We start from the raw sequence: 72,089 nt of genomic DNA, 5'->3' as shown, positions 1-72,089 counted from the left end.
CAGTCAGTTCTCTGCAATATCCAAATGATCCTCTTTCACAAGTGAATGAGGAGAAGCTTCTGTCGTTTGTAACCAAGCAAAACAAGAGCACTTATATCTATCGCTCACAGTCCTTTGATAAAAAGCACCTTTCCTCCTGAAAGCAGCTGAAACTTACATCTCTTATTCTAACTCAGTCTTGTTTTCTCTGAAATTGGGGAAGGACTAATTAAAATAGTTTTTCTTTGTCCCTTTAAGAAAAAGGAGCTAGCTTAGAGAACAGAAGAATCGGGGTGTGTGTGTGTAGAAGGAGTGACTGACATCGATGTCCCGGCACCTCAGTTTCTTGCTTTGACTCGGAATTATAAAAGAGTAATTGCTTTGACCCAACTGCCCTTGGTGGGCTGGTCTGAGCTCCCCATTGGTCGCTGGGGGACCAGGTTCTGCATGTCTGCTGAGCAAGCATTCTCCTAGCTATTAGTAACTGTCTTCACTTGGAGTCCTCATTTATGACTTGGTGAAACACTCATGTTCGGGCTGGACAAAATTTAAGTTCTTACTTAATCCATATTGATGCAATCTAACTGGAAACAGACTATGTTCCTCTCTTCTTAAATTTTTTGGTAATATCACTGATTGGAGCAGTTAGGAAAATTTAGGGAAATAAGAAAATTATGGCTTAACTTGGGATTTTAACGTGAAAGAGTGTGGGATTTCTTACTTACAGTCATACTACTGTACTGACCCTGATGATTTCCCTTTGAAATTGGGTAAACTGAGCTTAAAGTTTGTGTGATTTATATGTAAATTAGATGTAATTCTCCTTTCAGAGACCATCTGTTTTCTGAAGGAGAGCTGGCAGATCATGTTGCAACTAAAGTCTAGATTATTTATGATAAAAATCGACCTCAGAAGTTAAAGTAACACTTGAAGGCAGGGGTTCTTAACATAGGAGTTATGCCTAGACATTTTTGAAATTATTAGGGCACTTGTATACTTTACAAGGAGCAGGTACATTGACTTTCATCAAACTGTTAATTGGTTCTGTGATTTCTCCCCAAAAGCTGAATAACCATTTCACTTGTGGCTATCAAAATTTAGAACATTCATGACTATGATCTAAACACTCCATTTCCAAGAATTTATCCTACATAGATGTTCACCTTAGTGAACAAATTTGATGTATAATAATGTTTATTTTTCAATCATGTGTAATAGAAAGAATTTAATATCCATCAATAAAAAACAATTTGAAATATTACAGCACATTTGCATTATGGAAAGCTCTACTGCCATTAAAAATAGTAAAGCTCACATGGAAAACTGTCTGAAATGTATTGTTAACTTAAGAGTCTTTGTTCATCTGGTGATCAATTAACACCTATGCTGTTCTAGATGATGTTTGGTACTAGGGACAGTAAGTAAGAGATACTGCCCTCCTCTATTTTCATTTTACTTGATGTGACCTATATGTATTTATAACATACAAATAAAAATATAAGTGCTAGTGCTTTCTTGTAGGTGTATATTTGCATAAATATATCAAAAAGTTGGAAGAATACAAATGAAGATACAATATTTTAATATTTGGGATTTGAAAAGGAAGAAGTAAAATATTCAGTTTTTCCCCTTTGTTTTGTTTGAATTTTAAGAACATATGTTTCTTTTGTAGTACTTAAATATTTTTTTATCATTTATTTAAAACTCTGAGGAGAGAACATATTGTGTTTATGTTTAAGCTGAGTATGTAACTAATTATTATATACCCCATATAGTATAGTAACAAAAGCACTTGTAGATCTTAGTTATTTTTGTTTAATTTTATTTTTTTTAATTTTTATTGAATTTATTGGGATGACAATGGTTAATAAAATTATATAGTTTCAGGTATACAGTTCTATAATAAATTATCTGTATATTGTATTGTGTTCACCACCCCAAGTCAAGTATCTGTTCATCACTATTTATTCCCCTTTACTCTCTTCTATCTCCCTTCAACCTCCACTCTGGTAAACACCATATCATTGACTCTGTCTATGAGGTTTTTTTGTTTGTTTGTTTAATCACTATCACACTCCAGTCACCATTTTCATCAGCCCCCACCCTCTTCTCTTTTGACAGCCATCTCTCTCTTTATGACATTATGTTCTCTGTATCTGAGTTTGTTTCTACTTTGTCAGTTTATTTTGTTCTTTAGATTCTACTTATAAGTGATATCATCTGATATTTATCTTTCTCTGTCTGGCTTGTTATACTTAACACAATACTTTTCAGATCCACCTATCCATCTTACCACAAAGGGTAAGATTTTCTTACCCACTTATCTACTGAGGGGTACTTGGGCTGCTTCCAAATTTGTATATTGTAAATAATGCTGCAAATAACATAAGGACAACTATATTCTTTCAAATTAGTGTTTTGGGTTTCACCAGACATATTTTTAAGATCAATGTCTGTTTTATTTCTTTAGTATGGTTTTTGATTACTATGGCCTTGTAGTATAATTTGATACCAGGTAGCATGATTCCTCCAAATATGTTCTTTCTCAAGATTGCTGTGGCTATTTGAGATCTTTTGTAGGTCCATATAAATATTTGAAACATTTTGTCTAGTTCTATGAAATAAATCATTGGTATCTTAATAGGAATTGTATTGAACCTATAGACTGTTTTGAGTAGCATGGCTATTTTAATGATATTAATTCTCCTATCCATGAATATAGCATATGTTTTTATTTATTTCTGTCTTCAGTTTCCTTCTCCCATGTCTTATAATTTTCTGAGTACAGGTCTTTCACATCCTTGGTTAAATTTATTCTTAGGGATTTTTTGATGCAATCCAAATGAGATTTTTTCTTAGTTTTTCTTTGTGAAAGTTTATTATTGGTATATATAAATGCAACATATTTCTAGATATTTATTTTGTATCCTGCTACTTTACTGAATTGATTTGTCAATTCTAGAATTTTTCTGGTGGAATCTTTAGTGTACTTTATATACAGTATCATGTCATTTGCAAGTAATGACAGTTTTACTTCTTCCTTTCCAATTTGAATGCCTTTTGTTTCTTCTTTTCTGATTGCTGTGGCTGGGACTTCCAGTACTATGTTGAATAAGAGTGGTGAAAGGAGACATCCTGTCTTGTTTGCAATCTTAAGGGAAACACTTGTAGGTTTTGCCCATTAAGTATAATTTTGGCTGTGGGTTTTTTATATACGCCCTTCATTACATTGAGGTATGTTCCCTCTATTCCCACTTTGTTGAAGTTTTTTACCAAATTTTATCTGGGTCAAAGACCATCATCCCAAAGCACAGAAATTGCTGATTCAATCCCCAGTCAGGGCACATATAGGAACAGATTGATGTTCCTGTCTCTCTCTCCCTTCTTTCTCCTCTCTCTCTAAGATTAATAAAATAAACATTTTTTTTTTTAAAAAAAAATTGATATGATCATGAGATTTTTATTCTTCATTTTGTTTATGTGATGTATCATGTTCATTGATTTGTGGATACAGTACCAACCTTGCATCCTAGAATAGATCCCCGTGAATCATTTGTATAATTTCTTTAATGTATTCCTGAATCTGCTGAATCTGGTTTCTAATATATTGTTGAGGACTTTAACGTCTATGTTCAGAGGAGGTATTAGCCTATAATTTTATTTTTTTGTAGTATCTCTATCTGGTTTTGGAGTTAGAATAAAGCTGGCTTTGTAAAAAGACTTTGGAAGTCTTTCTTCCTCTTGAATTTTTTGGGATAGTTTGAAAGGATAGGTGCTAGTTCTTTTTTGACGGGTAAAATTTACCCATGAAGCCATCTGATCCAGACTTTTGTTTGCTGGGAGGTTTTTGATTACCACTTTAATTTCATTAGTTGTAATCAGTCTATTCAGGTTTTTTTTTAATCCTTCTTGATTCAGTTTTGGAAGATTGTATGTTTCTAGGAATTTACCCACTTCACCCAAGTTGTCCAATCTGTTGGCATATAATTGTTCATAGCATTTTCTTAACTATCTTTTGTATTTCTGTGGTGTCAGTTGTTACTTTTGTTCTTTCATTTATGATAGTATTTATTTGAGTCCTCTCTGTTTTTTTCTTGATGAGTTTAGTTAAAAGTTTGTCAATCTTGTTTATATTTTTAAAAGCCTATTTTTGGTTTCATTGATCTTTTGTATTTTTATTTTAGACTCTACTTCATTTATTTCTGTTCTGATATTTATTATTTACTTCCTTTTACTCACTTTGGGCTTTGTTTATTGTTCTTTTTCTAGTTTAGTTAAGTGTAAAGTTATATTGTGTATTTGAGATTTTTCTTGTTACTTTAGATAGGCCTGTAATGCTATGAATTTCTCTCTTAAGACTGTTTTTTCTGTGTCCCATAGATTTTGTGTTGTTTGGTTCTCATTTTCATATGTTTCAAGATATCTTTTGATTTGTTCCTTGACCTCATTATTAACCCAGTCATTATTTAGGAACATATTATTTAGGTTCCATGAGTTTGTGTTTTTTTCAGTTTGTTTGTTTGTTTTTTTCTTGTTGATTTCTAGTTTCATACCATTATAGTCAGAGAAGATGATTGATGTGATTTCAATATTCTCATAAATATTGAGACTTGTTTTTTGTCCTAATACAGGATCTATCTTAAAAAATGTTTTATGTGCATTTGAAAAGAATTTGTATTCTGCTGCTTTGAGGTAAAATGCACTGAAGATACCAATTTAGTTCATCTACGTGCCATTTAAGGCTGCTATTACCTTGCTGATTTTCTGTCTGGAAAGTTATCTATTGATGTCAATTAGGTGTTCAAATCTCCTATTATGACTATATTATTCTCAACCTCTACCTTTTTGTCCATCAAGATTTGTGTATATATAATTATATTTCGGTGCTCCTATATTGGGTGCCTAAATATTTACAAGGGCTATATCCATTTTTGGGTTGTTCTCTTTATCTTTATGTAGTGTCCTTATTTTTCTCTCACTATACCTTTGTTTTAAAGTCTATTTTTGCCAGATATAAGTATTGCTACTCCAGTTTTTCTTATTTCCATTTGCATAAAATATATTTTTTTTATCTCTTTACTTTTAGTCTATGTGACTCTTTTGTTCTAACATAGGTCTCTTGTAGACAGTACATATATGGGTTTTGTTTTCCTATCCATTCTGTTACCCTATATCTTTGGATTGGAACATTTAAGCCATTTACTTTTAAAGTAATAATTGATAGTTATGTACAGTATTTATTGCCATATTATTCATTTAACAATGTTTCTTTGTTTCTCCTCCTCTCCCTTTTCCCTCTCCTTCTTCTTCTTCTCCTCTTCCTTTTTCTTCTTCTTCTAGCAGGTCCATTAACATTTCTTGTAATACAGCTTTGGTGATAACAAACTCCTTTAGCTTTTTCTTGTTTAAGAAGCTCTTTATTTCTCCTTCAAATTTAAATGATAGTCTTGATGGGTAAAGTAGTTATGGTTGTAGGTCCTTGCTTTTCATTACTTTGAATGTCCATGCCAATCCCTTCTGGCCTAAAATGTTTCTGTTTAGAAATCAACCAACAGTCTTTTGTGTGTGTGTGTGTGTGTGTGTGTGTGACAGAAACAGAGAGAGGAAAAATAGGGACAGACAGACAGTAAGGGAGAGATATGAGAAGCATCAATTTTTTGTTGTGGTACCTTAGTTGTTTATTGATTGCTTTCTCATATATGCCTTGACCAGAGCACTACAGCAGAGCAAGTAACCCCTTGCTCAAGCCAGAGACCTTGGGTTCAAGCTGGTGAGCTGTGCTCAAACCAAATGAGCCTGCGCTCAAGCCGGCAACCTTGGGGTTTTGAACGTCTCAGTCCTCTGGGTCTATCCACTGTGCCACTGCCTACTCACGCCAACCAACAGTCTTGTAGGTAACTAACTGCTTTTTCTTGAAGCTTTAAAGAGTCTTCCTTTGTGTTTAATCTTTATCATTTTAATTATGATGTGTCTTGGTGTAGGCTTCTTTGGGTTCATCTTGTTTGGGACCTGCTATGTTTTTTGAATATGTATGTGTATTTCCTTCACCAGGTTATGAAAGTTTTCTATCATTTCTTTTTTTATTTTATTTAGAAAATTAAATTTAATAGGGTGACATTAATCAATAAGAATACATAAGTTTCAGATAAAGATCTCTATAATATTTGAACTGTTGATTATGTTGTGTGCCCATCACCCAAGTAAAATAATTTTTCATTACTGTATATTTGTCCCTCTTTGCTCCTCATTATTTCTTTAAATAGGTTCTCAATTCCTTACCCTGTTTCTTTTTCTTTTAATATCCCTCTGATATGAATGCTATTATGTTTCATATTTTCCCAAACATTTCTTAAACTATCTTCATTTTTTTAAATTATTCTTTTTGCTGCACTGATTGTGTGTTTTTTATTATCTTGTCTTCCAAATTGCTGATTTCATCTTCTGTTTGATCCAACCTACTCTTTATTCCTTCTAGTGTATTTTTATTCAGATACTGTATTCTTTATTTCTGACTTTTTTTTTTATGGTTTGTATGTTCTTTCTCATATGTCGTAGTTCTCACCAAGTTCCTCAAGCATCCTTATGACCATTTTTTTTAACTCTATAGTTGACAAATTTCTTACCTTCGTTTCATTTAGCTCCTATTTCTGAAGATTTTTACTGCTCTTTCATCTGGGGTACATTTCTTTGTCTCCCCATTTTGACTCTCTTTGTGTTTTTTTATGTATTAGGTAGATCTGTTATGATACCCAGTCTTGGAGAGGTAACTTTATGTAGATGGTTTCCTGTGGGAAACTGTGGCACAGTCCCCTTGATCACCTGGTCTGGGTGCTCCAGGAATGTCTTTTGTGTAAATTACGTGAGACCTCCTTCTGTAATTGTGTCTTGATTGCCTTTGGCCCATTTATGTGTACTGTCTACTCTCAGACTCGCTTTCTATGTGGATAAATCCTAACCACAGTTTCTGAGTTGTTGTGAACGTGCTAAGCACGCAAAGCAGAGTGTGCCTGAGAAGGATCTTGTGTCTACCTAGATCTCCCTTTAGATATTCCACTTGTTAAGCTAATTGGATCTTGCCCTGGTGTTGTTTGAAGCTGGCCACTGAGTGTGTTAGTTCTAGGGCTTCTTGGGGGGAACTCTGGTGTAGGTCAGTATTAGACATTGTTTGTGACTGACCCTGAACAACCTGTTTGAAAGTACAAAACAAGCTCTATTTTGTGGCTGCCTCTAATGAACTTGGGTATACACAAAAAGGACTAGTTGTGAACCTAGCCTGGCTTTCACCAGCACCCAGCCTGGAAGCAGATCAGCTGAGTGTCAAGGCCTCCCAAGATCTACCTCTGCCTGTCTCTGCTTGCCAGCTGACTTTTAGGCTCAGTCACTGAAAGAGTGTCTGACGGTACTTGAATTGCATGGGTAGATTCTCAGTGAAATGGAAGATAGGAGCAAGTGGTGTGCACCAGATTGATGCAGGTTCAACCTCATTGGCGTTGTTGGGTCTAAAGCCACTCAGCAAAAGTCTCAAGGTATACCAAGTGTAGATGCTACCCACTGGATGCTTGCAAACACTTGTGATAAGGCAGGGATATCAGGGAGTTTTCAGGGTGAGGTCAGCAGAGTTTATTAGGCTCAAACAAACCAAGATTTGGCTGTGTGAAGGAAAGACTCTGTACCAGTTGGGCACTTAAGGGGAAAAGGGCTCCCATCGCAGAGTCACATAACTCAGTCTTGTCCCAAACTCAGCCAGGAGCCTGATCTCAATAGCATAAGGTTGCTGGGAGTCGGGAGGGTGAGGCTAGTAGATCTCATGAAAGGGGTTGATGTCTTTCAGGTTTGGTAGAAGGTAGGAGGCATGGCCCATGTCCCAAAGCTGCAGAAATCAGTCTGTCCTGCATTCTATCCAAACCTTGGCAAAGTGGAACCACCAGGAGTCAGGAGGGTGAGACTACCAAGAAACCAGAGAATTAGGCCTGCTGATCTACCAAGAGGGGAAGTCAACAATCAGATTCACAAGATAGTGGGGGAAATGGCTCCTGTTCCAAAGCCACACCACTCAGTCACTGACATTGTGAGTCTGCTGAGACTTCTATACCCCTGCACCGTAGTCTGCAGAGTGGGGAAAGCAAGAGTTTTCAGAGTATGGAGCTGTTTATTTTCCCGAGGTTGATGCCATATATTGGGGAATGCTCCACCCAAGAAAGATAGTGTCTGCTTTGTAGGCGAGTGACTTATCACAGGGATCCTGGTGACTGTCCCTTCAGCTCTCTTCCTAGAACCACAAACTCCAGTCTCTCCTCATGAGACTCTAATCCACTCTGCCTTCCCTCTCTGGATTCCAGGGTGAGTGGCTGTGAGTGAGATTTTGTGCATTGGCCCTTAAAAGAGTGCTTGTATCTTTAACAGACTCTCATCTTTCCCTGGTGAGCAGTATTCCCACTAGATATTGTATGAGTTCCTCTTCCTGGCTTTGACACTCTGGGTTGCGGAGCTTGGCTTGGGGTTAAAACACTACATTTCTTATGGGGAAGCCTCTGCAACTGATATATCTCTCAGGGATCTGAGCCACAGTCCATGGGAGCTAGTTCAGTCCTATTTGAATCTCTGCTCTACCTACTAATTTCAATGTGGTTTCTTTTGTAAATCATTGGTTATAAGACTTCTCTTCAGCTAGTCTTCAGTTGTTATTTAGATTGCTTGCTCTATATTTTTGTTGTAATTTCAGTTTGGTTCTGAAAAGAGGTGAGTGTAACATTCACCTATTTTGCCACCATCTTAGATCTCCTCTCTACGTACTTTTTAAATAAAATGTAATATATATATGCATATATTTAATATGTATATATGATAATATATATATATGCAAGATAGAGACAGAGAAAGAGATAATCAGACAGGAAAGGAGAGAGATGAGAAGAATCAACTCATTGTCGTGGCACTTTAGTTGTTCACTGATTGCTTCTCATTCATACTTTGACCGAGGGCTCCAGCTAAGCCAGTGACCCCTTGCTCAAGCCAGTGACCTTAGGCTCAACCCAGTGACTATGAGGTCATATATATGATCCTACCTCAAACTAGGGACTCCATGTTTAAGAAGGATGAGCCTGTGTTTAAGCTGGTGACCTGGCATTTAGAACCTGGGTCCTCAGAATCCCAGGTCAATGCTCTACCCACTGCACCACCACTTGGTCAGGCAGAAAATGAATAATTTTAAAGGAGTTTCTTGTATCTGTATTTGGGTATAAAAACAGAAACTACTAACTTTTAAACACCAATGTATTAAAAGAAATTAAAACAAAGGAAAGTCTTATTTTTCTAGCAATAATATTTAAACTCTGACACATTCTAAGGAGATGTCCTTGTCCATGTTGTTCTTAATATGATTATTATGAACTTTCAGAATAATCCTAATAGAATGTATTTTGCAGATCAATAAATAATTATTATACATAGCATTTATTTGTATCATTCCCATCAGTTAACTGTCTACAGACTATCAACTGTATTTGGGCAGAATTAGAATTTGAATGAACGTAATTGAAAATAGCTTGTCATAATCCATATTGATTTTATGAGATGGAAAAGGAGGATAGCTCTCTTTTAACTATCCTGATGACAATAGAAACTGGAATTATCTGGAAGGTAAACAGAAATTTTCAGACCTACTATAAATTGACTTTTTGTCAAGAAGATATACAGCTCTTGGAGTATGCTTTCTGTGATCTTATTTATTTATATATTTATTTGCTCATTTGTTCTTTTTGTAGAGGGGTAGCTCTGGCTGCCAAATAAACTGCTGGAGTAGTATAAAACAGCAAGGCCTTTAAATGTGCACTCAGTGTAGGAAAACACTCCTTTAGGAATGAGGTAAAAATCATTATGGAAAGTAGATATTTCCTGTATACTATGAACTTCGCATGAAGGTGAACATGCATTCTAATAAGTTACTGAAAAAAAATTAAGGTTTTGGAATTAGCCAGGATTCCACAGTAAATGAGTTACTCTATAGGTACAATTCAGTGGACAGATACCAAGAAATCATACACTGCTACCTAAATTCCATTTGGTCTCTTTCCCTTACAACATTTTTTTCTCCTCAAAGAGAAATAAATGGTGACAGCCACAAACTCCTAGAGATAGCTAATAAAGTACAACAACAGTAAGACAATAATTTATTTCAAGAGCTCTAAACATTGGATATTTATAGTACATATTAACATAGTAATTCTTTTGAATCCTGTTCAGTGACCTACATTTTTTATATCATTAATTAACTTCTCACAGCAGACATGGGAAATCAGGCTCAATTAGCCCTTCAGCTTTATCTCTAACCATTATGTATCTGAAAATATAGGTCAAAGGCACATATCTCTCAATCTCCACAAATTTTTACACATGTTATTCTTTTTAAAAAAAAATTGTATTTATTCTTCCTATTCAAGAACAAGAAATATTTTTCCATTTCATTGTATCTTTTTCAATTTCCCTTAACAATGCTTTGTAGAAAGAATAAATATAGTCAAAATGACCATATTACCCAAAGCGATATACAGATTTAATGCAATTCCCATCAAAATTCCAATATCATTTTTTAAAGAAATGGAACAAAAAATTATCAGGTTTACATAGAACAATAAAAAAACCCAAATAGCCAAAGTAATCCTAAAAGAAAAGAACAAAGCTGGGGGCATTACAATACCTGACTTCAAATTATATTATAGAGCCACAAAATCAAAACAGCATTGTATTGGCAGAAAAATAGACACTCAGACCAATGGAACAGAATAGAAAGTCCAGAAATAAAACCACATATATATGGTCAAATAATCTTTGATAAAGGGGCCAACAACACATAATGAAGAAAAGAATGCCTCTTCAATAAATGGTGCTGGGAAAACTGAAAAAACACATGCAAAAAAATGAAACTCGACTACAGTTTGTCCCCTTGTACTAAAATTAATTCAAAATGGAGCAAAGACCTAAATATAACACCTGTAACAATAAATTACATAGAAGAAAACATAGGTACTAAACTCATGGACTTTGGCCATAAAGAGCACTTTATGAATTTGACTCCAAAGGCAAGGGAAGTGAAGGCAAAGATGAATGAATGGGACTACATCAGACTAAGAAGCTTTTCCACAGCAAGAGAAACTGACAACAAAATAAACAGACAGCCAACTAAATGGGAAATAATATTTTCAAACAACAGCACAGATTAGGGCCTAATATCCAAAATATACAAAGAACTCATAAAATTCAACAACAAACAAGCAAACAATCCAATAAAAAATGGGAAGAGGACAAGAACAGACATTTCTCCCAGGAAGAAACACAAATGGCCAACAGATATACGGAAAGATGCTCATCTTCATTAGCTATCAGAGAAATGCAAATCAAAACTACAATGAGATACCACCTCACACCTGTTAGATTAGCTATTATTAACAAGACAGGTAATAACAAGTGTTGGAGAGGTTGTAGAGAAAAAGGAACCCTCATTCACTGTTGGTGGGAATGTAAAGTAGTACAACCATTATGGAAGAAAGGATGATGGTTCCTCAAAAAATTAAAAATAGAACTACTATATGACCCAGCAATCCCTCTACTGGGTATATACCCCCAAAATTTAAAAACATTGGTATGTAAAGACACATGCAACCCCATGTTCATTGCAGCATTTTCACAGTGGCCAAGACATGGAAACAACCAAAAAGCCCTTCAATGGATGATTGGATAAAGAAGATGTGGTACATATATACTATGGAATACTACTCAGCCATAAGAAATGATGACATCGGATCATTTACAACAACATGGATGGACCTTGATAACATTATACTGAGAGAAATAAGCAAATCAGAAAAAACTAAGAACTGTATGATTTTGTACATAGATGGGACACAAAAATGACCTGGGGGTGTTTTCTCTGAATCTATGTACCCTAATTAATCAATGTCACTCTGTTAAAATTTTTTAAAATAAATAAATAAATAAATACAAAAAAAACTCAACTACAAAGAATGTTATTGGGATAAATGGAGAAACTTGAATATTGACTGTATCTTAGATAATAGTGTTATATCAATTGTGAAATTTTATGAGTATGATAATTGTACTGTGGTTATGGAAGACAGTGATATATAATGAAGTATTTGGAGTGAAAGGCTACAAAGTCTGCAAATAACTTCCTAACTTCTCAAAGGTTCTGTCAGAAATGAGTGTGTATATGTATCACACACACATACACACATATACAGATGATACAAATATGGCAAAATATCAACAATTGACCAATCTAAGTGAACGGTAAATGGATATTCATTGAGACCTTCTGTAAGCTTGAAATTTTTAGAATAAAATATTGGAGGAGAGAAAAAAAAAGAAAATTTTTTTTTAAATTTATTTCTTTGAGTGAGGAGAGAGAGAACGTGTGTGTGAGTGTGTGTGTGTGTGTGTGTGTGTGTGTGTGTGTGTGAGAGAGAGAGAGAGAGAGAGAGAGAGAGAGAGAGAGAGAGAGAGAGAGAGAGAAGGGGGAGGAAGAGGAAGCATCAACTCTCATATGTGCCTGGAGGCTTTATCCACTCTGCCACCATAGGTCAGGCCTCATGCTCTTTTTTTTTTATACCTATGTTTTTTTTCTTCTCTCTCCCATACTGCTGTCCCAGTTTTAATAAGCTAAACCTCACAGATAGTCTAAGTCACAGCTTAGCTATCACTTTGCTTGGAAAGTTTTTACTAATATCCCAATTATGCACACTTGTGATATATCTTCATTTAATCTACTATTTCCATCATAGCTACAATCACATACCTGTAATAGTATGTTTAAGAGTCTTGCTTCCCTGTGAGATGATAAGCTTCATAGACCTGCTGTCTTACTTGATATTTTAACTCCAACATTTCATGTGGTTCTTGGCACATCTTAAGTACTAAATGAATATTTATTCAATTTAAATAAATATCATGAACCACTGGTTTCGAGAAATGTTTCTGAGGCTTTTAGACTAAGAGAGTCACAGATTCTCAGTAAATTATTGTGTTTTTTTAACCCTAGAGAGTTACATTGGAGCATATAAATTACATTATTTCATTTTACTATATTTTAGTTATTTTTATCTTTTTGTCAGACTTTAACTTATTTTATACAATTCTGTTCATATCTTGAAGTCATAGCATACTTTACAAGCTATTTCAGAGGTTTCCAAATTCTGGGAGTTGCAACACCCTGTTCTAGTTGGTGTGATTTCATGATATGCTCTTCTCTCCCTAAAAATGCCACATAGTGTTTATTTCACATTTACATGTACATAAATATACACTGATATGTGGTGCAGTATAGCTACTATCAAACTACTGAGATGTCCACTGTATGCTTCATTCCAGGCATCTAGAAGACTTCAGGCTGGTTTCTAAAATCCAGAAAAGTAGGTTTTGTTATATCCTAGATGCCTCTCTAAAGACATAGATGCAAGAAGCATATAGCATAACCAGATTAACTGATGTTTCTTAAGTGTTTTAATGGCATGGCTATAGAGTAAGATTATGGCTTATGTCCTAACCAGTGCTTGTTTTTGGATAGTTTGGTAACTCTGGCATCACAGTGTTTTGATTTCTCTGGACAGTGTTTAATACTGAAATCCTTTTTTGGTTAATTTTATGTGTCTTTTTGCCTGGGCTAAGGCATACCTAGAATGTTGGTTAAACATTATTTCTGGTTTTGACTGTGGGGATGTTTACAGAATAAATTAGCATTTAAATTGGTAAACTAAGTCAAGATTTCCCTGATCAAGGTGGGTGGGTTTCATTCACTTTGTTAAGGGCATGAAGACAATATATAGGTGTAAGAAGGGTGAATTTGCTCTCTCTACTTGAACTGGGAAAGCCATCTTCCCAGGTCCTATGGCCCTTCTGGTTCTTGGGTCTTCAGACTGGAACTGGGACTCATGCCATTGACTTTCCTAATTCACAATTCTTTGGACTTGAACTGGAATTACACTACTGCCTGTCTTGGGCTTACATCTTGCAGAGGAAAAAGCATGAGATTTTTCTGCTTCTATAACTAGGTAAGCAAATCTCTCATGATGTCCTTTTTTTTCTATCTATCTATCTATCTATCTATCTATCTATCTATCTATCTATCTATCTATCATTTATCTATCTACTTATCTTTCTATCTATCTATCTATCACCTGTTTATCTATCTAATCTATCTACCTCTCAATGGTTCTGTTTCTCTGGAGTACATTGACTAATACCCTCTCTTCAAAAGATAAAATAATGTATTTAGTCAAAAAATATTTTATCTAAATGTGTTGCAATGTGTTGCATCCATAGAAATAAAGTTAATAATCTCTAAGAAGTAGGGACATAGACATTGTGAGAAAAGAAGCGTTATACCTATACGTGAAAATAGCAGGGAGGAGAAAAGACTTAAATTTGGCATCAAGAGTTCTTCCATTGCAGTTATAAAACAGTTCCTGTTCTTTAGTGAGGTACAAGACAGAGCATGTATTTGGGAGTCGGTAGGAACCTTCTGTCCTGGGAACTGCTTCATTAATGATTTGTAGTGGTTATATCTATGCATGTCTCTGCATAGTGAGAGGTATTTTCTAGAATATTTTTATATGGCTTAGAAAAATATATGGTATTGTTTGTAGGCTATCTGGAGCCCTAATTTGATGTGAAAATCAAATTGAATTAAAAGAAAAATAAACAACTACAAAACAGAATTTAGAACAATTATATAGTACAATTTAGAAAAAATTGAACAAAATAAATTAAAAATAAAATGTATAAAATTATTCTCAGTGGCTGTCTAAGATAGGTCATTGTTTCTCACTGCTATTATAAATTTTTTAAATGTTCTATAAAGGCAAGAAGTTATAAAACTTAATAAATTTTATTTTAATCATTTTTAATTATAAAATCAAATTGTGCTTTTTTATAATTATAATTTATATATACTTGTATCATTATATTTATGGTATGTAATTATAACAAATATTTTACAATAAATTAGGATTATTTTTATACAAAATTAATTGTACAAAATATATAATATTTTGTGTTTTTTAAAAAATGACATCAGATCATTTACAGCAAAATGGTGGGATCTTGATAACATTATAAGGAGTGAAATAAGTAAATCAGAAAAAAACAAGAACTACATGATTCCATACATTGGTGGAACATAAAAATGAGACTAAGAGACATGGACAAGTGTGTGGTGGTTACCAGGGGTGGGGGGAGGGAGGACAGGGGGAGAGTTAGGGGGAGGGGGAGGGGCACAGAGAACTAGATAGAGGGTGGCGAAGGACAATCTGACTTTGGGCGAGGGGTATGCAACATAATTTAATGACAAGGTAACCTAGACATGTTTTCTTTGAATATATGTACCCTGATTTATTAATGTCATCCCATTACCATTAATAAAAATTTATTTAAAAAAAAAAAATAAATAAATAAATAAATAAAAAATAGAATGATTTTTTAGACTAAACTTAGTAAATCATGCACAATAATAATGTGCATAATTCAGCCCTACCTTTGAATTATTCCTGAAACATGTTCTTTTATATAAAGAGTTAAAGAATTTAAGAACTCCTAAATGTTCTGAGAGCATCCTGTAACTGTTTACACACACACACACACACACACACCCTGTAACTGCTTACCCATCCACTCACATACACACACACACAGCCTCTGTCGGCAGTCTGATATATCATTAAACCTCCCTCTCTCAATTATTCTCTCCAGCACCTCGGCAGCCTTGCCCATAAAACCACCTTTCTCATCTTTCGAACCACTCTCTCGGCACATGTAAACACACTCAGAGACATAATTTTCACCCATCATAAAAAAGCACACAGCTAGGTGAGCAGTGCATTTTTGCACATACGTTAAAATCTCTCACTTTGAAACAGCCCATTCATTCAGACTTAATAATGGAAAATTATTTATCTGGTTTATTCCCAGTATTCATATTTTATTTATTACTGTAATTAGCTTGATGCATATGAGAAAGATGGAGTACTATTTGCATTTTCTTGTTTAATTTTTTAAAGACTATTTTTTCATTTTAGAGAGGAGAGAGCGAGAAAGAGAGAAGGAAGGGGGGAGGAGCAGGAAACATCAACTCCCATATGTGCCTTGACCAGACAACCCCAGGGTTTCAAACCAGAGACCCCAGCGTTCCAGGTGGACACTTTATCCACTTCACCACCACAGGTTAGGCCATTTGCATTTTCCATGGAGACGTTTCTGTGTTTTCCTTCTAATTTTCAGCTACCCATTAATAAGTTTTACTAAAAAATAAGAGGAGGTCCAAGTAAAAGGCAGAATCTCTGTATTATTCATGCAACTCTTGTGCAAGTATAAAAGTTTTCCAAAACAGATTGTTTTTAAAAAATAAGAGGTGAGGAGAAGGAAAAGCAGAGCAGGAGTAAGAGAAAGAAAAAGCAAAGTGTGTGGTTTTAGGGTGCGAGAGACAGCAGACCTTCTTCATACATTACTAATCCAATCATTAGGCCAGCAGCCCTGGCCGGTTGGCTCAGCGGTAGAGCGTCGGCCTAGCGTGCGGAGGACCTGGGGTTCGATTCCCGGCCAGGGCACACAGGAGAAGCGCCCATTTGCTTCTCCACCCCTCCGCCGCACTTTCCTCTCTGTCTCTCTCTTCCCCTCCCGCAGCCAAGGCTCCAATGTAGCAAAGATAGCCCGGGCGCTGGGGATGGCTCTGTGGCCTCTGCCTCAGGTGCTAGAGTGGCTCTGGTCGCAACATGGCGAAGCTCAGGATGGGCAGAGCATTGCCCCCTGGTGGGCAGAGCGTCGCCCCATGGTGGGCGTGCCGGGTGGATCCCGGTCGGGCGCATGCGGGAGTCTGTCTGACTGTCTCTCCCTGTTTCCAGCTTCAGAAAAAAAATGAAAAAAACAAAACAAAACAATCATTAGGCCAGCATTTGTGTGTGAGCCAGGGATGACTTGTGGCAATCAGTTCTTGGTATTGAGGCATAGTGTTAATTAGGGTTTAGGCACCTCCAGGTCAATTAAATTTGGTTTATTAATGCAGAATTCAATATTGTTGTGTATAGCAGAACACTGAAAAGGATTTTACAATTCTGTCATCTGATGCGGCCTGAAATATTTCAAGGAAACACCCACTATCAAGTGAGTGAAAATGAATAATTATGGAAACCCTAAAACCCCACAGTTGAGCAGACAAGACACTGCTATTATTAAGCACTTCAAATTGAAAGTATGGATTCTATCATTATAAGAACAAAGACGGTGCTGTAATAATTATAGAAACGCTAGAGCTTCCATTTTTGCTAATGTTTTTAGTAGAATATTTAAAGCCACAAAGGTTAAGATAGAGAGCTTAATTTCTGTATCTTTTAACTCGTTTAGATAAATGCATTTTTTCTTACCACTTGTAGTCATAACAGAGCTGGCAATCTCTGAGACATTATGATAAGAAAAAGCTGATTTGGGTGAGTAATTAAATGATAATAAACATAGTGTAGACTCAGTGGGGGTAATATTGTTTAATGTCAGTGGTGATTGAAACTACCTTCTAGATGACTGAAGCTTTGTTGGCCTCTTCTGTTTATATTAATTTCTTCTTTTCAAAGGCCATTATCTTAAATTGCATGTTATATAACTTGTGACGCCTCCCTCCAGCCCACAGCACTACTTTCTAAAGCAACTTGATGATGCATACTGTAGGGAAAAAAATCTTTCCTAAACTCAGCATCCAAGGAGATTACAATCTTGAGACTGTAATGGGAATGGATTAAATTTTGTACAATTTCCTTTTGCCATGTGAATCAATCCCATTGTGCTATTTTTTATACTCCTTTCAATCTTTGTCACAAAAATGATCTGTAAAAGTGTTAGCACTGCTTAAGCGACCCTGGCCTGATTATAACCCAGTTGGGATCCAACAGTTTGATCGGTTCTGAATTTTTCTTTCCTGAGAAAAACAAAGCAAGAAAACAGAGACAAACCCCCTCAACGGATGACAGACCATGGAAAAAGTCATTGTTCTTTGGCTCAGGCAGGCTTAACAAGAACAATCAATTATCTCCATGTTGATCTCATACAAAAAAAAAAAAAAAAAAAAAGGAAGAGAAGGGGAAATGTCGCAACATAAATCCAATCTTGTGACAGCAATTGCATTAGTCTCCAAGAGGGAGCCTGAAATAGCATGGAGGTCCTTCATTCTCAGCACAGCTTCGGGTTTTCGGATTCCAATTGCAGACTTGCTCAGACAGCAGCCTTTCCACATTTTCATGTGGAAAGGTTTTACCTCTGAGGTTAAGATGAAGTCATTCCACTGTCGGTCCGCCTTGAACTGTTTGATAGTGCCTTGAATTGACCCACACAGACAGAGAAAACAAAAATATGCATATTAACAAAGAGAAAAATAGAATTGCTTCCTCAGAACTTGATTTTGTTTTGATCTCTAGATTGTCTTTGATGTCAGGCAAAGCTGCTGCATTCAACACACAATCTTCAGTACTTTGCTTGCATACAAATTAAACTCATTTGGTTGAAGTTTAAAAGTAATATATTGTTGCTATTTATTTTCTTATCAGATTCAAGTAATTATATGACCACCAATAAATAAGTATTTTTTCCAAATAAAATCCATCCATAAAAGTAACCACATTAAAGTATGCTGAGATAAAGAACTACATACATGCTTTGGCCCTGGCCGGTTGGCTCAGTGGTAGAGCGTCGACCTGGTGTGCAGGAGTCCTGGGTTCGATTTCCAGCCAGGGCACACAGGAGAAGCGCCCATCTGCTTCTCCACCCCTCCCCCTCTCCTTCCTCTCTGTCTCTCTCTTCCCCTCCCGCAGCCGAGGCTCCATTGGAGCAAAGTTAGGCCGGGCACTGAGGATGGCTCCATGGCCTCTGCCCCAGGTGCTAGGATGGCTCTGGTTGCAACAGAGTAATGCCCCAGATGGGCAGAGCATCGCCCCCTGGTGGGCATGCCGGGTGGATCTCGGTCGGGCGCATGCAGGAGTCTGTCTGACTGCCTCCCCATTTCCAACTTCAGAAAAATTAAAAACAACAACAACAACAACAACAAAAAAAACTACATACATGCTTTAATTTGACTGAAACCAAAGGTATCTTTTATCATGTGAACCTATGTGAACTGTTCTATAGATCACTGCCTTGTATTAAAATAAGTCATTTGCAGCACAAAGTTTTCAGGTGGCAATATTTTCTATGTAGCTACATGGAACATAGAATTAGGAGTTAGAAAACCAAACTTAAGGGTGAAAAAATCTTGGCTAGGAAAGCTACCCTATTTTTACCACATGATGTCAAAAATCGGTATTATCTATTGGACCAGAGATTTGGTCTCTGCTTTTTTCTCAAGAATAATTTAATAATAGTATCTTCAGTCCTATCACAAATCAGAAAAGGGACTGCTGAATGGTTCTGAAAAGACATTTACCAAGAGAGATAGATCACCCTTCTTATCCACTTTACCCTGTTTTACATTCACATGCCATGTAGATGCAAAATCTTAAATAGACACAGGTTATAGAATCATACGGTAGGTACCCCAACTAGAGTGGTCACAGATTGGCCTGAAGGGTACTCCATTTCAGATCTTATCTCTTTTTTCTCCCAGGATTATTTTTCTTTTCTTTCTTTCTTTTATTTTTATTTGTGTGTGTGTGTGTGTGTGTGTGTGTGTGTGTGTGTGTGTGTGTGTGACAGAGACAGAGAGAAGGACAAATAGGGACAGACAGACAGGAAGGGAAAGAGATGAGAAGCATCAATTCTTCATTGATTGCTCTCAGGATTTTATCTAAAAATGAAAATTGATGCAACTTAAGAACCAACTAATATTATGAATTAATATCTTCTGAGTGTTCATTTTGTGTTAGGTACTTTACATGTGAATCTCTTTATAGTTCTATGTCATTTATGAGGAAGATATTATTATTGCACCATTTTACAAAAAAAAACAAAACCTGAAACTCTAACTAGATATATAATTTACTCCTTTTAGCACATCTAAAGCATAGGCAATGTAGGTCCATAATTAATGATTAATCAGTAGTGCAATTGCCTCTCTACAATATCCTTGCTGTTTATATTGAGTTATCTCATTAACTAACTAATAGGAGTTACCCAGTCCTGTTTAAAATGTACTTAATTTTGACTAAACTTTCATTTAAAAATTGTATTATTGAAAAGATATGGAGGCATCATGATTGAAGACAGTTGTTATATCTCTTCTGACAGTTGGGTCATTTTTGTTTATTTGGGGCACCAAAATATCCTATGTGCTGCCCCTAGAAAGGAATATAAACAGGTTGTTATAAATACAGGTAGAGATAGTGATAGAAACACAGACATTAGGTCAACCATCTAAACTACAAAATGGGAAATTATATTTTTGCAATTATAACCAAATTAAAAACTGAAAATAATCTTTCCTTAAGTGCACATCTCTCAACTTTATAGTTTAAAATGCTCACTTTGTTTCATTATTTTAGATTATAATACAAAGTACCTACTTGGACATATGAAACAAGTGTCCTTTTACTAATCTGCTGACCCTGTTCCATCAGGACCTTTGTGTGTGTGTGTGTGTGTGTGTGTGTGTGTGAACTGCACTGATGTTCTTAACAACGGGTTATCTGGAAACAAAGATAGTACATTGCGTAAAAATTCTCAGTGGAAACCAATGTTTCTGTGTAATAGTGTTTGCCCTTTAAAAATCTTCATGACTTAAAACTGTACATTAAGAATGGCATAATTTCCCAAACTCTTATAATAGAATTTAGCATTTCCTAAAAACAAAACAAAAAAACCCAGTATTTACAGTTCTGGTCTGTGGTGGCATAGTAGATAAAGCATCGACCTGGAACACTGAGGTTGCTGGTTTGAGGCCCTGGGCTTGTCTGGTCAAGGCACATAAGAGAAGCACTTCCTTCTCATTTCACCCCCCTTTCTCTCTCCTCTCTCTAAAAATCAATAAATAAAATCTTTAAAAAATTTTTTTTAAACACTGCTTATATTACTTTGTTCCTGTGCCTGAAATCACTGTCAATTACTCAAATCAAAAAGAACATACAACTTTTTAGAAATCATTGTCTCTATATTTTGAAGAGCTAGGAATTATTAATAGAATTTTAAAGGACACTGATATAATATTAGTAAACAAGATATATAACAAATATTGATAACAAAATTGGTTTTTTGGGGTTTTTTTTACAAAATTGTTTTATTATAAGCATACTGTCATTTGGAACTATGGTTTAATTTCCTTTTAGAAATGGTAAAGATAATGGTTATCAATGAGTGTAGTTCTGGCTACTAGGGGGATGTTTAGAATGTTATGGAGGGCATTTTTTGGTTGTAGCAATGATGAGTGTGCTAAGGCATTGGTGAATGGGAATGATGTTCTGCAAATGCACAGAGTTGTGGTATTCAACTTTTAAATACCTTCACAGACATTCATTCAAGTTCAAACACTAGATGGAATTATTTATTTTCTACTCTAGTTGTATGTATTATTTCAATAATATTTTCTTTTCTTTCTTAAAATTATTAAAGCTAAAATATTACACTGATTTTTAAAATTACATGGTTGGGGCCTGACCTGTGGTGGCACAGTCGATAAAGTGTCGACCTGGAAATGCTGAGGTCGCCGGTTCGAAACCCTGGGCTTGCCTGGTCAAGGCACATATGGGAGTTGATGCTTCTCTCTCTCTATCTCTCCTCTCTCTCTCTCTCTATCTCTCCTTCTCCTCTCTAAAATGAATAAATAAAAAAAAATTTAAATTAAAATTACATAGTTGGTAGTTTTGTTATCTATTAATTTTATTTTAGAAAAGTTAGACCCTTGCCGGTTGGCTCAGTGGTAGAGCGTCGGCCTGGCATGCAGAAGTCCCGGGTTCGATTCCCGGACAGGGCACACAGGAGAAGCGCCCATCTGCTTCTCCACCCCTCCCCCTCTCCTTCCTCTCTGTCTCTCTCTTCCCCTCCCACAGCCAAGGCTCCATTGGAGCAAAGATGGCCCCGACACTGGGGATGGCTCTATGGCCTCTGCCTCAGGCTCTAGAGTGGCTCTGGTCGCAACAGAGCGACTCCCCGGATGGGCAGAGCATCGCCCCCTGGTGGGCAGAGCGTCGCCCCCTGGTGGGCGTGCCTGGTGGATCCCGGTCGGGCGCATGCGGGAGTCTGTCTGACTGTCTCCCCATTTCCAGCTTCAGAAAAATACAAAAAAAAAAAAAAAAAAAAAGAAAAGTTAGGAGTATATTATAAAATATTTGTTATAAGATATATTTTATCTAGTAGAGCTGAGATATATATGGTGAGAAATGAAGAAAACATTAGGGTAGAAAAACATAAGGTTAAATCTTAGAAGCTTCTAAACTAGAAAATGTCCAAAAAAGGTCTATAACGACAACTTATAAGGAGTAAAATCTACCAATATCATGTTGTAGTACCCAGGTTAGATTTAATAGCTTGACCTTCTCAGATCTCATAGTGAACCAGGAAGGCAAATGTTGATTTCAGAAATATTTTCAATAGTTTCTAGGAGTATTATTTCCAACTATTCAGGAAAATGTTTTTCACTGTTATTTGTCTATGCCAGGTTTTTGTTGTGTTTTGGTGGTGGTGACTTCATGTCTACTTTAACTCTTCGTGAGACTTATTCATGACTTTTCCATTTCCAAACAGAACTTTCTAAAGTTAAAGCAACCTAAAAAAATCAGTCCAGAAATCCTTGTTATCCCATCTGGGCTATATGACTGAAGTCTTGCTCCAAAATGAGACTTTTTCATAAATTTCAAATATTCAGTGGTCCAATTGCAGTAAATGTCCAATGGGCATCTAACACCCATCATTTTAGAGAACAATCAGGATGAAGGCATATATAATCGTCTCTATGATGATTCTGTCAACCCTCTTAATAATTCAATCACCTGAGTTATAATAATGCTTAAAATATATTCATCTTCGTATTCCTTTTACTTATTAAACAAATATTGACATCTAGCTATATACTAGAGAATTATCTTCAAAGAACATCTTTTTATGAGCTTTTTCCACCTGAAGTCAAAGGATAATTAATACAGAAAAGAAATAACTCAGGAGAAAGCATTTTATCAATTAAAATTTCAAATTGAACAAACATAATAAGATTGTTTCTAAACAGTATTTCAGGTTCTCGAGAATTAACCTAAAACTAACACATAGAAGGCAGCTAAAACAGCAACAACAACAACAAAACAGCCCCAATTTAATACAGAGCAAAATAGACCTAAATTAAAACTCATGACTAATCTTGGGTGTAAGACCTTTGAAGATACCAAGTTATAGATCAGCTTCTTGATAAAAACTGGCACAATCACATTAGATAATTGTTGGTAGGTGAATTGTCTTTTCTCCACAGAAGGGACATTTTTATCTAAGGTAGGGCAGACCACTTTGACAAGTCATTTCCATTAATTAGTATAGGATAAACACTGAAAATTCTTGTTCTTTTTGTATACAGTCTGCTTTCTCCTAGTAGCAATTGTTTTAGTTACATTTCAGACTTAAGGATATTATTGTGATCCTATTGGAGTATTTCCTAGGCTTCTCAATCAAATATCTGAGAACACCTCTTGACATATATAATTTTTCACAGAAATTTTCTTATCTTTTTAATTCTAATTTTACGTCAAAGTGCCTTTTTTGTATGTGTATATTAATTTGTGTGTTTGTGTGTGTAAAATGAAACATAGCTTGATTGCTATCAAGAACATGCTGTAAACAATGATTTAAATAAAAGATGTAGTCAAAAAGTCAGGAAGTGGATGAGATGAGAACCAGTGTGCAAGTATAAGAGACTATAGCCCAGGATGTCTGCCTTCAATACTACTGGTATATAGGTTGTCATCTCATGTGCAAACCAGTATGTCAGAGGTTGCCAATGTGGATAAAAATACAAAATCAAGATGCAGCTAGGTGAACACAACAGAGTGTGAGATGGTCAAGAACCAATCAACTGAAATTATAGGAAAGCAATCATATATAACTTATCAAAATAGTTGCATATGGTTTGTATGAGTGGAGTACTGCACAGGTCTAAAGGGTATTTCACATGTTAGTTGGAATACATTTATATCTTTGTTACAAATTTATGGCAGATAATAAGGACGTATATTGAGGAAGGGGTGCTTTTTTCAAATTCACATAAAATTGCTCTATAGGCTAAAATGGTACCAGCTACCATTTTTGTATAGATAGGAAGCAAATGAGATTAACAGTTATAAACCAGGAACCTTAACCTCTGTTCAATGTTAACAACTACACTTTTTCATGAATGGACAATATATGACAATATATTTGTCAACATGAAGTTAGACATTTCATCTTTTATTGACAATCAGTGCAGACCACCAAGTTATCTATCCATCTAACTTCAGTAACCAGCACTCGGTAACTTATGATTAAGGTTAAATAGATTCTAAAACTACAACCTGATCCACAAGAGCTAAATATCTATTCTCATAATAAAAGAAGTTCCATCTTAGAATTTTATTTAAAATTCTAAAGAAACATTCCACATTTCTTTCATTCTCTCTCTCTTTCTCTTCTTCCTTTCCTCTCACTCTGCCTCTTCCTCTTCATTTCCTTGCAGTATATTGCGAAATTTTAGAATTCCTTTGAATTTCTTTAAAACATGATTTATGTAGACAGAAAGAGATCACAAAAGAGCAAGCTTTAGTAATTGGACTCGAGATGTTGAGGAAAGGAGGCAGAGGATGCCTCTATTAACTGCGTTAACAGCATGGTTTCTATCACCCTATTGTGGGATTGATTAGCCAGTGGTTATTTTATCATTTGAAAGCCAAACTAAAGGTGAAAGAAAACGCCTCTGCCTTGTCAATAATTCCAGGCTTGGGATGTACATATTCCCATGGGAGGCATCCAGCAGGTGTGAGAGCGTGGAGCTATTGTTGTGGCTGTTGATTACTCTCTGTAATTTGAAAAGCTTTCTATTCCCACTGCTTTATGTAATGTATCAATAGTAATAGATTCATAATTATTATCCAACCTACTGGAGGTTTGGCCACTGTGACAGATGTCTTCTTAATTTCATGTTGTGGGATCTCATTTTTTCCCTTCTCTCTGGAAAATATCTTATACAATAATATAGTATTAATGTATCTGATATGTTTACATCAAGTGGTGACATTACTTATCAATCTCTAACTTCAAATGAATAGTTAATTAATCATGAGCCAAACACAGCAGCGACTCAGTATACCTGATCCCCACTAGACTTTATGGTTAAGGTTATTATAAATATATGATGCACAATTAAACTCTAAGGTATACTTTTGTTTTTAACATTTGGAACAATCTATATTCTGGTTATACATTTAAAGGTATTATTTTGTCTTAGAGTCTTAGAGATTTTTTCTTAGATATTTTTTGTCTTAGAGCTATATCATCACTAAACAGAAAATGTAACATAATTTTAAATATATTCACCAGGTCCAGCAGTAACCCCAATTTAGGTGTTTGTACTACCTAAATTTATACTCTTTACAAGGGAAATTCCATGCATACACAACATATTCTATATGTTTACCTCTTAGCCAGTGGAATTCTAATGAATAGCTAATAAAAAAACCTGTTTATTGTTTAGTTTATTAACAAACTCTTGACTTTAATATATATACTTACTATATATATATTTACTATAAATATTCATAACTGATAGGCTTGAAGAAATACCTTCAGGTATTCTGATATTACTTTTATCATTGTGATTCCCCTAGCTTTTTTTAATACTAACAAATTGTTGTTAGTATTTAAGTATTTACCACCTGGTTTGTTTCATCTGATTGCTGCTTCTGTTCTTATTTTGATTGTATTTTTAATACCTGTACTAATTGCTTTTTTAAAGTAATTTTAAGAATTTTCAAAACAGCATAAATTATATTAGTGAGTTTTATACCAGACTGAGAGAGAGAGAGAGAGAGAGAGAGAGAGAATTTTTCACAGAAAGTGGGTTTTTTGCAGTTTTGGGTCTTTTTAATTTATCATTAGATCCTCCAGAAACTGCAAGTTCAAAGTTTTCTTAAAATCTGTTTTCCTCAGTTGAGTGTGGATGCTTTTTAAGAGCTTGCTATATTTCTTCTCATTTGCATGTTTTCTTATTTCTCTGACAGTAAGTGGGAAGGGAGCTGGAAAGAACTGTGAAAAATATGTGCTTGGTATGGACAAGTCTGAGATTTCCATAAGAAGTTCCATTTTCTAGCATCTGAGATCAATTTCTTATAATTATACTATATTGAATAAACACCTAGTAATAAATCACCTGTAAGTTTTAAAGCTGCCTATTCTACCAAGTGTAGCCACCATTGACTTTCATTTATCATTTACCCCATTAGGAAATGTATTTAGTTGTATTGAAACTAATTTGTTGAATGACATTTAGTAAGATGCCTAAATATTAAGATCACCTGTTTGTATGTATCAAGGGTCCTGGGTCTAATTGGAGGAGCCAGCAGCACTTTGCTCTTAGAAAAATAGAAATATTTAGGGTGGAGAATACACAGAAAAGCATTCTTCATCAATAGATCAAAAGTCCTTTGCTATTGGTTAAGACCATGGGCTCTGGAAGTGAGATTACTTGATTGTAAATACCAGATCCTCTATTTAAACCCCAAGTGACTTTGGGCAATAAAGTATACTGGGTTTCCTCATCAATAAAGTGGGTATAATAATAGTACCTAGCATTACTGTGAAGGTTTAGTGTGAAGTTCTTGAACATTAAGTTCTGAGGAATATTAGCTGCAATATAGGATAAGTATATAAAGCATTCCGAAAAGTCATTTAATCCTAGGAACCTGGATGAATTTTATTTCTTAGGGATAGAAGGAGGGTTTTTTTTACTTGAAACAATGTTTTAGCAATAAAACCGTACAAAAACATGGAACACAATCAGAGCTTTATCATCAAACGGCTTCAATGGAGACTTGAGTGTACCTTTATCACAGATAATGCAGAGAGAAATCCCAAGTCAGCTGTTTTCTGGATGACCACGAAACCTTTCTAACAGGAGTATGATGATTTTTTCCCAAGTTTTGAGATTGTTGGAGGGGGAAGCCAGAGAACTGCTAGGATAAACTGGTACATAGGGGCAATTATTTTATAGTAAATTCTTAAGAAGAACTCCAGTTGTTATGTTTCTTTTCTCACTGGGAGTCTTAGTCAAAAAGAGAAAGTTGGCTCTGTGACAAAAGGTTTAGAAATGTACCTAGAAAGATTTTGAGTTTTATCATATTTGATAAAATCTAGCCCTTATGCTCTCAGTGACAGGAAGGTTGATCAGATTCTGTCTGTTATCTGAAAGAAATCAACATGACCTTGATCCTCAACATGACAACACAGGTTACTTCTCTGGCTACAGAGAGCCAGTCTTCAATTGGATGGCTGGAATCCCATAAACTCCTTTTTCTTCAAGGCCCAGATTTTATTCTGCTTCAATACTTTACAATCAAAGTTCTATCCCAACAGGAATGCTAGATCCTTCAGAAAGAATCAGCTATAAAACAAGCAAAATCTCATTGCTTTTATTGAGTGCCTCTTCCAGAAAAATCTTAATGCTTCAATATTATTAAAAAATAATAATAACTCTACCTATTGCAACAGTGAGAATACAAGAAGCATAGACAAGAGAGAACCACATCCTGCCACAATTTGATAAAGAAGTCGGTTGGTAAATAAGACATCAGTGCTACAGTCAATTTTAAGGAACTTTTGGGTGATCTGTGTTTTATTATAAAAAAAGAGAGAAACAGGGGCTGAGGAGGAAAAAAAAGAATTAAAGCCCCCCCAAAAACAACTTTAAAATAAAATTTTTGACTTGAATTAACACAGCATAGTCAAAGAGTACAAAAAACTAACATTGCTATATTTTAAGGTAATTTCTATAATTCACATGATTTAGTTATACTACTTAGCAATACCTCTTTTTCTTAAATTAAATTGTATTTCAGTGACTAATAAAAATGAAAGAAAACCTTTAAATATTTTTTCCCATTTTGACTAAATAATTCAGTATAGTGTCTCAAAAAGTGAAATCTAATCTCACATGACCCCTGAGGTCTTTTTGATCTTTACTTGTCAAGATGCTAGGACTCTATGAAATGCTAAACACGCAACCCAAATCTGCCATGACCAAGTCGATTTCAGATTTTCATTGTTACCAAGCTTTGAGCTAGGTGGATATGGGCTTCATAGAGTGGTTTATAATTTATCTGGTTGTCTTTTTGTGCTTAATCCATCTGTGCGAGTGACAGCTTGACATAATCACTAGCTTCAAATAAGTAATTCCATTCACTATCAGTTTTTAATTTTATTTCCTTATTCCTTTATTGATGCAGTAAAATGCTGGTTAATCTGCAGAGCTCAGGCAAGCCCAGTGTTGTCAGTATTAATTTCACACTATTGCATCTTCATGTTTGGTCCTACACAGTAATTAAAGGAAATCATTATAAAGTTAAAATTAAGCTGAAAGTATAATCTTTGGTTTTAGTTTGCATGAAACCAATAGATGATTCATTGCAATCTCTATTTTCTTCACATAGCCAGGATTTTCTTTCACTAGTAAAGTAAAAAAAGATGTTCTTTTCCATGTCTCCTTTGTTTTTTAACCTGCAACCTCCCCCAAAAAACTATCCTCTAGGCAGATGGGAGTAATTCTTTTTAACTTTGCTGAGATTAAAATTTGCTAAGAGCAGTGGTTCTAACAATGTGGTCCCCAGAGTTACAGCATTAAAACTACATGAAATTTTAGTCAGTTTAGACCATTAAAACAAAATGCCGATAGACTGGGTGGCATATAAACAACAGAAATTTATCTCACACAATTTTGGAGGCCAGAAGTCTGAGATCAGAGCATTAGAATAGTCAAGTTCTTACCTTATGACCCAGCAATCCCTCTACTGGGTATATACCCCAAAACCTCAGAAACATTGATACGTGAAGACACATGTAGCCCCATGTTCATTGCAGCACTGTTCACAGTGGCCGAGACATGGAAACAACCAAAAAGCCCTTCAATAGAAGACTGGATAAAGAAGATGTGGCACATATACACTATGGAATACTACTCAGCCATAAGAAATGATGACATCAGATCATTTATAGCAAAATGGTTGGATCTTGATAACATTATAAGGAGTGAAATAAGTAAATCAGAAAAAAACAAGAACTACATGATTCCATACATTGGTGGAACATAAAAATGAGACTAAGAGACATGGACAAGTGTGTGGTGGTTACCAGGGGTGGGGGGAGGGAGGACAGGGGGAGAGTTAGGGGGAGGGGGAGGGGCACAGAGAACTAGATAGAGGGTGGCGAAGGACAATCTGACTTTGGGCGAGGGGTATGCAACATAATTTAATGACAAGGTAACCTAGACATGTTTTCTTTGAATATATGTACCCTGATTTATTAATGTCATCCCATTACCATTAATAAAAATTTATTTAAAAAAAAAAAAAAAAAGAATAGTCAAGTTCTGATGAGAGCCCTATTTTAGGTTGAAGACTACTAACTCCTCATTTTATCCTCAAACTGCATAGAAAGGGCAAGAGAGCTCTGGGGTTCTTTCTTATGGGCACTAATCCCTCCAATGAGGGCTCTACCCTCATGACCTAATACCTCCCATAGACCCCACTTCCTAACATCACCACATTGAAGTTTAAAGGTTTTCAGCATATGAATTTGGACAGGGGAGGTTGGGAGACACAAACATTTAGGCCATAACACACGCAGTCTTGCTAAAGTGCAAATTATACCAAATCAGGAACACTACATATAGAACCCAATAATTTGTGCTTTAACAGCCTTCTAAGTGATTCCAATGTGTGCTGAATTTTGATAACTACTGACTCAGAGCTTTTAAAGCATTTCAGAGACTACATCTACTTTGCTCTTCATGACAACCTACAGAGTGGCATCATTAAATCCATTTTATAAATGAAGAGAGGGAGGCTTAGAAAACCCCAAAGGACTTCCACGAACTATTAAATTGGAGAGGCAGGATCTAAACCTGAAATTTTATGATACAATGTTTTTTCTACCACATTCATGGATTTCAAAAATATCTCAAAGGAAATATCATGTAGAGGCCCAATAGATAAATTAGATATAAGTAGATTTTTATTTTATCAAAACAAAGTTATCTGGAAATACAAATCCATATTCACTTTATTACACACACACACACACACACACACACACACACACAAATTTTTACGTTTTTATGGTGGACACTCATCTACAATATCTTCTGGTAAATTCCTCCAAATTGGTAAAAGACTTGAATGTCATGATAAAGAATTTGGGCTTTACTTACAAATCAGTGATTCTGTCCTTCTGGGCTATGGATCTTTTGTTATGGAGTGAAACTGGAATTTTGAGAGAGGTCTGCCAATATAGAAACACAGCAAGCAGTGACTTTAGACAGAATGAATAATATTGCTTTCCAATTTGTAATACAAATCTTCAAATGTCTAGTGGTTAACACAATATCCCTTTATCTAAGAGTACACTGAAGTCAAAGTAATTCTATGACATCATTGATTTTTCTTTTGAGCAACAGATACCAAAAATTCCACTACTAGCACACAGATATTTTCAGACTTTCTGATATTAAAAAAGAAATTCAGACTCAGAGTTTAATTCTTGCCATATATGCTTCTTCTTAATTCTCTGTAATCTATTTGCATCACCTCTTGCTCCCATTCAAATTCCAGGCTTAATTTGCCTTGACTGTCAAAATAACTTGGGTGATCATATAATTTATCATCCAGGCTAGGATATTTTTAAGAATGAAAGAGGTCACTATTAATAATTATACTGGGCTAGCTGCATTAAGTTAGGGCAGCCCTAAGCATACAGGAAGGCATGGGGATCCCAGCAAAAACCACTTTCTTCCCTGCCTTTGGCATCTCTTTTCCTGCCCAACATGCATACAGTTTGCATGGTTAATACATAAGCCTCATCATTTCACACTCTTGCTCAAAGTCCCCTCATTCTCTGACACAATAAAATTAGGTTCCTTATCCTGGTATTTAAGATTCTTCAGTATTTCAGGATATTTATTTTAATTATTTTCTAAAGTCAAAATAGTCTTCATATTATTAGAGGTCCAGTACAAAATAAAAAGTAGGTTTTCTTGTTCAGAAGTTGTTAGAATTTAACTGCACAAGCCACACATCCACGGACCCTGGCCTGGCCTCCAATCAAACCAGCCCTATACATGACTGGCATTCTGCCAGCTTTCTCAGGTCCTCCTCAGGAAGCCTTATCCCTAATTTCTGACCTTTGAAACTCAATTTGTGCTTTAAATACCAGCTTAGAAACATTTCTTCATCCATAAAGTCTATCTAGTTCTGTTCATTTTTTTCTTTCTTAAAACCTCCATTTTTATTTCTTTTGTGTATTTCTCTTAGACCATGTTATATTACCCTAATCATCTTCTCATATTACCTTCATTATCCTCACCACCTAGTTCACAGTTCAGTTTAGTTATATAAACATAATAAAAATTCTAAGAATGTTTGATAAATGCGTGCATTGGTAAATTTGAAACTTCACTCCCTTTCCAAATATGGAAAATATTATTGAAACCTAGACCAAGCTTGTACTGCTAGCTACCTGACAGTCATAAAAGCTCAGTGACAAAGTGTTAAGGCAAAGAAAAGTGACTTTATTTGAAAAGCCAGCAAGCCAAGAAGATGGCTAAGATGTTCCTAAAGAAACATCTTGAGAAAGTATAGAATTCAGGCTTCTTTTATATAAGGGAAGGGAGAGATGGGAAGGCCAAGAGGTCATTGACAACCACACACACATCTGGGTACCAGCAGGGGTCTAAGGAAGATTATGAAACTTCTGTATTTAATCTGTTGACCTTAGTTGATGTGAGTCCAGTCCCAAGGTTCCTGCAAATTTTTCATAAACAATTATTATTTTTGTACATATTTTCCTTATCTGCTATAGAGAGGCACTTTCTGATAAGGAGCTGTTCTATAAATCTCAAGCTGTAGCAGAATTTCTTTATAATTATCATGTCTATATCCAAGACTAAGCAGAAGTTATTACCCTGAAAGGCATGGAAACAAAGGAGGCATAGAGTCAGAGGGGGCAAGCAATTCACTCTGTTACATTATAATTTGCTGACAATAATCCCAATTTCATCATGCATTTTTCAATATTGCATAAGTATGTATCAGTTTATCCTCACTTGGGGAAAATTCTTTCATCTATACTTTAATCCATGCAAACACTACCCAAAATATCCTGTGTTCTTATACATTATGGAAAAGGGAAAAGCTATTCACTAGGCACATATCAAGGTTCAAATAATGCAATAGAAACATTCTTAAAAGCGTGTCTGATTTACTGCTTACAGAACCCATGTATTAATATGGCTATGTTTCAAATGAAGAAAATAAGACTCACGGGGTAAATTCACCTGCCCCAAATCACACAGCCAGTGACAGGCAGGATTCAGAACAATAACTGCTGTCTCCTCTTTGGGCCACCCTGCCATACAACAGAACTTTTCTAAGAGCAGCTCATTATATGATATGTGGTGACAATCTGTCAATTTAAAATTTAGTTTATAAAAATATCGTATATGACAGTAAATAAGTAGAGACAGCAATTGGGCATTTCCACAGTGGCATCCACATCGCTGCATCTTTTCCTTGTGTTTCAGAAAAGCAGATGGGCTATCCTTAACTCAGCTATCCTGAAGCTACTCCACAAGATTAGGTAGCCTGGCAAACAGTCCAAAGGTACTCACACAATACTGATCTCCTTTCCCTTATTACTATAACTGGACAAATTACAACTTTATGCTAACCCTAGTAATGTTCTGCAACCTCTACATATTTCCTGGCTAAAAATGAACAAATGGATACATTATAAAACCCCTGAATTCCCACACTTGAATCTAATGAGAAGCAGACCTTGCTAACAACTCCAGATGGATATATAAACACTCAATATCCCTCAAGGGTCCACATAGCCCCTTCAACACCCAAGGCCAACCTTCCTTAAAGAAGTACAGTTTCTTTGCAAAGTTCCCAAATCTTGATTACAGCATATACCTAAGGAGTTTTGGGTGATATTTAAGATCTTGCCTTTGGACTATAATCTTGATTTGCCTAATAACAGTGCATTCTCAAGATACTTAAAATAAAAAAAATTCATTGTTATGAGAAGCTCAGTTGAGGAAAATTACTCTGGTTGGAAGTCATGATCTGAGGTCCTAGGAAACAAGAGCAGATCTGAACAATCAGAAGAAGAGTTATGCTGAGTAGACTAATTAGAAACCCCAGTCTCTAAATAAGGAGGCACCTGTAAACCAAACAGTGTCTCGGGTTAATGAGGCTACTAATACATACTTCGGAGACCTGCTTTCTCTTGCTCTTCAGGTCCCATGTTATCTCAGGGCTTATGGCTTCATTTCTTTCTCATGTTTTTCCTTGAAAAATGTTTATTGATTACAAAAATAACACGTTCCCACTGTAAAATATGCAAACAATAAGGAAATAAATAATAAAATAGAATGTGAGGCTCCTCCATAGTTCTGCTCCCCTCCATGAAGGGAGTTGAAAAAAGTTGAAGATATACTGCTCACAACAATTAAGGGACATTTCAAAATGAATATGAAGTGATAAAATATCCCATATTGTTGTGAGCAGTATAATTTCAGACAGTTTTAATGCACAGGCTAACACTGAATATAATAACTAAATAGGGCTAAATTATACATGCTATTTTCTCATTGTTTTTATATAAAATATGTTTTGAATTCATCTTTTCATACAAGGACATGTACCCATATTTCTCCATGTATAAGAAACTCCCATGTATAAGACGCATCTTAATGTTGGGGCCCAAAATTTGAAAATAAAGTATACATAAAGTTATTATTTTTAATTGGTTTTAATTTATTGTGTTTACATAGATTCCAGTGTCATCCCAAATGCATTCCCCCTCCCTTGTATTCCCCTCAACATCACTCATCCCCCCTCCCCATTGCACCTTCCCCTTCCCCTTCAGGTTTATCCCATTCTATCATCTCCTTTCCCTCTGTCCCCTTTTCCTCTGGTCCCTTTGATCTCTCCTCTGTCTCAATTCTGTTCCTCAGTTCACATTGTTCATTAGCTTCCTCAAATGAGTGAGGTCATATGATATTTTTTGTTTTCTGCCTGGCTTATTTCACTTAATATAATACTTTCTGGGTCCATCCATGTTGTCACAAAAGGTAAGATTTCCTTCTTTTTCATGGTCCCATAGTATTCCATTGTATATATGTACCACTGTTTTTTAATCCACTCATCCACTGACGGACACTTGGGCTGTTTTCAGATCTTTGCTATTGCAAACAATGCTGCCATAAACATGAGGGTGCATTTCTTTTTTTGAATCACTGATATGGTGTTCTTGGGGTATATTCCTAAAAGTGGGATGGCTGGGTCAAAAGGCAGTTTGACTTAAATTTTTGAGGAATCTTCACACTGTTTTCCACAGTGGCTGCACCAGTCTGCATTCCCACCAGCAGTGCAGGAGGGTTCCATTTTCTCCACATCCTCGTCAGCACTTACTCTCTGTTGTTTTGTTGATGAGCGCCATTCTGACTGGTGTCAGGTGATAACTCATTGTGGTTTAAATTTGCATTTCTCTAATGATTAGTGAAGTTGAGCATTTTTTCATATGTCTATTGGCCATCTGTATGTCCTCTTTGGAGAAGTGTCTATTCATTTCTTTTGCCCATTTTTGATTGGATTGTTTATCTTCCTGGTGTTGAGTTTTACAAGTTCTTTATGAATTTTAGTTATTAACCCCTTATCAGATGTATTGTCGAATATGTTCTCCCATTGTGTGGTTTGTCTTTTTATTCCAATCTATTGTCTATAGCTGTGCAAAAGCTTTTCAGTTTGATATAATCCCATTTGTTTATCCTGTCTTTCATTTCACTTGCCCTTGGAGATAAATCAGCAAATATATTGCTGCAAGAGATGTCGGAGAGCTTACTGCTTATGTTTTCTTCTAATATGCTTATGGTTTTATAGCTTACTTTTAAATCTTTTATCAATTTTGAGTTTATTTTTGTGAATGATGTAAGTGGGTGGTATAGTTTCTTTTTTTTTTTTTTTTAAGGTAGCTGTCCAATTTTCCCAACACTATTTGTTAAAGAGGCTGTCTTTACTCCATTGTATGCTCTTACTTCCTTTATCAAATATCAGTTGTCCAAAAAAAGTGTGGGTTTATTTCTGGGTTTTCTGTTCTGTTCCATTGATTTGTATGCCTGTTCTTATGTCAGTACCAAGCTGTTTTGAGTACAATGGCCTTGATATCAAGAAGTGTGATACCTCTCACTTTATTCTTCGTTTTCAAGATTGCTGAGACTATTTGTGTTCTTTCTTGGTTCCATATAAAATTTTGAAATATGTGTTCTATATCTTCAAAGTATGTCATTGGTATTTTAATTGGTGTTGCATTGAATTTATGAATTGCTTTGGGTAATATAGACATTTTAACAATGTTTATTCTTCCTATCCATGAACATGTTATATGCTTCCACTTGTTTGTATCTTCCTTGATTTCTTTTATCAATGTTTTATAATTTTCCAAGTACAAGTCTTTAACCTCCTTGGTTAAATTTACTCCTAGGTACTTTATTTTTGTTGTTGTTGTTGCGATAGTGAAGGGGATTATTTTCTTAATTTCTCTTTCTGACAGTTCATTGTTGTTGTATAAAAATGCCCCTGATTTCTGAGTATTAATTTTATATACTGCCACCTTGCTGAATTCATTTTATCAGGTCTAGTAGTTTTGACTGAGACTTTAGGGTTTTCTATATACAGTATCATCTGCAAATAATGATAGTTTTACTTCTTCTTTTCCAATTTGGATGCCTTTTATTTCTTCTTCTTGTCTGATTTCTATGGCTAGGACTTCCAGAAATATGTTGAATGAGAGTGGTGAAAGCAGGTACCCTTGCCTTGTTTCTGATCATAAGGAGATTGGTTTTAATTTTTGATCATTGAGTATGATGTTGGCTGTGGATTTGTCATAGATGGTCTTTATCATGTTGAGGTATGTTCCCTGTATTCCCACTTCGCTGAGAGTTTTGATCATGAATGGGTGCTGGATTTTATGAAATGCTTTTTCTGCATCTATTTAAATTATCATGTGGTTTTCCTCCTTCCTTTGTTTATGTGATGAATCACATTGATTGATTTGTGAATATTGTACCAGCCTTGCCTCCCAAGAATAAATCCCACTTGATCATGGTGTATGATTTTTTCCATATATTGCTGGGTCCAGTTTGCTAATATTTTGTTGAGGATTTTAGTATCTAAATTCGCCAGGGATATTGGCCTATAATTTTCTTTCTTTGTGTTGTCTTTGCCTGGTTTTGAAATCAGAATTATGCTCACCTCATAAAAAGATCTTGAAAGTCATTATTCCTTTTGAATTTTTTGAAATAGGTTGAGAAGAATAGGAGTTAATTCTTCTTTGATATTTGTTAGAATTCACTTGTGAAGCCATCTGGCCCAGGGCTTTTATTTGTTGGGAGTTTTTTGATAACTGTTTCAATCTCATTTGTTGTAATAGGTTTGCTTAAGTTTTCTGATTCTTCCAGATTGATTTTTGAAAGATTGTATGTTTCAAGGAATTTGTCCATTTCACCTGGGTTGTCTAATTTTTTTGGCATACAGTTCTTCATAGTATTTTCTTACAATCATTTGTATTTCTGTTGTGTCAGTTGTTATTTCTCCACTCTCATTTCTATTTTTATTTATTTGAGTCCTCTTTTTTTCATGGTGTGTCTGGTTAAAGGTTCATTGATCTTGTTTACCCTTTCAAAGAACCAGCTCCTGGTTTCACTGATCCTCTGTATTGTTTCTTTCGCATCTATGTCATTTATTTCCACTTTGATCTTTATTATTTTCTTTCTTCTACTACCTCTGGTCTTTACCTGCTGTTCTTTTTGTTGTTCTTTTAGATGGGTGGATAAATTGTTTATTTGAGCTTTTACTAACTTCTTAAGGTATGCCTGTAATGATATGAACTTCCCTCTCAGTACTGCTTTTGCTGTGTCCCATAAATTTTGAGTTGTTGTATGCTCATTATCATTTGTTTCTAGAAATTTTTTTATTTCTTCTTTGATCTCATTGTTAACCCATTTGTTATTTAATAACATGCTATTTAGTTTCCAAGTGTTTGAGTACTTTTCAGTTTTTCTGTTGTGGTTGATTTCTAGTTTCATGCCATTGTGATCAGAGAAGATGCTTGATATAATTTCAATCTTTTTAAATTTATTGAGACCCCTTTTGTGCCCTAACATGTGGTCTATCCTAGAGAATGTACCATGAGCACTTGAAAAGAATGTATATTCTGCTGCTTTAGAGTGAAAGGTTCTAAAGATATCTATTAAATCCAGTTGATCTAGAGTGTCCTTTAAGTCTGCTGTTTCTTAGTTAATTTTCTTTCTTGAGGATCTATCTAGTGATATTAATGGGGTATTGAAATCCCCTACCATTATAGTATTGCTGTTGATCCCACCTTTATATCCATCAAAGTCTGCTTTATATATTTAGGTGCTCCTATATTAGGTGCATAAATATTTATAATGGTTATATCTTCCTATTGGATTGCTCCCTTTATCATTATGTAGTGACCCTCTTTATCTCCTACTATAGTCTTTGTTTTAAAGTCTATTTTGTCAGATATAAGTATTGCTACCCCAGCTTATTTTTTATTTACATTTGCATGAGATATTTTTTTTCTGACCTTTTACTTTCAGTCTATGTGCATCTTTTGTTTTGAGGTGTATCTCATGTAGACAGCATATGTACGGGTCCTGTTTTCTTATCCACACAGCTACCCTATGTCTTTTGATTGGATCATTTAATCCATTTACATGTAAGGTTATTATTGATATGTAGTTGTTTATTTCCATTTTGTTCTTTAAATCTACATTCCTCTTTTACTATATTCTTTTCCCCTTTTGTTCTGTTTACAACAGGCCTCTTAACATTTCTTGCAGCATTGGTTTGGTTGTAATGAATTCCTTGAGGTTTTTTTGTTTGTTTGTTTGTTTTTGGTTGTTTGTTTTTCTGGGAAGCTTTTTATTTCTCCTTTTATTTTAAATGATAGCCTTGCTGGATAAAGAAGTCTTGGTTGTAGACTATTGTTTTGAATTACTTTGAATATTTCTTTCCAGTCCCTTCAGGCCTCAAGTGTTTCTTTTGAGAAGTCAGATGTCATCCTTATGGGGGCTTCTCTGTAGTTAATAGACTGCTTTTCTCTTACAGCTTTCAGTATTCTTTATTTCTTAGCTTGGTATTTTAATTATGATGTGTCTTGGTGTAGATTTCTTTGGGTTTCTCTTTAATAGAATTCTCTGTGCTTCTTGAACCTGTGTGACTTTTTTCTGCATCAATTTAGGGAAGTTTTTGGCTATGATTTCTTCAAACAAGGTCTCTATTCCTTATTCTTTCTCTTCTTCTTCAGAAAACTCTATGATGCAAATGTTATTTCTCTTCATGTTGTCACAGAGCTCTCTTAGAGTTTCCTTAGACTTTTTGAGTCTCTTTTTTTGTTGTTGCTCTGCTTCCATGCCTTGTTTATCTTGTCTTCTAACTTGCTGATTTGATCCTCAGCTTCATCCATCTTGCTTTTAATTCCTTCCATTGTGGTCTTCATTTCTGATATTGTATTTGTCATTTCTGACTGATTCTTTTTTATTATCTAAATGTCCTTTTTTATACTTGTTATCTCTTTATTTAGGTGCTCACTATGTCCATCTATTATTGTTCTAAGATCTTTGAGCATCCCAAAAATCATTATTTTAAACTTTCCATTCAGTAATTTGGTTATATCTTATTCATTCAAGTCCTTTTCTGGAGATTTCTCTTGATTCATTTGGGTTGCATTTCTATGCCTTCCCATTTTGTCTGTATATAAGAGTGTGGCCACAGGAGTCCAATGGGTGTGACCTCTGTTTTCTCTAGGTGTGGTCTGTCTGCAGGCCTGCATCCCCTTCTGCCACTGCCTCCTACGTTCAGGTATGGGCATTGCCAGCACCAGCCTGCTGTGGCAGTCACTGCAGTTTCTGCCTCTCCTCCATGGGTGGGGCTGTGTTCATGTGCCTTGGCTACAAGCCCTGGCTGGCCTCACCTTCACCTCACCCCCAAGGGTGAAGTTGTCTACTGTGTTGGAGCTGCAAGTCTCAGTACCGTGGGTGGGGCTGCGCACCTATGCTTAGCCACGGGTCTCTGAATTTTCCCTGGCTTTCACCCTGCCCCCACTGGTGGTGCTGTGCTCATGCACCGGGCCACAAGTCCTGGCTCTGGGGGCAGGGCTGCACACCTGCACTCTGCCATGGGTTTTTGCGGTTCCCTGGGTTTTTGTGGTTCCCCAGCTTTCACTTCACCCCTGCAGGGCAGGACTGCAGGCAGGACCGCTCTTGCTTACTCAGCCCACAGCCAGGTTGGACCTTTTTTGTGTGCCCCTTCCTCTTCTTCCAGGAGGGACTGAGCTCATGCTGGGCTTTAGTCATGGTACAGGACCATGCTTTAACATCCCACCACTGCTCCCCCTCCTGCAAGCCCTCAGCAGTGTGGGTGGGGGCAATGCAGCTCAAACCCTAGCACTCAATACTATTTTCCTGATGGCTCCCTCCTTCTAAGTGACTCTTCTCTGAGTGACATGGAAAAGCTTGTTTGGCTGGTATCCTGCTTCCCTCTGTTGGTATTGCTGGTTTCAGGGGAAATATTCACTTTAGATTTGGGGAGTGATCAGCTGAGGGGTTAGGGTGGCTGCCCCTCAAAGTGTTTCTCCCTGTGCCTTCTAGATTAAACTCTCTTCCTGCTACTTCAGTCCTCTCCTCTCTCCCCATCCCCCAGATCCAGGGTGAGTGGTTTTGAAAGAGGTTTTCTGTGTAGTCCCTTTAAGAAGAATCCTGGGTATGAGAAATGTCTCTCTCACAGTGTCCTGGCTTGTTTATCAGCTAAGTACTGTTTGTATACCTCTTCTAGATTCTGAGGCTGCAGGCTGGGGCTTTGTTCCTGGGGCCCAAGACACTCCCCTCTCTGCTAAACTCACTTCCTGCTGCGAATCCCTCCAAGCTGCTGTTCCCTCCCAGGAGCTGGGCAGCCCTCTCCATGTTTCTGCCTTTTTTTTTTTTTTTTTTTACCAGTTTCAGTGTGGCTTCTTCAGTAATTTTTGGTTAGAGTCCTCTTCGTTTAGTTCAAAGTTGGTTTTTCCAGATGATGGTTCTTAAAATTAAGTTGTAATCCACTTTGGTTCTGGGAGGTGGAAGTTGGTACGTCTGCCTACTCCATTGCCATCTTGGTTCCCCCACATAAAGTTATTAAACTCAAGTTTTATTCATCATAAAATTCATACAACTCCTCATCACTGTCAACACTCCCATTTATTAGCTTGTCCTCATCTGTGTCTGAAGATGAATCACTGTCTTGAACAATGAGCAAAGAAACAAGCACAAAAAGCAGGAAATGCAAGTTAAAAAAAAATCTACAACCACTGTATAAGATGCACTGTTTTTAGAAGCCAATTTTTTGATAACAGGTGCGTCTTATACATGGGGAAATACAGTAACTGTATTAGGAGCCATATAGTGTTGCTGAGTGGATTCATTAATCATAATTTATTTAAATAATCTCTTCCTAATGGATGTTTAGGTGTTTCCAGTTTTTCCTTATTTTGAACATTTTTATTTTATTTTCTGGTTCTTAGGGTTTTGGTGGACATGTGCTTTGTTTCTAGGGATACATTGTTAGAAATGGGTGTAATAAATAAAAAGATATGAACATTTTATAACTGCATAGAAATTGCCAAATAACCTCCATGGAATTCTTCTAAGGTAAACTCACTCCAAAAGTAAATGAGAGTGGCTGTTTCTATACAATATTTCCAACACTAGATATTTTGCTTTCAAAGCATATATCAGCCTAATATCCAGAAAATGAGAGTTCACTTTTTTTAAAACTGAATGTTTGTATTTGTCAGTAAGGTCAAACACCACTTTATATTGATTAGCTACTTGCCTTCAGTGTGCTGTTTACGCATGTTATTTGCCTTGAGTGGATTTCTTTTTTCTGATTATGGATAGTTTCACTTTATCTGTCTTGTAGACTACATTTTCTTCAATTTGTTATTCATCTTTTGACTTTGGTAGTGGTGTATTTTTTCATATTAAAGTCATAAATTTTAAAGTAGACAAGTAAGTTGAATTTTACTTTGTGATATATCTTTTTTCTTTGACATGCTTAAAAAAGACTTTTCTATTTCTAAATTATTTTATCCTATTACTTTTTTTCTAGTTTTTGTATAATTTTAGTTTTCACATCTTTACCTTTGATCCACCAGAAATTTGACATGAAGGGAATTTTCCTGTTTTACTTTTTCCCTTCTCCTGGAAGTTGGTTGTCCCCATCGTCTCTGATGTCATAAACTATATTCACAATGTACTAAGTGCTCATATATAGTTGAGTCTAGTTCTGGACTCTATTGATGCCATCTTATGTATGTACTAATACTATACAAAGTATACTTTTGTCATACATTTTAAATATCCTTTTTAAAATCAATTTTTATTTTTTAATTATAGTTGTCATACAATATTATATTAGTTTCAGGTGTATACCTCAGTGATTAGACTTTATATAACTTACTGAGTGATTATTCCAATAAATCTGATACCTATATGACACCATATATAGTTATTAGAATATTACTGACTATATTCCCTATGCTGCTCTTTATATCTTCATAATTATTCTGTAACTACCAATTTGTACTTTTTAATCCCTTCGCCTTTTTCACCAATCCGCTATATGCCACTCCCATCTGGCAACCTTCAGAATGTTTCTTGTATTTATGAGTCTGTTTCTGTTCTGCTTGCTCATTTATTTTGATTTTTTAGATTCAATTATTGATATATAAGTATTTATTGACATTTTCATTGTTCCCATTTCTCTCTCTTTCTCTTCTTCATAAAGAAGACCTTTTAACATTTCATGTAATACTGGCTTGATGGTAAAGAATTATTTTAGCTTTTTCTTGTCTGGGAAGCTCTTTTTTAATTTTATGTATTTATGGGTTTTATAATTTTATTTAGAAAATTAAATTTAATGGGGTGACATTGATCAATAAGAGTACATAGGTTTCAGGTAAACATTTCTATAGCAATTGAATTGTTTGTTGTGTTGTGTCCCCATTACCTAAAGTCAAATCATTTTCTATCACTGTATACTTTTTCCTTTTTACCCCCAACTCCTCCTATCCCAGAAAGCTTTTTATATGTTTTTTGATTCTAAATGATAGCTTTGCTGGGTAGAGTCATCTTACTTGTAGATTCTTGCTTTTCATCACTTTGATATTTCTTGACAATCCCTTCTGACCTGAAATATTTGTGTTAATTTTCAGCTGACACTCTTTTGGGAACTCCCTTGTAAATAACTCACTGCTTTTCTCTTGCTGCTTTTAAGATTCTTTCTTTGTCTTTAACCTTTTGCATTTTAATTTTGATGTGTTTTGGTATGGGTCTCTGTGGGTTCATCTTGTCGAGAACTTTCTGAACTTCTTGGACTTGTCTATTTCCTTTATTAGATAAGTTAAGATTTCTGTCATCATTTTTTCAAATAGGTTTTCATTTTCTTGCTCTCCCTCTTCTTCTGGAACCCCCATTACGTGAATGTTGGTATGCTCTCCTCATTTATTGGATTTTATTTTATTTTTTGCTGTTCTGAATGGGTGTTTTCTACTTCTTTAAATTCAAAATTGCTGTTTTAATTCTCAGTTTCATCTACTAAACTGTTTATTACTAGTTAATTATTTTTTATTTAATTAATGTGTCCTTTATTTCTGCCTGGTTTTTTTTTATGCTGTTGAAATTCCTTCTAATTTTATCTATTCTTCCCTAAGTTCATTGAGCCTTCTCATAACCAGTGTTTTAATCTTTGCTTCTAGTAGATTGCTTATCTCCATTTTGTTTAGTTATTTTTCTAGAATTTTGTTCTTTTCTTTGTTTTGGGACATGTTCACCTCTTTATTATGGCAATAATCCTGTGAGGTTTTTTTCTATGTATTAGGCAGAGTTTTTATGTCATCCAGGCTTGGTAGAGTGGCTCAATGTGGTAGATCTCTGATAGGGTCCAGTGGCACAGCCTCCTCATTCGCCCAAGCTGAAAAATCCAGGTGCATCTCTGCCTTTGTGTGGGTTGAGTACATCCTCTTCTTGTAGTTGAGCCTTGATTGCCATCAGCACATCAGGGGGAGAAATTTACTCACAGACCAAAATCAGCTACAAGAGTTGGCTGTGAACACCATAGAAGATCAGCTGCTCAGGGGCCCTCCCTATAGGGCAGGATATACTTCAGCAGGGCTCTGGTGTCCTTTGAGCGTGTTGCTTGTGGAAGTAGTTGTATGGTGCCTTAATATGATCTGAAGCTGTCCACTGGATGCCCTGCCTCTGGGACCTCCTAGAAGGTGCAGTCCAAGGTAGCTGCCATCTTTGTTTTGCCCAGGGCCACCCAGGATGAGCTACAAAGCAATCTTCAAATGGCTGCTACTGTTAGTGGGCTTGGAGGTACCAGGAGAAGTCAAACTTTAAACCAAAACCAGATGCCACTAATGCTGGGGCCACTTAGCAAAAAGTGCAGGATACGTTGAGGCCAGAAATTGCTTGTCTGAGAGATTTTTGGGGTCTGAAGTGTGAACCAAGACAGGCCATTCATATGAAAAATCCACTGGAAATAGCCTAGGTGGGTTTGCAAATTGGTGGAATGGGGACTCAAGGAATCACCAGAGTGGGACAAACAGTGTCAGCCAATTGATAGATACTCAGATATGGTGTTTGCTTGCCAGCTCTCTGAAAGAAAAGGCTCAGAAAAGGAATGACGGCCTTTGTCAGAATTCTGTTTGGGAGAAAGTTGCCCCTCCAGCTCACCCTGATGCCAGACAATTTAGTTACTCCCCTATGTCATTAGTGTCTTTCAAGCTGCTGCTCTAGCACTAGAACTCCGAGAGAGTGGGTCTGAGTAAGTTCATGTATGGCCCTTTTAAAAGGAACTGCCTGGGACTTTAATCCCTGCAGGTTTTTGTAGCCTGAAGTTATGGGGACTTCTCTTCCAAGCATTGGAACCCTGCAGGGACTTTCACAGCTAAAATATACCTTCTGGTTTTTATCCATCACTTGTGGGTGTAGGACCACACAGTTATGTGTCTCTGCCCCACCTACCAGTCTCAATGTGACTTCTTTATACCATTAATGGTAGGACTTCAATCAGCCTAATTTCAAGTGGTTCTAAATGATGGTTGTTTTGTAGTTTAGTTGTAATTTTGATGTGGTTGTGGGATGATATAAGTACTATATTTACATTGCCATCTTGACCGGAAGTTTATGGCTTCATTTTTAAGGCATATCTCAGAGTCAGTTGGATAATCAGTAAGATTATTATTCCTTTATTCTGACAGTAATCTGATCCATTCTTAAAGATTCAACTTCAAAGTTTTCAAAGTCAAATTTTTCTGAAGTGCTCCTCAACTTCCAAAGAGAAGGATGTAAAATATTATAGTAGAAAAGATTATGAATTTTGGATTCAGTTCAAATGCTGACTTTAATCTACTTTCTGATGACTCTGGGCAAATGACTTAACTTTTCTGAGTCTCACATAGCTCTGATGATGATCCTCTGACATTCAAATTTGTATATGATGGTACTTGGTTAATAAATCTTGGTTCCCTTCCTTGATCACATTCCCATTGTAAACAGTGCCATCATTAACCCAGTTTGGACATTGCCACATAGTGGAGTTTAAATATGCATGACTTGTCTCCTATGATGCAAATTCTTTTTCCAAAAGGGGAGATGTCCATTTTTGTGGGTTTAATGTACCTTCTGAAGCATATGTTCAGTGTACACTCTTTGCAAAAAATTATATTAAATTATTTTTTATTCATGGAAAAGAAATAATATTTACTTCAAAAGGCAAAAAATATAATCATTGATATAAACATCTCTCCAAAAAAGACATTCAGTTGGCCAAAGATTATAAAAAATATATATTAAGCATTACTAATTACAAGGGAAATGTAAATAAAAACCAAACTAAAATCATCTCACACCTTTTAGGATTGCTATTATTTAAAAGAAGAAGAAGGAGGAGGAGGAGGAGGAGAACGAGAAGGAGAAGAAGAAAGAAAAAGAGGAAAGAAATAAAAAGGATGCTAGCAAGGATGTGGAGAAATTGGAATTTTTGTATACTCTTTGTGAAAATGTTAAATGAGGAAACTACTACAGACAACAGTATAGAGGTTCTTTGAAAATTAAACCTAGAACTTCAATATAATCCACTAATCCCACTTCTGGATATTTATTTTAATAAATGAAAACAAAATCTCCAAGAGATATTTGCACTCAAATGGTTATTGCAACATTCATTCCAGTAGTTAGCCAAGCAATGGAGACAATTTAAATGTCTATTGACAAATAGATAAAGAAAAGATAGTATGTACATACAATGGGGTATTAATCAGATGAAAAAAAAAGGAACCCTTAGGAACCCATGATAAAACCCGAGGACATTATATTAAGTGAGATAAGCCAGTCACAGAAGGACAAATACTCCATTATTTCATTTATTTGAGATACCTTAAACAGAAATTTTACCTTTTCAATATCATTGCACATATAAAGTAGTTAATAATATTCTGTGGCACACTAAAAAATATAACTATATTTTTGACTCATTTACAATGAAAAGCTATTGTTGAGTTGGCTGTTGCCATTTTTTTATTTGATGGTCTAATGGAAGAAAGCTCAGTGCCCATGACTCTAGTCAGGTATTGCATGTGTTAAACACACTTGTGGCACACCAGTCTTTCTCTTGAAGCACATCAGTTGAAAATCGCTCATCTAAAGTAACTCAGGTCATAAAAACAGAAAGTGGATGTTTGCTTGTCATGGGCTGAGGAAGAAGAAATAGGAAATTGCTGTTCAAATGGTTATAGCATTTCAGTCAAGCAAGATGAAAAGTTTCTAGAGATGTGCTATATTACTGCATTGAACACTGAAAAAATTAAAAGGGTAGATTTAATATATTTTATGACAATAAAAATAATAATTATTAATAATTTATTGCTAGTCCTAATGGCTTGTAAATCTTTCTTCATTTAGTTCTTTCTTTACAAAAAGTTTTGAAAGAATGGAAATATTCTTAGTGCCTTGCTATTTTAGTACTCTTGGACTAAAAAAGTCAAAATGTAGTCTCCTCTGGTGAAAACCTGCTTTTAGAAGAGCAGGTCTTGACCCGAGTATCACAGTAATTCAACCATGAGGTGTCCCAACAGTAAAATCACATTTAGTCTAGTTGTTAAGAGCTCAAGTTTAAAAGGCAAATTTCAATCTTATCTCTTCCTGGCCTTTTTCTTTGGAAAAATTACTTAAATTATTTTGGGTCCTTCATTTACTCAGATATAAACTAAAGATAATAATAATGTTTCTCTTGTAGTATTATCATAAAGATTAAATGAGAAAATACATCTAGAGCACCTAGCTCAGTTAATATAACTTTTACTTTTAATTTCTACTAACAATAACAGTAAAGAAAAATAACTTAAAACAATAATAAAAATACCTCATACAATAATTTCTACTAACAATAACAGTAAAATTACAGGTAGAGAACCCAGATACATGTGAGTACGCATGTTTATGTTGTAAGTTTATGTTGTAAGTTTATATTAGTAACGCTATGAAAGCATGAGTCCAAATTTTCTATTATTGGTCAAATAATTATTTCATGATGTATTTATCTTTTCAAGTTCAAATTTATTTCAGAGTGGGTCATTTTAATTATTTTCACCTATAAATTATAATGTCTCTTAAGAAAAATTACATATGCACTTTTCTTTTTTGCCTCCTCTCCTCATCTTTATCAGAATATCTAGTAGAGTAGCTTGTATATTATAGGTTCTCAGTAACATATTTTGAAGGAATAAATATTTATACATTTAATTTTTTGAAAAAAGGTATTACAAGTATTTCATAAGAAGAGAACAGAATGTGCTTATTTTTCTCCAAGTATTTTAAATTTATCATACTTTACTGAAATATTTGTGTAAACATTTGCTTTCTGAGGAAGCTATTGATATTAGAGTTTCTATTTTATATTACTATATAGTCAGAAGGATTCTAAGAGGCCTGACAGTTCATTTATAATGATTTCTAGGTTTATAAAATAGAAAATTAAAATGTAAATTGATCTAAAGAATTGAGTATTGAGGACTCAGGCCATGGTCTTCTATTTTCTGTACTTGACTGCCCTTGATTAAGATCCCTGGCTTCACTGAGGCCCAGATAATAACTAATATAACAGCTTTCAGTGGACCTCAGAGTATTCCTTACTATGAGGAAAGAAACTCATTAGCATTTGCTCCACTGTACTCTCTTAGAGTTTCACCCCACCTCTTTTCTCAAAATCACATACACACACTTTTTAATGCACTTAGCCAAGGAACACATCCACAGTCTATCTGACCACAAGGGGCCACCAAGAAAATGAACAGCCCTAGAGCAAACTTCTGCTTAAAATACACAGCTCATTCTGTCAAAGAAACAATTGTGCCAATTAATTAGAATATGAAAAATATTGTCACACCTTCTGGGCAAGATGCCAGCCTAAATAAATGCAGTACTCACATCCTCCCATATCCACATCAAAAACTAAACTAAAAAACAACCATCATTTAGAACCATTTAAAATCTAGCTGAATGGAAGTCCTATAATGAAGAATATAAAAGAGAAGCCACATTGAGACTGTAGGAATGGCAGAGATGTAGAACAAGTTGGGCTCATATGCACATGTGGTGGGTAAAAATAAAAAGGGATATTTCAGCCTCTTTCCTCTAGGCAAAGAAGGGTTGCTGTCCCACACCAGGTCCTCAGCCCAAGATTCCAGTGCTTGGAAGAGACGTCTCCATAACTTCTGGCTGTAAAAACCAGTGAAGATTGTGGCTGAATGAGTCCCAGGTAATTCTTCGTAAAGGGCCCACACATGGACCAACTCCCCCTGAGCTCTAGCACTAGGGTAGCAGCTCAAAAGGCACCAAGCACATACAAGGAGTAACTGATTGGTCTGGCATCAGAATGAGCTGGAAGGGCAACTTTCTAGCAGACAGAAGTGCTGTCAGAGGCCATTGTTCCTCTTCTGAGCCCTCCCCCAACAAAGCTTGCATGTGGGCACCATATTTGATTCTCCATCAACCTGGATAACATTGTTTACCTTGTCCTGGAGAGTCCCTGACACTCATCCCAATTTGTACACCCACCCAAGATGCTTCCAGAAGCTTTTTATGAATGGCCTGTCTTGGCTCAGGCTTCAGATTTTCCTGAAATCTCGCAAACAAGCAACATCTGACCATGATGTGCCCTGTACCTCTTGCTCAGTGGCCACAGGTGTGGCACTAGTGGTAGCCAGTCTTGGTTTGCAGCTTGACCTCTTTTGGAAACCTCCAACCCTTCCACAACTAGTAGTCCTTCTGCAAATCACCTTTTAGCAGATGCTGACTGGCCTTATGTAGAACACATATGATGGCCGACTGGGAAAAACATCTGTGTTAGGCTTGCTTGCTGGTTTACCAGTGACAAGCACTTTGCCTGACTAGTGCATGAACACATGTAGTCTATGTAAGGCTACAGGTGCTTGGTCTCAGGGGCAGTTCTCCCAGCTAGCTCTCCCTCCACTGTGAGGTGCAGTTTCCTGATCCCTTGCCCTTCACTACAAAAAGCAGGTTTCCCTTTGTGTATTCACTCGCCTGTCTTTGTGAGCCTCTAATAAACAGGTAATGGTCCAATGCTTCCCAGCTCTGCAGTTCCTCTACTGTTTGCCTGAATTCAATGTGAACCTGCCTGGCCCCAACCACCAGCATTGCACCTGGCATAATTGGCAAGATTCAGAGCAAATTGATATGGAGCTACCAGTACACTTGAAGGGAGGGGTAGAGGAGTGGTCGTGGTTCTCCAGAGTATGGTTCCCCATGGCTGTTCTTTTGGGTACCATGAGCTGAGTGTATTTTACAGCATTGCAAGAAGAGACTGAGCGCTAATGACAGCATGAACTGGAATGAGTGTTGGAGAAGGAGGCCGACCGGGTTTAGAGAGCTGCCGTGTGAGATGTAGGCAAAGAACCAATGGTGCCTGGAACTGGAATGGTCTCTGGAGAAGAAATTATGATTTCATGAGCTGCAGTTTTCCCTGGAAGCTGAACATTGGCAGTGACAGTCGTTAGAGAAACAAGTGCAGGTTCCAGAGTTCAAGTCTCAGTTTCAGGCCAAGAGCTGGCAGCCATCGGAGCTGAAATGGTCACCAAAGAAGGAGCAGCATCCATGCTGGTGGAGTGGCTCTGAGTTGGTGAGAGCAGGTGTTTCCAACTCCCCTTCTTTTGAGGAGGAGTTTTGGGCTGAAACTGTCATCAGCAGACTTGGAACTCAGCTGGTGGTCACCCAAAAGGTAAAAACCCAATAGCCTTGAGTGCCTCAGGGGCAGCACAACCCTTTCTGCAGGTAGAGGAACACTCTGTGGTCTGGCCCTACATATGGGCAGAGCTGATGGAGTTAGGGGTGAAATTCAGGCAGAAACCCACCAAGCCACTGGAAGCCTGGTTGCTGTGGTTGCAGGATATAGGGATGGATGGCATCATGCTCTCCAGAACAGAGATTAAAAAATCGTCTGCCACTACCACACACTCCTCCCTGAGTCTTTAGAACTGACAACCCAAAAAGTTATACCTTATTACAATGGGTGATGGCTGCCATTCAGACAGCCTGGAAGAATGCTGGGGTCTTGCCAGGGGCAGTGAGGCAGTGGAAGTTCTATACTAAGCTGCCGTAGGTCCTTCAGGAACTAGGTATGAAGAACTCTGCTTTCAACCTAAGGTCCCATGTGTCAGATGAGGAAGTGTTTATGGCAGGGATGAAGGATCTTATTCTCTGTAGCACCCTGTCAGCCCTTTTTGGGTTGCTAGTGGTTATCTTGAGCTTTATCTGGCTGTAAAAACCGGTGAAGATTGTGGCTGAATGAGTCCCAGGTAATTCCTCGTAAAGGGCCCACACATGGACCAACTCCCCCTGAGCTCCAGCACTAGGGTAGCAGCTCAAAAGGCACTAGGCACATACATGGAGTATCTTGAGCCCCTATGTGGGGCAGTCCATCAATGCAGTTAAACAAATGGTAGCAGATTTGGAAGAGCTGGAGGCAGCACAGAATCATAAATTTGTGCGAGCTGCTACTCATGCTGCACTCCCTCCCCCCAAATAATAAGAGAAATGGGCCTGTAAAGGTTACCCAAACACCGATGTGGGTAGAATTGATTGCAGCCAGGGCAAATAGAGAGAAATTAGATGGCAGGTCTAATAAAGTCCTGTTAGAGCTTTGGCGGTAGCATAAGCTACAACAAAGGTTCCACCACTGAAAATGTGGGGAAAGTGGATAGCCCCAGCAGCTGCCAAGAAAATGGCAAGCATTTGGGTTGCGTGTTTCTAAGATTACTTGTTGGAGACAGCTGTGAAAGAGGAGGATACCCAAGACCCATTATCCCAGTGTGAATAGGGGGAAGGCCAATGGAGATGGGCAGGAGTTGGAGGCCCATGTGAAATTGGCAACCCACTGGTCCACTTCTAATGTGCAGCAAGTGTTGGCATTAGAAGATAATAGGTTCTTTTTTAGCTGCAGCAGCAACAATGACTAAGGGAACCATCAAGGTGGCAAAGGCCTTGAATGTGTTTGACTCAACTAGGCCCTGTGAGCTTGGACCTCTGAGGGGTTTACATAGGGGTTTCTGGCAATGAACAGAGTTCTATGGAAAGGTGCTGAGGTCCATTAATAAAAGGATGCATGTCTTATTCCCTGTAATGGACCTTTATCTTGGTAATTTGCTCAGACAGCTGGGCTCTCTATTGTGGACTGATCATTGAGCTGTGTAATGGACTCTTGGACTGCAACCAGAGAGGGCTACCAACTCCCTTGCTGGATGAACATGCCACATATATAGTACTACAAGACACCTTGTAGGGTGAGCCACGGTGCCTATGGAGGCCCTCCTGCACTGGGAAGTGTTCCTATCCAGTTGTAGAAATGCACCAAGGACACTTTCTTCAATGAACATACCCATACGCTATACAGGCCCTCGCACCTATCATGAGGTAGAGGGCTAGAGGTGGGACTCAAGTTAATACCCTGGACAGAGTGCTTAGGGAGACATTGTGAAGGATACCTTTGTAATTATTGTATAACTTGTACTATTGCTGGAGTATGTTTATGTAATGTACCTCACTCCTCACACAGAGACCATCATGGAAGATGCCTGTCATGTAAAGCAAGCAACCTAACATGGTGGAAAGTTGAGAAAACAGCTATGTTAGGCCAGCTGCAAGCATTTTGCTTGATTAGTGTGTGAGCATGTGGCTGAAGCATATGTGCATAGCCTATGTAAAACTATGCACTAGAGGAAATTGCGGATGGTAGATTGTGGATTGCCTACATGCCACTGTGAGGGGCCATTTTTCTGTTTGTTTGCCTGAGAAGTGGTTTTCCCTGCCTGTTTGCTCTTTTGCCTTTGCAAAACACTATTAAATGGGAATGGCCCACTGCTTTTTGGCTCCATAGTTTCTCTACAGTCTACCCGAATGCAATGTGGACCTGCCTGGCCTGGGCCACTGGCATTACATGATGTAAAATACAGTATTGAGAATATAATCAATAATATTCTAATAACTATTGTATGATGTCAGAAGGGAATGATCACCTAGTAAGTTATATAATGTCTAATCACATCTGAAACTGATATCATATTTTGTGTCAATTGTAATTGAAAAATAAAAAATTATTTGATAAATAGTATTCAGAAACTGTAATGTTTGTTTCAATCATGGTGTATTATAGTTGCAGAAAAGTCATTGTCAATAAATTATAGTGTAACCCAACAATTTGGATTCAGTAAATTTTCATTCACTAACTAATTCAAATTGTCATTTTCCTTCAACAGTGACTGGCCTGACCAGGCGGTGGCGCAGTAGATAAAGGGTCGGACTGGGATGCAGAGGACCCAGGTTTGAGACCTCAAGGTCACCAGCTTGAGCATGGGCTCATCTGGTTTAAGCAAGGCTCACCAGCTTGAGCCCAAGGTCACTGGCTCGAGCAAGGGGACACTCAGTCTGCTGTAGCCCCCCTGGTTAAGGCACATATGAGAAAACAATCAATGAATAACTAAGGAACCGCCACAAAGAATGGATGCTTCTCATCTTTCTCCCTTCCTGTCTGTCTGTCCCTATCTGTCCCTCTCTCTGACTCCCTCTGTCTCTGCCACAAAACAACAACAACAACAACAAAAAAAAAACCAACAACAACAAAAAAAAACAGTGACTGGATATTTTATAATTTAAAAATTATTATTATTGGCCCTGGCCGGTTGGCTCAGTGGTAGAGCGTCGGCCTGGCGTGCGAGGGACCCGGGTTTGATTCCCAGCCAGGGCACATGGGAGAAGCGCCCATTTGCTTCTCCACCCCCCCCCCTTCCTCTCTGTCTCTCTCTTCCCCTCCCGCAGCCAAGGCTCCATTGGAGCAAAGATGGCCCGGGCACTGGGGATGGCTCCTTGGCCTCTGCCCCAGGCGCTGGGGTGGCTCTGGTCACGGCAGAGTGACTCCCCGGAGGGGCAGAGCATCGCCCCCTGGTGGGCAGAGCATCGCCCCTGGTGGGCGGGCCAGGTGGATCCCGGTCGGGCGCATGCGGGAGTCTGTCTGACTGTCTCTCCCCATTTCCAGCTTCAGAAAAATACAAAAAAAAAATTATTATTATTAAATTTTGATAAGATAAATGGTATTGTATATAGTTTTTAAGCCCTTAGCCTTTGGAAGTTTATTTTAATTATTATGGATAAAAATAAGACAAAGTCCACATTTGTTTCAAAATATTTCAAGAAGAAAGAAGTATTTATATAGAGAGTAAAAAACTGTTGTCATGTACATATATAATGACCCACACAACATAAAATATTTCACATACCCTATGGACTTCCATAATATAACTTTATATTAAAATGACATAGGGCCTGACCAGCGGTGACACAGTGGATGGAGCGTCAGACTGGAATGTGGAGGACCCAGGTTCGAGACCTTGAGGTCGCCAGCTTGAGGGCAGGCTCATCTGGTTTGAGCAAGGCTCACCAGCTTGAGCCCAAGGTCGCTGGCTTGAGCAGGGGGTCAACTCAGTCTGCTGTAGCCTCCGGTCAAGGCACATATGAGAAAGCAATCAATGAACAACTAAGGAACCACAACAAAGAATTGAAGTTTCTCATCTCTCTCCCTTCCTGTCTGTCTGTCCCTATCTGTCCCTCTCTCTGACTCTCTCTGTCTCTGTCACAAAAAAATAAATAAATAAAATAAAAAAATTTAATAAAATGAAATAGGTAAATAGATACAGGGAAATAATAATAAACCTCGACTGTAAATAATCGCTAGATTTGTAGGATATAATTACAGATTATTTTTATTTTCTTTAAATTCTTTCTGCATTTTACTAACAAATGTGTGACTAATATAACCAGAAAAACACTAGAAATACAAAGTATTTAAAAATTGTAAGTATTTGGAAACATTAAAATTTTTTATTTTTAATTTAGAAAATTAACTTTAACACAGTGACACTGATCAATAAGTACATAGGTTTCAGGTAAATATTTCTAGAGCATTTGAACTGTTGAATATGTTGTATACCCATCACCCAAAGTCATATCATTTTCTGTCATCTTATATTTGTCCCTCTTTACACCCTTTCCCTACCATCTCCCCCATCCACCTCCCCCATGTTCCCTTCCCCCTGGTAACCACTTCACTTTTTTCTATATCCATGAGTCTCAGTTTTATATCCCACTTATGTGTGAAATTATACAGTTCTTAGCTTTTTCTAATTTACTTATTTTACTCAGTATAATGTTCTCAAAGGCCATCAATGTTGTTGTAAATGTCATTATGTCATCATTTCTTATGGCTGAGTAGTATTCCACTGTGTATATGTACCACATCTTCTTTATCCAATTCTCTATCAAGGAACACTTTGGTTATTTCCGTGTCTTGGCCACTGTGAATAATGCTGCAATGAATATGGGGATGCATGTATCTTTATGTACCAATGTTTTTTAGTTTTAGGGGTAGATACCCAGTAGAAGGGTTGCTGGTAATATGATAATTCTATTCTTAATTTTTTGAGGAACCACCATACTTTCTTCCATAATGGCTGTATCAATTTGCATTCCCACTAGCAGTGAATGAAGGTTCCTTTTTCTCCATAGCTTCCCCAACAATTATTACCTGTCTTGTTGATAATAGCCAATCTAACAGGTGTGAGGTGGTATCTCATTGTAATTTTGATTTGCATTTCTTAAGTCGATAGTGAAGATGAACATTTTTTCATATATCTGTTGGCCATTTGTATGTCTTCTTGGGAGAAGTGTCAGTTCAAGTCTTTTACCAATTTTTTAATTGTATTGTTTGTCTGTTGCTGAGCTTTGTGACTTTTATATATGTATATATTTTGGATATTAACCCCTTGTTGGAGCTGTTGTTTGCAAATATCATCTCCTATTCAGTTGGCTGCCTATTTGTTTTGTTGTCAGTTTTTTTTGCTGTGCAGAAGCTTTTTAGTTTGATATAGTCCCATTCATTTATTTTTTCTTTTACTTCTCTTACTTTTGGGGTCAAATTTATAAATTGTTCTCTACAGTCAAGGTCCATGAGCTTAGCACCTATGTTTTCTTCTATGCAATTTATTGTTTCAGATCTTATATTTAGGTCTTTGGTTCATTTTGAATTAACTTTTGCGCATGGGGATAAGGTGTGGTCTAGTTTTTTGTTTGTTTGTTTTTGCATGTGTCTTTCCAATTTTTCCAGCACAATTTATTGAAGAGGCTTTCTTTTCTCCATTGTGTGCTTTTGGATCCTTTGTCAAAGAATATTTGTCCATATAGATTTGGTTTTATTTCTGGGCTCTCAATTCAGTTCTATTGGTCTGTATGTCTATTTTTCTACCAATACCATGCTGTTTCGATTATCATGACTCTATAGTATATTTTAAAGTCAGGTAGCATAATAACTCTGGCTTCATTTTTCTTTCTCAGGATTGCTTTGCCTATTTGGGGTGTTTTATGATCCATATAAATCTAGTAATTTTTTGTTCTATTTCTTTAAATTACATTGGGACTTTGATGGATATTGCATTAAATTTGTGTATTGCTTTGGGTAATATGGAAATTAACTATGTTGGTTCTTCCCCCCATGAACATGGAATACTTTTTCATTTCATTGTGTCTTTTTCAATTTCTTTTAATAATGTTTTATAGTTTTCAGTATGTAGGTACTTCACAATCTTTGTTAAGTTTATTCCCAGGTATTTCTGTTGTTGTAATTGTAAAAGGAATTGTTTGGGGCTTTTTTTAGTACATTTTCTGATGTTTCATCATTGGTGTATAGGAAGGCAGTGGACTTTTGTATGTTGTTTCTGTATCCTGTGACTTTACTGTATTGGTTTATTGTTTCTAATATTTTTTGGTGAAGTCTTTGGGGTTTTCCATAAACAGGATCATGTCATCTTCAAAAAGTAATACCTTTACTTCTTTTTCAATATGGATGCCTTTTTTTCTTTCTCTTGTCTGATTGTTCTGGCTAAAACTTCCAGAACTATGTTGAGTAAGAGTGAAGAGAGATGGCAGCCTTATCTTATTTCTGATTTTAGAGGAAAAGCCTTCATTTTTCACCATTCTGTATGATATTAACTGATAATTTGTCATATATGGCCTTTATTATGTCAAGGTACATACCTTCTACTCTGATTTTATTGAGTGTTTTAAACATAAAAGTACGTTGTATCTTATCAAATGCCTTTTCTGCATCCATTGATAAGATCATACAGTTTTTGTTCTTTGTTTTGTTGCAGTGATATATTATGTTGATTGATTTCTGTATGTTGAACCATCCTTCTGCTCCTGATATAGATCCCATTTGACCATAATATATCATTTTCTTAATGTGTTGTTGTATTAGATTTGTTAGTATTTTGTTTAGGATTTTTGCATTTGTATTCATTAGAGATATTGGTTTGTAGTTTTCTTTTTTTGTGTTGTCCTTGCCAGGTTTTGATATGAGGGTTATGTTGGCCTCATAAAATGTGTTTGAGGAGTATTGCTGCTTTTTCTATTTTTTGGAAGACTTTGAAAAAGATAGGTACATAATTTTCTTTGAATGTTTGATAGTATTCACTAGTGTAGCCATTGGTTTTGGACTTTTGTTTCTTGGGAAGTTTTTGATAGCTCTTTCTATTTCCTATCTGCTCATAGATCTATTTAGGTTTTCCATTTCTTCATGGCTCAGTCTAGAAAGATTGTATAGTTCTAGGAATTTACCCATTTATTCTAAGTTGTTGAATTTGGCTGCATATAATTTTTTATAATATTCTACTCTGATCCTTTGTATATCTACAATGTCTGTGGTAATTTCTCCTCTTTCATATTGGATTTGTTTATATGAGTCCTTTCTCTTTTTTCCTGAGTGAGTCTAACCAGTGGTTTATAAATTTTATTTATCTTTTCAGAGAACCAGCTCTTTGTTGTATTAATTTTTTCTATTGTACTTTTGTACTCTATTTCATTTATTTCTAATCTAATTTTTACTATTTTCTTTCTTCTGGTAACTTTGAGTTGCCTTTTTGCTTCTTTTTCTAGTTCCTTAAGATGTGATGTTAAGTTGTTTATTTGGGATCTCTCTGTTTCTTGATATAAGCCTGTAATGATATAAACTTCCCTCTTATTACCACTTTTGCTGCATCCCAAAAATTTTGATAAGGAGACATTGAAAATTAGAGACATAAAATATTTGGAGAGATTAAAATTTTGGAAATATTATGGAGATGAATGTATCTATCTATATCTATATGTATATATATATGTACATATATATATATGGCGCTACTTTCATTTTATTCTGGTGTTATAGAATGTGGCATATTAAATCACTCCTGAAATTTAACGGTGGGTTAAATATTTATAAGAAAACTCCAGACAGATTCTTTCTTTGTTCAAATAAATTTATGCCTTAAGTCTTATGCCTAAGATCCCTCCCAACCAGGGTCATGTTGCTATGTCTGGCAACATAATCTAGCAGTCACAACTTGGGGAGGGGGGAGGAGGCTACTGGCATCTAGTAGGTGGAGGTTAAGGATGCTTGAAAATATCTACAATATATAGAACAACGTTCACAGCACAGAACTTTCCTACCCAACTTATCAATAGCACCAAAGTTAAGAAAACCTGTTTCAGAGTTATTTCAGAGCTGAAAGCTGTCTTTATTTTATATAATACCTTTATATTTAACATTAAAAATTAGATCCTGACCAGGCAGTGGTGCAGAATAGAGCATCAGCCTGGGATGTTGAGGACCCAGGTTCAAAACTCCGAGGTCGCTGGCTTGAGCGTGGGCTCATCCAGCTTGAGTATGGGCTCACCAGCTTTAGTGTAGGATCACTGGCTTGAGCATGGGATTATAAACATGACCCCATGGTCATTGGCTTGAGCCCAACGGTCACTGTCTTGAAGCCCAAGGTTGCTGGCTTGAGGCCAAGGTGACTAGTTTGAGCAAAGTGTCACTCACTCTGCTGTAGCCCCCTGATCAAGGTACATATGAGAAAGCAATCAATGAACAACTAAGATGCCACAACAAAGAGTTGATGCTTCTTGTCTCTCTCCCTTTTAGGCTGCTTTTCCCTGTCTGTTCCTATCTCTCTCTCTCTAAAATAAATAAATCAGAAAGCTAGAAATATCTTTTTATTTCTTAATAAGTATAGATTCAAATACTATCTGTTAGTGAATTAGAGCTGAACTGATGAAAATCTTGTTGAAAATAGCTCATGGAAAACATTTCTTCTGAGATTTACATTTTGAGGTATCTAGAAGCCTCTCAACTGGGAAGATTCTTAACTCAAGGGTACTAGTGTGGTTAGTACTGGCCTTTCCTTGCACAAAGTAAGTGCTCAGCAAATTTGGTGAAACATTTCAGACAGTACTTACTACAATAAGAAAGAGGATTTTTCCTCCACAACTTCTTTCAAAATGTGTTGTATACATGGACCTGTTGAAAGAGTTTTTGCTAAGATTTGTTGTCAATGTCCATAACCATTTTTAAACAGGAATGTCAATTCAGAGACCAAGTATTCAGCAATTTTAAGTTGAACTGTCCTAATATCTGTGAGATAACACAGAGCCTCCACAGAGTTGTACAGTAGAATATAAATAACTAAGCTATCTTACTGTACTTAATGTTAAAGAAATAATTTAAATATTTCTAAACCTCAATACCAACATAACATTATAACATACAGTTTTAATACATTTGTGATCTATGCATACATTTTAAATAGTCTCTCACAAAAAAAAATAATCAAGCCCAAACATCCCCATAGATCTGAACTTGGGGAGTCAATGGCTGCTAAAATTACCAAAAAAGAGAGAGAGAGAGAGAGAGAAAGAGAGAGAGAAAGAAATGATCAGGCATTGCATGACCCCAATTTCAGGAATGAAGGCATCACCACATGTCTGTGCCTGCCCTCCACCACCATAAAATACTTGAGTCTAATCAAGTCTCTAACTATCAATTACACAAAATCCAGCCAATGAGAAACTCTATGGATCAAATTTCCTATGTTCTTCCAAAAATAAGTTGCAAAATATAGTGTGCAAAGGAATAAAGATGGGGAAATGTTTAGATGGAAAAGACTTAAATGGCATATTAGTTTTTTTAAAAGGGCAAAATAAATTCTGGTGTTTAGGCATGCAAACTTGGTAATAAACATGTAAAGAAATGAAAGAAAGTGATTAAAGTCTAAGAGAAGAGTTTAATTCAGCAAGAAAGAAAAGGGCTATGGTTGAGACAGGACACCTGGAGGAAATCTTGGACAACTATCAAAAGTCTGTTTCTTACTCTGAGAGACAGATGCAACATAATAACCCATTAAGCTCTGCATGAGTTTTATGCAGTTTCCTGTGTATTTCATTACACTTACCTTTAAATTTTATAACAAATATTTTACTGTAAGTTTTATTTTATAAGAAAGAATTATTTTATATAAGCAAACCACTGATGATTTCACATTTACTTAAAAATCTCGGGTGAACTCACACATAGCATTAAGGAAATGACACACGGAGTCATATGTAGTGCTCAGGGTCCTGTAGGGTAGGCATTGCCCACTCAGGCGACGCATGGAAGTGGAGTTTGAGTTGGCTGTTAGTAAAACATACGTTCAACATTCATCCTTTGCCTCACAGTCACACTCTCTTAACACTGACACAAGCTGGGAAATAAATGACTTTCTAATATAAAAGGTAGGCACTCTCCTAATTATAGTGCTTAATCACTATTTCTATGATAGTTTACTCATATCTGCAATCCATGCAGTTCTTATCTTTAAATAATGCATGTTTAGCAAAATTACATGAACATTTCATTTCATTTAATATGCACAGTAAAATGGGTGGCATTTCAAAGGCCCTAATGACTTTTTAGTTCCTGGCATTGTTTAGTTTAGTAACTTATCAAATTGTTCATTTGTAGTTCATTTGTAGCCAATTCTCAATTGTCCATATGAGACATTACATTAAAATTCAAATCAACAGTCATTGTTTCTAGTCTACAGATGTGAATCTGTGGGAAATGTAGAAAGCATTAGCTACTACTTCACAGATGAAGAAAAGACATTAAGATTTAATAAAGGTCATTTTTCTGATAAATAGTGAAAAGGTAGAATTAGAATCCAGGGCTGCTTGATGCCAGGACAGAGTTCCTGCCACCAAGACCATGTGAGCAATATACATACCTATGTTTTTCTCAAGATTTTAGGATTTAACCTGTTTTTAGAGATATTCATATCATACATGTTACTTGTGACCCAGAAATACTACCACTACCATTCTTATGTAGAGAAAAATTATGCTTCAGTGGAAAAGTACACACTGTGTATGTAGCACATCCATCTCTATTTTTACATTTTGATTTTACAGGAGCTATTTTACAATTCTGTAAACTATAAAAACTGATGACAGTGCAAAAATAAATTTTGTCTATAGACATATAAGTTCTATGCAGTGGGCATTCAATGGTTCTTCCTCCTCCATTATAGAATAATCCTGTTTTGCCTCAGTTTTTACATTCATTTTGATATTCCTAATCTGTAAATGTGTCTATTCTTTGTATTTTCTTTTGAAATTATTATAGTGTCTGCTTCATTCCCTCATTGATTAATGAGTTCAATAAAATTCAACATGTTTATTTTTATTTATTTTTTCTTAGATTTTATTTACTAATTTTTTAGAGAGAGAAGAGAGATAGAGAGAAGGGGGAGAAGCAGGAAGCATCAACTCCCATATGTGCCTTGACCAGGGTTTTGAACCAGCGACCTCAGTGTTCCAGGTCAACACTTTTTCCACTGTGCCACCACAGGTCAGGCACATTTATTTTTATATCTGTATGAAAGTCATGATTTACCTGCTTTTTAAAAAATTATTTTTCAACAGTTACTATTGCTACAACAATTTCTGCTATCAGAGATACTAATACTACTGAATTAACTAGAGGATTTGTATTATCAGAAGGTCACCAAATTCCTCAAAATGAGCTAATATTTTACTTGCACTAATTTGTATAATGTTAACAGAAATCCTAAGAGGTAGGCAAATCCTCACTAACCCTTTTTGCAAATGAAGAAACTGAAGCACAGAGAGGTCAATTTACTTGCACATGGAAACACAGCTGGTGTCACTCTTGGACCTTGATGACCAGTTGTATCTGACTCCAGAACTCATACTTTCGCCAAGCACTATATTGATTGTCAGCACACCACCACTTAACCCAAATTATTCTTTCTACTGGGGAATGAAAACAAAAGTACTATTTAGAAAAAAGCTGAACAACTCAAGTTAAGCTGATGTGTCATACCAATTTATTATATAGCAGACTTTATTGTCTAGCCCAAAATATGAGTGTGAATCTGTGTGAAAGGTGAGGGGGAAATTAGCACAAGGTTAAGACAACAAATTCAAATCTCTTTAACTCCTCCAAAGTTTATGTTTTGATGATTATCTTAAAAATATTTTAAATGTCTAAAATACCAGAACTCTAAATAAGGTGCAAATATGCAAGAAAAGTATTCTCCACATAGCAATAGAAGTGTTTGAATTTTGCTACCAGAAGTTATCTCTTTTCTATACTATTATTAAAATTTATTATACAGTATCACCAAATCCAATAAAATATAACTACATTGTATACAGATGCAACTTTATTTATCCAATGGAAACACTTTCTAAAGGGTATTTGTAAAGATTTTCATATAATAACATAATATGGAGCTTTCTGGAGCTATTTGTCCCTATTAACCTTTATGCCTTATCCATTTTAGGCCTTTTTCTTTGCATTTCTGAATCTTAGCAAATATTCCAATCTTCTAGATAACCATAATATTCTTTTATATTTTTCTCTTTTGGAACTAATCACATTCCACTTTTATTTATTATCAGGGTCATTTCCCCCTAAATTTTTGCCTCAGGAAAACTAGCAGGAGGACTGCTAGTTTCCTAGCTTCAAGTTGCATAGATCCCTTTTATGTTCACTAATGGAAGCATCCACTACTGTGTATTTGGATCTCTAATTTGGCAGAACCTAACATTGAAATGATGAGAAATACCAGCCCTAAAATGGGTTAGTCATTAAGAATGACAATGAGAGAGGCTAATGCTACTTCTACCCTTTGATTCTCAGACTCATGTGTTCTAGCTATTGGGTCAACATTTTATCCCTCATGAGTTCAATGTACATCCCACACTCTGCCAATGTGTTGTCCATGAGCACCACAGAAGCATTTCCTATACCTATTTTCTCAATCTCGTATTCCATTGGTTAGCAAGTGTGACACATTTCACCTCCTAAACTTTTCTCACACTTGACTCTAGTACCACTCTTTTTTTTCAAGTCTTTATCATTTACTTGGATTTTGCAATGTTTTCTAACAGTCCTTTTCCTTCTTATCTCATATTTATTTTTAGTGTGGCCATTAAGAACGATCCAAATGAAATGCTTTTTACCCCAACTTATTTCTAGGTCTGTATTTGAACCTGCTTCTAATCTCTATTACCTTTTCACTGCATTATTTATTATACTACCCACAGCATCAACTGGCTCTTCAAACTTGACCATTGGCATTGCTTTCTGCTTACTTTGGCAACATTCTTTTACTGTTTCAAATTCTCCTCTGGCTACACTCCCTCAAGCTATCCTGGTCTGGTCTAGACCTAGAAAGGAAAACTAGGTCTTGACTGGACTACTGTGGACAGTTCTTTTACCAAATATACCCTGGCCAGCCAAGAAAGATGAGAATACTTCTTACCCTGAACTGGCATGTTATTTTATGCCATGGGTGCTGTGTATTTGCCATTCACTCTGTCTAAATGTCCTACCCTGCTTCCTACTATCCAAGAATTAGTTCTTATATTGCTTCCCTTAGGTATAATAAAAATATTAAGCCTCCATTAGGTATAATAAAAATATTAAGTCTATTCTTTAATACTTGACACATATCAGTAATATAATACTTGCCAATTAATAATAACAATACAAGATTTATTATTATCTATTATAGGCTGGTCTCTGTTAATCACTGGCTGTGTAAATCATTTAAACTATAGAGTTTTTAAAGACAAAAGCTGATACTCTTCTTGTTCAATTTTTACCATATAGTCCAGTTTAAGCCTTCATGATCAGTGTTCATAAATAATTATTGATCTTAATTAAATTGAATTGTTCATGATACACATTTTTCCTGCTACATGGTTGACAAAATAATTCTTTCTTTCTTTCTTTCTTTCTTTCTTTCTTTCTTTCTTTCTTTCTTTCTTTCTTTCTTTCTTTCCTTCTTTCTTTCTTTCTTTATTTATTTATAAGTGTGAGGAGGGGAGATAGTGAGATAGATTCTCACATGCACTCCGACCAGGATCCACCCAGCAACCCCTTTCTGGGGCCAACATTCAAATCTACTGAGCTGTCCTCAGTGTCTGGGACTGAAGCTCGAACCAATCAAGCCACTGGCTGCAAGAGGGGAAGAGAGAGAGAAGTGGGAGAGGGAGGGAAAGAGAAGCAGATGGTTGCTTCCCTTGTATGCCCTGACTGGGAATTGAACCTGGGACCTCCATATGCTGGGCTGATACTCAATTCACTGAACCAGATGGCTGGATCCAAAATAGTAATTCTTTTAAATTAAGACACTTAACACATGAAAATTTCAAATTTAATTCTAGCCTGAGATTTCTTCTTCCGAACAACTGATTTCAGCCTTGCATAACAATTCCATTGACTGTCATTATAGCTTTCTGTCTCAACAGTAACAGCTTCCAAGACAACAGAAAAAACTTTCAAACTTGTTATTCCAATAGGGATTGGTGAAGGTGAGGGCAGAGGCAAGCAGGCAAACACCCCATCATGTTTGGCACATGAAGTGTTTGCTGTACTTTCTGTTATGTATGCCAGGGCCTCTGTTTAACTGAGTTAAGGATTAAAGTATTGAACAAGCAAAGAATTGCCCAACTCCCAGGGTAGGTGGGTCTCATTCAGTTTTTGACAGGTAACTGTTATTTGTGTATGATCTGTACTTGGAAAATCTCTGTATGACCTGTACACAAAGTCTTTCCTGCTCACCAAAGTTGAAAACATTTAGTAGTCTGCTCATGGGAAACTGAGAGTCTGTCTTGCCTCCAGGCATTGAAGCCTGAAATAAATTAAGTTTCCATCTCTCCCCTGGCTACTTGGGTTTTAACAATCTCAAAAGCAGTCTAGTAAATAGGCAGACAAGACTCCACTTGAGTGCAGCCCTATTTATAATCCAAAACTCAGGACTTTATGGAATTACAGATCAGGTTAGGGCACGTTAGATCTATAGGAAAGAATCAAAGATTTGCATTTAGAGCTAGGGGCAGGGCAAGGCAGTCTGCTGAATGGAAATGGATGCAATTTTCAACATGCCTTGATGTGAGAATGAGGTCAGAAAAGCTACAGAGTGCTCAGAAAGAGATCTGTGTCACCGTAGAGTGGCAATGGGCCTATGTAAATTAAAGAGCTGAGCCAATGTGGAAAGCTCATTTTCAGCAAGTAAATAATGCCATTTAAGACGACTGATTGCTAAAGCAGTCTCATTGCCTAATGGGAGCCTAGTCAATCATTCAACAAATATTTACTGCCTAGCCTTAGTGTTGGCACCGAAACACATGCAAAGCAGTGGCGAATCATAGCCTCTACCCTGGGGTGCCAGGATGCGTATAAAGAACACTAACAAAAAAACAAATATAAAGAAAATTTTTAAAATCTCATAATTTGTAATAGGGCCTGAAAGAAACAAAAAAGTGCTGTTCGGTTTCTATAGATACAGTTATTTGGGCAAAGTTTGCAAAGGTCTTTATTAGTATTCTGAGCTATATCTGTAGAGTGTTCCTCCCCACAAAAATTCTAACATGCACAGACACACGCGCATACACCCCAGACCCTAAAACTTGAGACACCTTATTTGAGGTCTGTTCCAGCCATAAGCTTTGACTGCTCTGGACTTTCCTCTCATTCAACATGGGAGGCTAGAGGGTCTGAACTTTAGTTATGAAGAACACAACCACCTTTATTAAAATATGGCTCTAAGCTTAGAGTTTACAAGTTTAAATTGTCCAGATTAAGATGATAAAAATTACATAAAGTGAATGACCAGTTTTTCTATTTCATTTAGTCTGTGTAACTATGGATTCTGATTGTTTATTACTGGTCATACTTATAATGTCACCTTCATACACACTGCCGTTACTCTTTAAGCAGGCTGAAAGAAAAAAAAATCTATATAGGATAGAAAGAGTTGTGGAGGAGATGACATAAAGTTATATGAAACAAAATAATCATTAATAGACAAAAACTTAATACTATCACATGGCAGAATCAATGCCTGATGACAGAATGATCCATACATTATGTTAGAGAAAAGTCATCTATCATTTCTCACAGGGAACATCCCTGTGCATTCTCTCATCCAAAATAAAATTCTAATAAAATTTGGATTTAGAAGAATCAGGTGCCTAAATGAGTGCCACACATCTTGTAATTTTTTGTGAGTATTTATCCTTATGACATTAGACTACAAATCTCCCAACACAAATACCCATTCAAATGCTCTTTTTTCATATATCATAAGCATATACAAATGTTCTTTTTTCATATATCATAAGCATATACAAATTTATTGTGCCTTTCATTTCTTCAACTAAAATAATTAGACAAATCTGCCCATATGCCAAGGTAGTGGGTTCAAACTTTGTCAAGGCACATACAATAAGCATCCAATGTCGCACAAGTAAATGAAACAACAGATTGATGTTTCTCTCTTTCTCTTTCATCCTCTCACTGTCCTTCCTCTCTCTCTCTCTCTAAAATCAACAAATAAATTTTAAAATATTTTTAAGTAAACAAAATCAACATCTTTAAAAATATTTTCTTTTGTTCTCTTGCTTGGTTTAAAACGTATCTGTGGTATACTGGTTTGAATTAAATCATGGGTCATGGCACACTATCAACACCAATCCATGCATGGCCCCCTTTTATTTTATTTAGTTATTCATTCATTCATTTCAGTAACTAATAAACTTCTCTGAACCCAACACCCAGTACAAAATGTAGAACAACTAAAATTGTTTACACATATCTCTGCACTCTTTCTATTCTTGTACTTACTGCTTATGGGTCAAACCCAAGTTATACATTATACAACCTTTTGTATTTTCATTCCCTTGTTTGTAAATAATTGTTTTATTCTAGACAGCATATGCTTAAGCGATGTTCTTTATATTGAATTATGTCATTTTTTAAAAAAAAGACTATCATGTTATATACAACTTCTGAGATTTTCTTGTTACTCAACAATAGGTATGATTAAATCCAACTTATATATAGTTGTACTTTATTTATTTTCACCACTGTGCAATATCACATTTATAAATTATTCTTTTTATCTATTCTCCTCTTAATAATCACTTATATTTTATACAAATTTTTACTCTTTTTTTTCTTGTTGTTATTATGAACAGTGTCGCTATAGACATTTTTATACATGTCTTCTGTAGCACATAAATGAGTATCACTTGAATTTTTATATAGGAGAGGGACTGATAGGTCATAAGATTTGTGATAATGTCAAATTGTTTTCCAAAGTGATCATACTGTTTTATTCTTTTACCAATAATGTATGAGACATTTTTGATTTACATCTTGCCAACAATTGGTATTATCAAACTTTGAATTGTTTTAATCAAATGGGTATAAAATGCCATTTCCTTGAAGTCATGATTTATAGTAACCTAATTACTAATTAAGTTAGCTATCTCCTGATATCCTTGTTACCTAATGGCTTTCCAATAGGTTTGTTAGACAATTGTACTAAGCAGTTTAACAGCTATTAATTGATTCTGGGTAGGCAAGTGTTTCTAGCCCAACATCCTCTAATTTAGTTCTAAAATATTAGCTTTTCCATAGCAATGAAATTATAGGCAATCTTTCCATATCATTTGACCTGTATGGCTGATTTATTTGCCTCTACTATGTATTTATAGTTTTACCATTAATAACTCCAAAAATTCCAGAGTGAAAGTTGGTGAATCTCAAAGGCAAGGGATATTCTCTGAATATTACTGTTCTTTTCATTTATATATGGAAATTAGTTCCAACTTGTTGGAGGTTTATGTGAATTATGGAATTGAATTATGTTACATCTAGGATCTGCTTTTTGGGTGGATGCAGACTTTTCATCTATGACTGAAATATGTCTATGCTTCTTTGGGGGCTTAACTATATAGATCAATATTAAAGAACTTGCAAAAGATAATTTTCTACTTTTTTTCTTGTCATTTAGAGATTTGTTTGACTTCTAGAAGACATAATTTACAAAAGAACTCAAATAGTCTAAAAACTCCTTAAGAAACTATAAATCACTGTTCTATTGATATTTTCATACTTGGGAATAGAGAAAATATTTATAAGTAATTTCATGTACTATATTATAGAAATTATTCTTCACCCCATCCAAAGGGTTGAAGGAGATGGTCTGATATATAGCAGAATTTTTTTTTCTTCTCTTGGGTGTCCAATATCAACAAAATTTCTCACTTTTGCTCAGTATCAAAAAAGGTAGAACAGGAAATTGAGAAGAGAATTTAACAATCAGAATCATAGAATTATGAGAGACAAATTGTCTCCAGTTCAAATTCTAAGAATGTCAACTTGCTTAACAGCCTATAGCACCTCTCCAAGTAAAATAATATATTCATATCCTGAGTGATGATATGGCCCCGTGGGGAGAAACTGTAGAAATTATGTTGTCAAATCTCAATTAAAATTCTTTCAAAATAAAAAAGTTTTCTTTTTTGTAATAAGAATTTGATATTCTTTCTGGCAAAAATTAGAGATAGATTTGTTTTGGGAAGTCATTTCAAATGTATTTTGTTATGTACTAATAAGCATGGATTGTTTGACTGCTCTTCAGAAAAAAATATGATATTCAAGTTGCAAATAATATCTCTTCACAAAAATAATTACCTTAAGTCTGTTTGAACAATAAATACTTCTTATATTTCTTTTTCTTTTAATTTTTCTATTAATTTGGGAGAAAGAGAAAGAGAGGGGGAGAGAAAGAGAGGAAGGAAGAAAGAAGCATCAATTCATTTTTTCACTTAGTTGTTCCATTTAATTGTGCATTCATGAATTGTTTCCCATATGTGCTCTAATGGTAGGTCGAACCTGCGACCTCTGGTACCCTGGGTCGCAGCTTTATCCACTGAGCAACCTGGCCAGGGAATCCTTAGATTTCTTACATCTTTAATTGCATGGTTTTATAACAGCCAAACAAAAAATAAGTCTATCTGTATTATTTAGCTGAGTATCTCAATTTCATTTAAACTAATATAGACTAGTATAGATGCATTGCCATCCATAAATAGAAACTTAACTTTTGTACATTGAATAATTTCCTCAAATTAGTTATGGTACAGATTTCCATTTAAAGTGTTTCTTATTAAAGTATAACTTGCTTTAAGGGTGTTGTTGTTTTTTTTATGTATCTAACTTGTTTTTTTTAGTAGACACAAAGAATATCACACAGTGGTGACAGAGGCGTAAATGACTGAAAGAGAAGAAAACCAGACTGGAACATAAATAATTGATCATTGCTACAAAAGGAACCTTGGTAATGAAACAGTAACCTGCAACCATTCTCCCAGCTACTTACAGTCAAATCACATCCAAAGAATCAGACAAGACAAATTCCTGACACAGTATGTGGAGAGGTATGCAGCTGAAACTCAGTGAATTCTAACTTTGAATTAAAGGACATATCTCTTAGTTTTCCACTCTCTAGGGTAAAATAGTACTCTGGCAGGTTTTGACCAATAAACTAACAAATATTCATTAAGCACCATGTATCTAGCATTTTGAGAGAAATAAGCAAATCCTATCCTTAAAAAACAATTTACATAAAAAAGACTTATAAGTATATAGTTGATCAATTTCAATTTTTAAATTTTGTGCATTATTTTCTTTGTATTAGTTAGCCATTCCACAAACATACATTATCACATACTTAATGTAGGAAATGCCAAGGCATAAAAATATCAATAACATACTTTCTCTTTTCTTAGAAATGTTTAAAAATTCTACAAGGGAAGCTACTGATGTGTGTACACTAACCACAATAATAGCACCAATTTGGGGGTTGGATAAAATAAGTTGATACATTTAAAATATTCATAAAACAGTGATGGAAGAGTTGGGAGAGGAATTGGATGAAGGTGGTCAAAAGGAAAAAAATTTTTATTTATAAGGTAAATAACTACTGGAAATGTAATGTACAACAAGATGATATAATTAACACTGCTGTATGGTATATTTTACATTAATTAAGAGAGTAAATCCTGAGTTCTCATTATAAGAAAAATATTATTTTAATTTTTTTCTTTTTTTATCTATATGAGATGCTAGATGTTAGTTAGACTTATAATCATTTTATAACATATATATATGTCAACACATGATTCTGTACATCTTCAACTTTACAGTGTTGTATGTCAATTATATCTTAAGACAACTAAAAAATAAAGTAAAACTAAAAAGATACATTTTAATATGAAGTCAAAATATAAAAATAAAACACTCAGAACAGTGCTTAGCATATAGAAAAATTATATGTCATGAATTGTCTGTTATTATTATTTACTAGGATTAATGATGTATCTACATGGGTGTGCAAAAGTGTGATAAATGGGGAAGAGAGAGAAGGGCATGGCTTCCACTTACACATTATGTCTTTAACTCAGTGTCTGTTCACTACTTCCAGCTCTCTCCTAAATTGTACATCTATGTTCTTGATGTTTCATTGCCCCTCTCCCTGATAACAGAGGTAAGAGAAGAGTTGAGGACAAGGCAAGAGAGATTAATCTTTAATAAAGCATACAAAGAGAAAACCAAGGATATAACTTTGACCATCCCCTAAATTTCAGAAATAATAGAAGAATGAAAAAACAAAAAATTAAATAGAACTAGAGCATTCAAGGAAGTAAAATATCACAGATGCCAAAGTGAACACAGAGACTTATGGCAAAATAGAGACATTTATACAGACTGTTACAGATGAAATTTTTTTCCCCTATTTTGCTGCACACCACCCAAATATAAGTGCAATATTCTCTAAAACTCTCTGCAGCTTAAACATTTATAATAATAAAGTACTTTTTTTTACCCCAATCTCTTCTAAACCTAGGTCATGTAATCATTTATGGAACTTGTGGGATTATTTTAGATACACTTCTAATTAGCACCAGCAACCATTGTTCAATGATTTAAAATTTGCAAACAAAGTCAACAGCTGGTGAGGGCATTGCTGCTTATATTGCAAAGCTGTGCCATCTGTTTCAACAGCACTATTTGCAGGATTTCGTAGATGACACATTTCATGATCATTTCATATGTGGGGTTTATGATAAATACTGCCAGTGGTGACTTTGATGGAATCAAAATTGGCACTTATTATAATTTTGAAAAAGCCCCTATCCAATGATATGATATTGCTATATATCATGGAAATTAAATATATATATTATAATATATAGGATCTGCTGTATATATGCTGTGAGCTGCTAAAGTAAAAGCACGTAACCAGAGAGATTTTTCCTATGTGGTCTCCCGCCTCAGCTATTGCTAGGCTGTATTTCCTCGTGTTCATCACCAGTTCCCTTTTACTTTTCTCTCAAAAGCTATATTACAAAATTTCTCTTCTCTTCAATGTCCAGATCTGATGCCTTCTCCTCCACCCTATGGACATCAGATATTATTTGGTCAGGAAGGTGAGACTATAAAACAGCAGTCTTTCCACCTGTCTCGCAGTGCCTAGAGTTTTTCATCTACCTACATCCTTTTAGCATTCTTCCTTTTCCTAATGAAAGGGGATTTTCTTTTTCTATTTAAAGTGCTTTTTCCTGTGAATTTAAATTTCTCCTTCTCAAAGACCTTGTTTCACCAGTTATCTTTTATCTTTCCCTCTCTTCCCCTTCTTTCTTCTTCTTCTCCTTTTTCTTCCTCTTCCTTCTCTTCCTCCTCCTCCCCTCCTCCCCCTCCTGTTCCTCCTTCTCTTTCTCCTCCTGCTCCTCTTCTTTTTCTTCCTGCTTTTTCTTTTCCTTCTCCTTTTTTTCTTTCTTCTTTTTCATCTTCCTCTTTTATTCTCTCTTTCCCCCAAGTATCCTCTCCCTTATTTTCCTCCCCCCCTCTGCTTGCTATTACCCTAAAACAGATACATATTTTTATAGATATACAGAGAGTTAAATCTTTCTCACCTTGACTTAAATTCCTCTCTGTGAGCCCATACATCACTTTACCTCTACATTTTTACTCTAAAACTCCTGCTACTGACTATATTTACATCCTAATAAGCAATTTCTTCCCCAGCCTATGTCGATCTGACTCTTGTTTCCTGACTCCTCTAGAACCACTCTTGCAAAGGTTACCAAAAATTCTTGTATTTCTAAAAATGGTGGATAATTCTCAGTTCTTGTCTGACATAAATGTTTACAATGTTTGACACATTTAATTAGTCTCTCCCCATTCTGAAAACTTCTGTCCTCTGTGTCTCTGAAATACCATGCCTTTTGGTGCTTTGAACCTTAATATTATATGGCAGGCCTTCTTTTCTTTTGGTTAGCGTTATTTTCCCCCCATCTTGGTTTGACTGGTGCCCTGACTCTAGAATACATAGAAGAGACATGTTAATTCTTTTTTGTACTCGCTCAGAGCTGCCAACATATTCAATGTTCCTGTAACATAACTACATGTTCTGTACGCCTGCCTTCAACAAAGGCATCCAAATAATACATGCCAGACTCTTTAGCCAGGGAGAGATATAGAAAACAATGTAGGAATTGATCTGTGTTCTATAAATATCGATGTCAAATTAATTACTATTATGTAATTAAAATGTGCTACTTGTCTGGCTTTTCATTTGAGGTCAGTAGTTTGGTATGACTGGAATATGGGGGGTCAAAGCAAGGAGCCATGGGAGGTGAAGACAGACAGGTAAGACACAACCTAATCCTAATGAGCTTTACATGTTATGTCAAGACAGTTCTTCTGTGAATTATAAACAAATTAAAATATGTACAAACATTTTTAAAAGACATGTAGCTGTCTTCATATCCAAAAATTTTGAATCATTAGGTCTAAGTTGTGGGTCAGGAAAAGCTCTCAGTAATTCTAAAAAAACAATACAACAACAACAAAAGGAAAAACCTCTAGCTATTATACCAAGGAGTTTGGATTTCAGGGTGAAAAAAATTATATAAATAAGATAATTGACATGAT

This window comes from Saccopteryx leptura, chromosome 2, assembly GCF_036850995.1.
Source record: "Saccopteryx leptura isolate mSacLep1 chromosome 2, mSacLep1_pri_phased_curated, whole genome shotgun sequence".
In the NCBI taxonomy this organism is placed as follows: Eukaryota; Metazoa; Chordata; class Mammalia; order Chiroptera; family Emballonuridae; genus Saccopteryx; species Saccopteryx leptura.
The sequence above is the reverse complement of the archived record's forward strand: the minus strand, read 5'-3'. Positions refer to the sequence as shown.